The sequence below is a fragment of the Salvia splendens genome, unplaced genomic scaffold (genome assembly GCF_004379255.2).
Source record: "Salvia splendens isolate huo1 unplaced genomic scaffold, SspV2 ctg560, whole genome shotgun sequence".
Taxonomy (NCBI): domain Eukaryota; kingdom Viridiplantae; phylum Streptophyta; class Magnoliopsida; order Lamiales; family Lamiaceae; genus Salvia; species Salvia splendens.
This window is the reverse complement of record NW_024599219.1, coordinates 20,364-92,452: the sequence shown is the minus strand read 5'-3', so window position 1 is coordinate 92,452 and position 72,089 is coordinate 20,364. Positions and strand designations below refer to the sequence as shown.

The window sequence follows — 72,089 nt, the reverse complement described above, 5'->3', positions numbered from 1 at the left end:
AACGAAGTTTGCATCCTCTTCGACAAAAATCCAAATTTTTCCATTAGTATTTGAGCCTTTGAAGACCAGCCCCAGTGCTCTAGAGAATTTCTCGGGTTTAGCCTTGTGAGTGGCTCCATTATTGCAATAAAATGAACATTATGTGAGACTTAATTAATCTTTTTAAAATGTTTTGGGTTGGCGCATTCGCAATACCCCTAACGTTCCAAAACATGAAGTTAATGGATATAATTAATAGTGAGGTTTCGTACCCGGCGCATTTCAATCCTAAAATTAAGTTTAGAGAGAGAAGCTCCTCCTCTCTCTAGATTTCACCCTCCCTAAACATCTCACGTCCGACCACCACCCACCGAACCGTCTCACGTCCGTCCACCCACCGAACCACCCCACTTTTGCCCCATCATTCCATACACCCCGTGTGCAGCCGTTTCCCACCACCACTCCCGGCCATCTCCTTCGTTGGTTCCCGGCCCTTTGCCGTCTCCGACACTCGCGCCCCTCTTTCTTTCAGAACCGCCTCCGTGCCTCGACCCCTTACCAGCCTCCGGCCATGTCGGACCCCCTCCGGATCCCGACCTTGAGACCGAGAATGCGAAAGAGCTCTCGGACCAACAAATGGTGTTCCGGTACTCCGAAGACACTCCTCTCACCCAGTCGACTAAAGCCTTAAGAGTTAAGGCAGCTAGTCCCAGGTTCGAATCCTAGGGGCTTTCACTTCCTAGGAGTCGCAGGTTCGAATCCTAGGAAGTGCAGATTTGGGGATTAATTTCTCCTTGGGCCTGTGGCCCAGAAGACAACGAAGCGCACCTACGGGGTAAGACGCTTCACCTCCACTGTTAGGTCGGGGGTCCGAGTCACATCGGAGGGTAGATGGGGAACCATCGTCGATCCTCCTAATAATAAAAAAAAAAAAAAACAAAAAAAAAAAAAAAGGCAGCTAAGTCCCGATGCAAGCTAAGGAAACATACCCGGCCCCTCCTACCAAAGGAATGGCCGGAACGATTCGTACCATCCCCTCTCCCGAAAGATAAAGCTGCGGAAAAACTATCCTTCGGCATTGAAAATAGCCCCGGTCCGGAGACCCCATGTTGCAGGACAGCCATCTTTCCTCTGAGCCCACGTCGCGACAAGGAGTTGGCTCTCCCTGAGACTGAGACTGGTGACTCTTTCTTCAGCCACGACGAGGGGGAGGTAACGCACATTCTTGCTCATGGTCGAGCGATGCAGCTGCCGAGGCCCCATTTTCTGGCCAAGGCTCCGGTGGTGGCTTGTCGACCGTTGGTGCGAGTGGAGACATGCCCTTGCATGATCCCCAATTGCTTACCGTTGGGAGAGCTAAGTTACCAGAAATGGATAAAGGAACAAACAAAACTACCTTGGAAAGCTCCTTTGTCCCTTACCAACCGAGGATACAAGACCCATGTGCTACAAAGGACGCCTTGGAGGGTGCGCTAGTCAACATAACCAAAGTGGAAAAAGGAACAAACTCCCTTTTGGAAATTGGTAATGTCTCCTCGCCGAAAATGGAAATGAAGACAAATCTCCCTTTGGAAAGTGGGTTGGCACCTTCCCCTCTTGGTACATCACGTGATGTAGAGTCCGTTGACTACCCAACGCACCAGCAAAGAGACGAGTTATTCCAGCTGGCCGCTTTGAACTCGGCCGACATGCTTGACACCTTATCCGCCCAACCGCTCCTCGCCGGCGGCCAACCGGAGGTGGGCCACCTAACGGGACCCCTTGCATTGCGTTGCCAATGGAGGTCGAACGATAATGATAAAGCACCCGAGAGAGGCTATGTCCCGCCCGTGGAAGACTTCCCGCCGTTGGAAAAGGGTAGAACATCAAAGCTTCGGGAGAACTTCGAGAGGGGATCTAGACTGGCGAACATGGGACCGACTAATGGTAAGACCGGCTAAGCCTCGGGCGTATCGGGGATGGCGGGCGTCTCGGACGTATCGGGTATGACGGGCGTCTCGGGCGTATCGGACGTATCGGGTATGGCGGGTGCGTCGGGTGTCGCGGGCTTCTCGGATATTGCCGGGTGCGCCGGGCATCGCGGTAGCTACGAGCATGGCGGGGCTCGTCGGGTGTCGCGGGTGACTCGAATATGCCGAGCATTTCAGCAGCGACGAAAGGCACGCCGAGGGCTCGGCCGACCCCTCCCCTGTCCTTGCGCGGGGCGTCGGGTCCTCACACGATGGCTGGGCCGTTGCTGGAGACGCCATGAGTCAGCCTGGGCAAACGAGCCGAGACTCCTCGGCCAAATCAGGTTGGGCATCGAACAATAATTTGAATGACCCGAACCAGGCCGGCTATGGCGCGACTAACTCGGGACACAATCATACTCTGAAAACCATGGCGGATTTGCTCCGGGGAACTCCACACACTGATGGGCCACAAGTCTTCGTCCCCGAGAACATCCCGAACATTGGCTTTGCATTCTACCTCAAATATTTTTGTCGTGGTTTTCTCGTGGAAATATATTAATGCCAAGCATATTCTTGTTCAATTTGAGGATATTACGGATTATGCTCGACTCCTAAGCGGCCCCAAAGGTCTTCAATGGCCTCCGGATTTCGATGCGTATTGTGAGTCACCCATTGCGGCCATTTGGTGCAACTTATCGGCCTCCCGATACATCTCTATGATCAAGCGCCTTATTTGCCATCGGGGAACTCTCCTCGGCAATCCGATCCAAGTGGACCGTGCTACGGCCAACAAGGCCCGTCTATTTTGTGCCCGTATTTGTATCGAGATTGATATCACCAAGCCACCTCCCGAGGAAATAATTTAGATATTTGCGGACGAGAATTGGTGCAGGCAAGTGAAGTGGGATAAAATCCCTCCTTATTGCCATGAATGCAAACACGTGGGCATAGAAGCGAAGTATGCTACGCTGCCGGGGAAAGGGGGTGCGCACCACGAGAAAGAACTACAATGTTGGGGGCATCCAAACACCTTAAAACGGACAGCAAACCCACGAAAAGGAAAGCAAGGACAGGCGAGGCAAAATGGCAACTTCTAATAATGGGAATCCCCAAGAAGAAATCAGTGGAGAGCTTACCCTAATTAAGGCCACCCCAATGGCGGGAGAATGACGATGACCACGAGTGGCTAGGGCCGGATATTATGGGTGATCTCCGAGGAGGTCATGAAAGTGGCTCGGAGCGCCATCAACCCCATTCGATAGGAGAGGAAGCATGACCCTCTCCCATCCTAGGGGTGCCATTTTCTGGACCCTCCTCACGGGACGATTGCTTCCTCAAATGCTCGAAGGGAAAAGTTGCCGGGAGAAGGGGTGACTTCACGTCGAAAAACGATGGGGATGCGAGGCTCGGCGTGACATTCCGTGCCGAGGGGCCGGAATGCCCACTAGGAGAGAGATCTTCTTAGCACAAACCAATACTACTCGTTAATGGCTGATGATGATTTTGTGGGTGAGGAGTTCGAGAACCTTGAACATGCGGCGATGGTCATGACCGAGGGCGATGAGGGAGGTGGAGACCAATCCCTAAACCCCAAGGCTGGCGCGAAGCAAGCACACGGAAAACACCAAATGATTGTATTCCAAGGAGGCTCTTCATGCCTGCCGGGTACGGTTCTCCCTTGTTAATTATGTCTTGCAACATTTTGTTTTGGAACGCTAGGGGAATCGCTAACGTGACGACCCAAAATATGGATTTTTATGGATGAAGGGGGCTGACTTTGGATCAAGGATGATTAGGACCAAATCCTACATGGCTCCTTCTTCATCTCCCCCTTGGCTAACCACATTGCCCTATCGGCGGTCTATGCAAAGTGCTCTAGGGCCGACAGGTACCCCATAGGGAGAAAATGAAAGATATCGCCCTTCTTGAGGAGGGGCTCCCTTGGCTTATTGGGGGCGACTTCAACACCATCTTGTCGTCTAGAGAGAGGGACGGTAGCGAAACAAACCGGCAGGCCGAGATTAATTTACTTTGCGGAGGCCATTGAAGATTATCGACTCCTAGACCCGGGTTTTTTGATGGAGCAGATTTCACTTGGGCCAAGAATGCTTATTTGAGAGGTTGGATAGGGCTTTGCTGAGTGAGTCATGGGCTAGCGCCTTTGGAGACCACGAGGGTGACGAATCTACCCCCGGCGTTGCCTCGGATCATGCCCAATCCTTGTCAAGTGCACGCTCCCCGCGCACAAACCCATGGAGGTAGAGCTTTCGGTTTTCAAAATATGTGGACAAGACATGAAGGCTTTTTGGATCTGATCCACCAAGTGTGGACGCAACCAACAGAGGCCGGGGGCCTGCTCAACCTTCAAATCAAATTGGCTAGAGCGAAGAAAGCATTGAAGAGTTGGAAATAAAGATGTTTTTGGGAATATCCACGCGAATATTAAAATGATGGAGGACATTGCCTCGGCCCAAAAGGATTTTGAGGATAGGCCTGACATCGGGAATAGGACGGAGATCAACAAACTCATTGCTAATTACATCCTCCTTCTCAAAATGGAAGAGGACTTTTGGAGGCAGAAAGCAACGCTCCGATGGCTTACGGAGGGAGACAAAATACAAGGTTCTATCAAAGCTGGGTAAAACAGAAAAGGATCCGGATGCGCATTCATAAAATCATGGCTAATGGGTGCGAGCTTACACAAGAGGAGGAGATTAAGAACTCGGCGGTTGAATTCTACCGGAACCATCCTTGCAGCCCGAATCATTAGAGTTAGCGGAGCCCGACCTTGAGATCATCCGACACTCCCACCTCGCCTGCACGGAGAGACTCTCCAACCCACCCGATGCCGAGGAGGTTAGACGAGCCATCTTTGACATTTCAGGAAAACAGTGACCAACAGATGCCCAGGCCCCGATGGACTCACGGTTGACCTTTTACCAATCTTGTTGGGGATGTGTGGGCCGGATGTGGTCGGAGGGTGATCAGACACAATTCTTCCAGGGGCCTTCTACCCAGGAGTGTTACATCCACAAGGCATCGTCCTTATTCCCAAAAAGCCATCCCCGAAAACATGGGGTGACTACCGGCCAATTAGCCTCTGCAACGTGATTAACAAGGTCATTACTAAGATCCCTAACGAAGAGACTTACTTTGCTTCTCAAGGAGGTTATCTCACCAAATCAGAGCGGCTTTGTGAAGGGCCGACTCTGAAACGACAATGCGCTCCTTGCACAAGAGATGTTCCATGAGCTACCACGGTGCTCCCCTTCCCCCAATGTCGCGATCAAGATTGACATGGCCATGGCATATGATGTGTGGCTCTTCCTCCTTAGAATTCTTCGGCGCATTGGCGTCCCGGAGGGTTGGGTCTCGATGATAGAGAGGTGCATTGGATCATGTTGGTTCTCGGTCTTAATTAATGGCGCACCACGGGCTTCTTCAAATCCACCCGAGGCCTAAGGCAAGGTGATCCTATCTCTCCTGCCCTCTTTGTGACCGCCGCCGGCGGAGTACTTGTCCTGGGCCCTCGACAAGGCCATCCTGGGACAGAGAGACATGACTTCAAAGCCTCCGCCGATGCATGGAGATAAGTCACCTGGCTTATGCCGACGATATAATCATTTTCAATTCCCAAGCAGCTGGGGACTCCCTTCGAAAACTTAGAAGATGCCTGATGAATACGTGGGGGTCTCGGGACAGTTGATCAATCTCTCTAAAAGTAGCTTCTACATTGCCGAGGAACACAAAGGCTAGGCGGACCAAATCCAAGTCTCTGGAGGCTTCTCCCGAGGTACCTTTCCTTTCCTCTACTTGGGTGGTCCCTATTTAACGAGGGCACAACGTACGGATATGTTCATGTTTCTCCGGAGGAAAATTGCTAGACGGATTCTCGGGGTGGGCGCATCGGCATCTTTCATTAGGTGGGAGGCTCACCCTTATCAAAAGCACTCTTGAAGCGGTCCCACTTCATGTGTTTCTAGCAATCGAGCCCACGGGATGGAACTCTCAAACAGTTGGAACCAGCAGCTAGCGAGGTTTTTCTGGGGGAGCCTCTAATGATAGAAGGAAAACTCATTGGATCGGCTGGGATCAGATTTGCCTTCCCGTTGCAGAAGGAGGACTTGGTGTCCGGAAAATAAAGGAAGTACTGCGCGCATGTAATATCAAACTTTGGTGGCGTTTTCACGAGCAAAACTCATGTGGGCTAAGTACTTGTTGGCTAAGTATTGCCACTCTGTCTCGCCCCTTGCAGCTAGACCCTCCGGAGGCACAGCCCAATCTGGAAAAGGCTTCTAAAAGCCCGGGCTCAAGCACAACCGTTTATTCGATGGATGGTGGACGGGGGCAGATCTATTTTTGGATGATGTGTGGATCAAGGATATGCCCCTCCAAGACCATAGCTTAGTATGACAGGGGCGACCCCAAGGCTCTGGTTGTGGACTTCATTAGGGCTGGATCTTGGACAAGCCACGACTTCAACTGCTGCAAAACCAGGTCGGATTATCACAACAGTAGTTTACTCTCGAATCCCTCGGGAGTCCGATCATGTCGGGGGATGATGATGTGCCGAGATGGTCCATCTCCAGCCTTGGAGACTTCTCGCTATCCACTACATGGGAGACTATCCGGTCACACCGGCCAATTATCCAAGGCCTCGCTGATATCTGGAAGACGGGCATTACTAAGTCCATAGCCATTTTCAACTGGCGCCTCCTCTCGAACCGGGTTCCGGTTGACTCGAAGCTCCAGTGGCGAAGAATAGAGCTGGCGTCCAAGTGTCAATGTTGCCCTCGCTGCCCGAACACGGAGTCACTTCAGCACCTTTTCATCCAAGGATGTGGGGCGATCAATGTTTGGAAGGAGTTTGATGATTGGTTTTTGGGCCCCTCTCCACAATTGCGGATCAACGACACAATCCCGGAGAGGCTCGTAGTATGGGCCAGGAGGACGCAACAACAAAATAAGAGACACCTGAGCTATGTCATTCCTTACCTCATTCTCTGGTTTCTTTGGGCCGAAAGAAACAGAAGTCGAGACCATCAGGTCCAATTCAAGTTGTACAATGTAGTGTGGCAGGTTCAAATGTTTATTCGGAATAGCATGGCCAACGGACAGCTTAAGCCAAGCACTAGAAAGGAGTTCAGCCCACACAATCATCATCCCGAGCCGGGCCGACGCACGAATAGAAAGGCCACGGGCCATGGCGATTAAATGGAAACCCCCTGACCAACCATGGATTAAGTTAATACGGATGGGGCATATAACACGGAAACCGAAAGAGCCGGAGGGGAAGGGGTCGTCCGGGACTCCGACGGTAAGTTGCTTGCAGCCCTTGCCACACCCCTTGCCGTACAGTCAGCCTTGAAGCCGAGCTTATGGCCTTACACCATGGTTTGGAACTGGCTAAGGAATTCGATCGGCCTATCGGGAACATTCATAACAACCTCAGGGATATGGAGGCGAAAAATGCAATGGCCCAAAGCGATTTCGAATAAAAGCCAACCCCGGATAACAGAACAGAGATCAATAGATGCATCGCCGAGTACACTCGACTCCTCAAAATGGAGGAGGATTTCCGGCGCCAAAAGGCAACCTTAAGATGGCTAGCGGAGGGCGACAAGAACACTAAATTCTACCAAAGCTGGGTCAAGCAAAAAGGATTCGCATGCGCATTCACAAGATCAATGTGGGCGGCCGAGAGATCTCGGATGAAATGGAGATCAGAAACTCAGCGGTGGAGTTCTTCCAAGACCTCCTGGCCCCAGGCCACTCACACTTTCCGAGCCAGACGTGGTGGCGGCAATTGGACAATTCTTCGGGGGTGCCTACCTCCCACGTAGCGTTACGGCCACAAGCATAGTCCTCATCCCAAAAAAGCTAGTGTCGGAGTCGTGGAGTGACTACCGCCCCATTAGCCTGTGCAACGTCGTCAACAAGATTATCACGAAGATATTGTCGAAGAGATTGACTCAACTCATCCCTAGGGTTATCTCACCAAACCAGAGTGGATTTGTGAAGGGACGGCTCTTCAATGACAATGTCCTTTTGGCACAGGAGATGTTCCATGAGCTCTCGAGATGTGCGTCGGCCCCTAATGTCGCGGTCAAATCGATATGGCTAAGGCCTACGACCGAGTACAATGGCCCTTCCTTTTGAAAGTGCTACACCGGATGAGATTCCTGGCTTCGTGGATTTCTATGATTGAAAGATGTGTGGGCTTGTGTTGGTTCTCGGTACTGGTCAATGGCGCCCCCTCAGGGTTTTTAAGTCCACCCGCGGCCTTAGACAGGGAGATCCAATATCCCCGGCACTTTTCGTGATTGCAGCTGACTACCTCTCAAGGGAATTAGACAAGCTCATTTTGGGAAAGAAAGAGATGACTTTTAGAGCTACTCGCCATTGCATGGAAATAAGGCCACCTCGCATACGCTGATGACATTGTGATATTCACACAAGCAGCAGAGGGGCCTCTTCGGCAGCTTCGGATATGCTTGGAGGCATATGCTGGGGTTTCCAGGCAGCAGATCAACCTGGCAAAAAGCAACTTCTACATTGCCGAACAACATGAAAGGTGCGCCAACCTAATTCAAAATGAAGGAGGCTTCGCACGAGGTACCTTCCCTTTTTTGTACCTTGGAGTTCCCATTTATCACGGTGCCAAACGTACAGATATGTTTATGTTCCTTCGAGAAAAGATTGTCGCACGAATCTCGGGGTGGGCCCACCGGCACCTCTCTTTTGGAGGTAGGCTTACCCTAATTCAAAGCACCCTTGAAGCGGTGCCGCTTCACATTTTCCAGGCCATCGAACCAACGTCCGGGGGCCCTTAAGCAATTGGATCAGCAGATGGCTCGATTTTTCTAGGGATCGTCAAACGAGAGAAAAAAGACACATTGGATTGGGTGGGATCAGATTTGCCTCCCCACACCCGAAGGGGGTCTCGACATTCGTAAATCCAAAGAAGTCCTCTGAGCCTTGAGTATCAAACTATGGTGGAGGTTCCGAGAGCAAAAACTCCCTATGGGCTAGGTACATGAAGGCCAAGTATTGTCACAAAAAATTCCCCCCTTGCGGCCTCCCCTTCGGGGAGACACAGCCCGACATGGAAACGGTTAATGAAAGCGAGAAATCAAGCAAATCCGCACATTAGATGGGTGATCGGTCAGGGTGATGCCTACTTTTGGGATGACATATGGCTTGGTGACTCTCCCCTTCGCGAGCTCTGTCTTGACGATATGGCCGCCCCAGCGGCCAAGGTCTCGGACTACATTAGGGATGGAACTTGGGCCGAGGCTAAGTTACTCCAACTTCACAATCAGGCTGGAATGCCACAAGAGGTTATCAAACAAATCCTTGATACTCCAATCATCGCGGGGGTACCGGACGTCCCTCGATGGAAGCTCTCTCGGCTCGGGGAGTTTTCGCTTGCTACAACTTGGGAGACTATACGCATGCAGAGGCCGATAATTCAAGGTCTCGACGACATTTGAAGGGCTGGCCTCACAAAATCTATTGCAATCTTTAATTGGCGACTCTTGTCAAATAGGATCACGGTCGATTCCAAGCTCCAATGGAGGAAGATAGAGCTTGCATCGAAATGTCAATGCTGTCCACGGAGGCCTAACACTGAGAGAAGCTCTCCATTCTCTCTAGAATTCGCCCCACTCTCCCTCCCCTCCCCTTTGAGGGAGGTGAAATGTGATTGTTGCATCCAACACATGGTGAAGTCCGGTGGTGAGCTGCCGAAGGGGGAGGCCGCTGCCTTGATACACACGATGCAGCCCCCTTCCTCACCGGAGTGGAAGTTTCGTTCGATTGCACGGCCCAAAACCAAAGGGTTGGCACGTCCCACCCGGAGAAAGCTCGACAATCCCTCAAACGAGCCGGTCTTGAATCTGGTTCGGAGGTGAGTCGGGCTAAGAAGAAGATGGTGTTCGAAATGGCTGATGGACCCGTTGGCAAACTCCATGGTGAAGGGAGGGGGTCGCAGGATGTTAAGCAAGCTCTTATTGGGGAGATGTTGAGCTCCTTAGCTCAAATGATAAAGGATGAGAAACCTTCGACTAAATATTTGGAAGGTCTTGATGGTGAGGGGATGGCCGGAATTGCACCGGCGCCGGCTGGGCGGGACCTTGATGTCTCATGCTTGGAGTATGAGATGGTCAACAAGGAGACCAATGCAAGTACACCCCTCCATGTGACGCCTAGGCTAGAGGATGGGTTGGCATGTGACTCACAAAAGAAGGAAAAGACAAAGGTTACTTTGCTTGGGCAAGAGAATGATGGTCCATTTGAGGTAAATGCCATTTTGAATTCAAAATCAGCACCATGTGCTATCCACACCCAAATCGGCATCGATGGAGACAAGAGGGACCATGGCACCAACGGCCGGCCTCCGGAGTACCCACCGGAAAACCTGGTCCCCCCGGCGAATGCATGGAAGGAGGCTAAAAACTTGTTCGCACATGGGGGGATGGGGTGCATTGTGGGAGCCTCAACACCGCTCAAAACCCATAAGGACGAGCCAATCCCACTCGACGCCGGCAAGGTCACACTTTGGGGACAGCCGGAGACTTTGAAGGTACCCCTTATCTCTCCTTTACCGATGTTGAAACGGAATATCTCTCGGAGAAACTAGGACTAGCCATTGTTGGGAAGTTTTCCCACTCACTCCTTTCTTCTTTCCAAATTCAAACAAGCTTAGGGGGTATGGGGCTAGTTGGTTCTTTCACTTGGAAATACTTGAATGCCAAGCACATCCTACTTCAATTCCAAGATATGGCTGATTATGCTAAGGTCTTAAGTGGCCCTAATTGGAGTCCGGTTTGGTTTGTTGACATTCACCCAATGAGGGTGTTTAAATGGGCGCCGGACTTTGATACGTTCTTTGAGTCGCCCATCGTTGTCGTGTGGTGCAATATCATGGGACTACCGGCCCATCTTTTTGAGGAATCGGCCCTCATGGCGATCGGCAAGCTACTAGGCAAGCCGTTACAAACGGACCATGCCACAATCAATCAAACCCGGCTCTCTTTTGTTAGGATATGTGTTGAGATTGATATCTCCAACCCCCCGACGGAGGATATCATGCTAAACATCCTAGGCAAAAATTCAAGACACAAAGTAGCATGGGACCGTATTCCATTGTTTTGTGAGAATTGTAAGCATGTTGGGCATGTCATTGATGAGTGTCATGCGTTGGGAAGGAAGGGTCGTGTTGGAGGCAAGGATTACCGAACACCAATCAAGGCGTTCTACCCTAGCCACGATCACAAGATCATCCGTTGAGAATGGCGTCCAAAGGCGGCGATTAGGGTTGGCACCTCACTGAACATTGATCACACGAACAAGGAAAAAGATAGTGGCAACCAAGAGAAGAACAAGGAGGGTACAATGAACGTCGATCCGTTGGCTCCTCAAGCGCCCCTTGGGAGTCAACCAAGCATGGACGAGGATGGATTCCAATTGGTGTCGAGGAAGAGGTAAGGCTAGGCACATAAGGGAGACATACACTCCAAAGCTCAACACATCGACAATTTGCATTTGAAAGACAATTTCGCCATGGTGTCATTCGATCGGGATGACTCTAGTGCGAACGAGCCAAGCACTTGTTCAATGAATGTCTCACGTGGGCTCCCCAACCGGGAGAAGGAAGGCTTCATCGAGGAACTTGATCCGGGAGGGATCGTTCATCGCAGGGGTATCCCTATTGCGGGCCTCATTTAAGTGACGGACCTTGGATTTTGTTATGTGAAGGTTGCACCATGTTAATTGTAATAGAATAGTGAAGAGTACATTGATGACCACTCTAGTTGGTAGGGAGGCCCTCGTTGTACTCTAATTGGTTTTGGCGAGCCATCACTTTTGGGCGGCTCGGTGTTCCTGGTTGTTCGTTGCAATTATCCTTAGTAATGCACAGGTGTGGGTCCGCCTTAACCCTCCACCCTCGTGGTGCTTTTGATTAAAAAAAACACTGAGTCCCTTCAACATCTCTTCATCCGGGGGTGGGGAGCAGCATATGTATGGAGGGAGTTCGACGGTTGGTTCGAATTTCGTGCCAAAATAAGATCGTTTGATTGGTCTAACAGTCTTCGGAACCTACTGCCCGTACACAACAGTTTTCATGCTCAACACCCACAAACCCTAGTTTGTCTATCATACTTCCTCACATACATATTCATGCTTCCACATACACATTCATGCTTAAAAACAGATTCACAACCATGCCTTCCTCATCACACATAATATTCACAATTGATACATCCACACGCGCACACACACATACACGCGCACACACATATTCTTGTGCAAACTCCCTTCCCAACCATTTAGTTCTTAGATCTACAATTCTCCACTCAACTATATGTATGGGGGGTTCAAGATTACAGATTAAACAGTAAGAATGAGAAACATCGATCAAAGTATACCTTTCCCTTGGAGAACAATCGGTAGAAACGACAAGTGGTTTGATTCTTCAACGGATCTTGAGTTTCCAACTCCAATCAAGGCAAAGATGAAGAATTTTGTGAAGAATCAATTTGGAGCACTTGAGAGGGAGGGAAGAGATGGCGTGTGGGAGAGAGGGAGAGAGTGAGGAGGGGGGAGGGGGGGCGGTTAGGGTTTTTCTATATTTATATATTCAAGGATTTATTCCCACAGTTAAATAAAACAATTAAAATTTGTGGAAGAAAAATATAGAGGTCAATGAATAAATTCCACAATTAAAACAAAATAGGTGTGTATTGAGAGAGAGAGTTCGAAATATATGCTATTTAATTATCATAGGAATTGATTTGGTATTTACTTGGATAGAAAGAATCCCACAAAATAGGAACAAAATATTAATCCCTTTAAAAAAATAGAGGTGGGTCGAAAATGGTGATTATTTCCACAAGGAAATAATTTAAATCCTAATTTAAATAGAATAAGGAAAGATTTGGCAAGATATGGTAAAAAAAAACCATTTCAAGTGAGAGAAGCTCTCCCTTCTCTCTAGAATTCGCCATCTCTCCCTCCTTCCCCTTTGAGGGAGGTGAAATGTGATTGTTGCATCCGAAACATGGTGAAGTCCGGTGGTGAGTTGCCGGAGGGGGATGCCCCGGCCATGAAACACACGACGCAGCCCCTCTCCTCGCCGGAGTGGAAGTTTCATTCGATTGCATGGTCTAAAACAAAAAGGGTTGGCATGCCTCACCTGGAGAAAGCTCGACAAGCCCTCAAACTAGCCGGTCTTGAATCTGGTTCGGAGGTTAGTAGAGCTAAGAATAAGATGGTTTTTGAAATGGCTGATACACTCGTTGCCGAACTCCATGGTGAAATGAAGAAGTCGTCGGAAAATAAGCAAGTCCCAATTGGGGAGATGTTGAGCTCTCTTGCTCAAATGGCAAAAGAAGGGAGCGTTCCAACGAGCGAAATGGAAGGGCTCGAAGGTGAGGGGATGGCCGGAATGTCGCCGGCGCCGGCAGGCCTGAATCTTGGAGGTTCAAGCATGGAGAGGGAGATGGTCAACCCGCTGCCCATGGCAAGTACCATACACCACGTGAATGATGGGGTGGCATGTGAGTTGTTGGATGCATGTGACTCACAAAAGGAGGAAAAGACAAAGGTAACTTTACATGGACAAGTAAATGATGGTCCATTTGAGGAAGTTGTCATTTTGAATTTCAAATCAGCACCATGTGCTATCCACCTCCCTCTCGGCAAGGATGGAGACAAGAGGGACCGTGGCCCCGCCGCCGGAGCGCCGGAGTGCTCGCCGAAAAACCCGGTTCCGTCGGCGAACGCTTGGAAGGAGGCTAAAGACCTCTTCTCACAGGGAGGAACGGGACCCGTGGTGGGAGTCCCAAACCCCACCGCAATTTCTAAAAGGCCGAGCCAATCACACTTGACACCTGCAAGGTCACACCTTTGGGGACGGCTGAAAACGTTGAAGGTACCCCATGTCTCTCATTTATCGATTTAGAAACGGAATTCCTCTCGGAGAAACTAGGACTAGCCATAATTGGAATGTTCTCCCACTCACTCCCATCTACATTCCAAATTCAAAAAAGCTTAGGGTGTATGGGGCTAGTGGGCTCATTCACTTGGAAGTACTTAAATGCTAAGCACTTTTACTCCAATTCCAAGATATGAGTGATTATGCTAAGGTCCTAAGCGGTCCTTATGGGAGTCCGGTGTGGTTTATTGACATTCACGCGATGAGGGTGATCAAGTGGGCGCCGGACTTTGATACGCTCTTCGAGTCACCGATCGTTGCCGTGTGGTGCAATATCATGGGACTACCGGCTCACCTTTTTGAGGAATCGGCCCTCATGGCGATCGGCAAGCTATTAGCAAGCCATTACAAGTTGACCATGCCACAATCAATCAAACCCGGCTCTCTTTCGCTAGGATATGTGTAGAGATTGATGTCTCCAACCCCCCGACGGAGGAGATCATGCTAAACATCCTAGGCAAACAATCAAGACACAAAGTAGCATGGGTCGTATCCCATTGTTTTGCGAGAATTGTAAGCATGTTGGGCATGTCATTGATGAGTGTCATGCGTTGGGAAGGAAGGGCCGTGTTGGAGGCAAGGATTACCGAATCCCATGGGTCTGTAGTGAGTGTGCGTAGTAGGTGCCACGTATGTATAAATTGTGAATTTTATGTATATATTTGTTGTATGTTTGTGTATTTTATTTATATTGTGTTTAATGTTTGTAGTGTGTACCATGTGTGAAATTGTGTATTTTAATTGTGCATTTGTTGTATAGTGTATAAGTAGTGTATTTTGTATTAGTATTTGTAGTATGTGCTGCATATGTATTGTATGTTTTATAATATTGTGTCTATTGTTTGTTTTTTTATATTGTGTGTGTATTTTATTTATACCGTGTTTAATGTTTAATGTTTGTAGTATGTACCACGTGTGTATTTGTTGTGTATTTTATTTGTGCATTTGTTGTAGAGTGTATAAATAGATTATTTTATAATAGTATCTGAAATGTGCACAAGGTGTGTATGTATTTATGTTGTGCATATGTTTTGTGTATTTTATTTATAGTGTAGTATGTGCCGAGTATGTATAGTATGTTTTATAATATTTGTATTTAGTTTTTCGTGTACAGTGTGTATTGTTTGTTTTATATTTATGTGTTTAATGTGTGTGCATGTATCTTGTGTAGTGTGTGTAGTGTAGTGTGTGTATTGCATATTTTGTGTAGTGTAGTGTGTGTATTGCATATTTTGTATGGACATTGTGTATTTTGTCTATAGTGTAAAGTTTTTATTTTTGTATAGTGGTGTTTAGTATGTTTATTTTGTGAATTGTGTACTAGTGTATATTTTGTATATAATGTGTGTAGTATGTGCGATCCATTTAATGGTTGTTTTTTTATTTATATTGTGTTTGTGTATTTTATTTATGTTGTGTTTAATATTTGTAATATGTGCCACGTATGTATAAATTGTGTATTTTATATGTATATTGTTGTATAGTGTATAATTTGTGTATTTTGTGCTACTACCCGTAGTGTGTGCAATGTAGGCATGTATGTTTATAGTACATGTGTAGTGTATTTTATTTATAGTGTGTTTAATATTTGCCGTATGTATAGTGTGTATATAGCGCACAATGTGTATGGAGTTGTGTTTGTGTATTTTATTTATAAAGTATTTAATATTTGCAGTATGTGTCATGTATATATCGTGTATTTTATGTATGCATTTGTTGTACAGTATATTTAAATTGTGTATTTTGTGTACGTAGTGACTGTGGGTTGTATGTGCAGTCCATTTAGTGCGTAGTATAAATTGTGAATTTTATGCGTAGTATAAATTGTGTGTAGTGAGTGTGCGCAGTAAGTGCCACGTATGTGTATTTTAATTGTGCATTTGTTGTATAGTGTATAAGTATTGTATTTTGTGTTAGTATTTGTAGTATGTGCCGCATAGTATGTATGTAGTGTTATTCATTTTTTATAGTGTCGTTGAGTTGTGTGTGTTTGTGTTTTATTTATATTGTGTTTGTGTATTTTATTCATATCGTGTTTAATGTTTGTAGTGTCTACAATGTGTGAAATTGTGTATTTTAATTGTGCATTTGTTGTATAGTGTATAAGTAGTGTATTTTATATTAGGATTTGTACTATGTGCCGCATATGTATTGTACGTTTTATAATATTGTGTGTATTGTTTGTTGTATTTATATTGTGTTTGTGTATTTTATTTATAACATTTTTAATGTCTGTAGTAGAATCACGTGTGTATTAGTTGTGTATTTTATTTATGCATTTGTTGCAGAGTGTATAAATAGTTTATTTTGTAATAGTATCTGTAGTGTGTGCGCAATGCGTGTATGTATTTATGTTGTGCATGTGTTTTGTTTATTTTATTTATAGTGTGTGTAATATTATTCGTAGTATGTGTCTAGTATGCATAGTATGTTTTATAATATTTGTATTTAGTTTTTCGTGTATAGTGTGTATTGTTTGTTTTATATATGTGTTTAGTGTGTGTGCATGTATCTTGTGTAGTGTGTGTAGTGTATTGTGTGTATTGCGTATTTTGTATGGACAGTGTGTATTTTGTCTATAGTGTAAAGTTTTTATTTTTGTATAGTGGTGTTTAGTATGTTTATTTTGTGAATTGTGTACTAGTGTGCATTTTGTATATAATGTGTGTAGTATGTACGGTCCATTTAATGTTTGTTTATTTAATTTATATTGTGTTTGTATTTTATTTATATTGTGTTTAATATTTGTAATATGTGCCACGTATTATACTCCTTCCGTCCCATTAAATATGCAACATTTGCTTTTCGGCACGAGATTTTATGTAGTGTTGTTTTGTGAGTTAATGAAGAGGGAGTAAAGTAATAGAGAAGAAAAAGTAGAGAGAGTATTGTTTCAATTTTTAGAAACGTTTCATTTTTACCGAAAAGGAAAACGTTTCATTTCTAATGGACAGAGGGAGTATATTTTATGTGTATATTTGTTGTATAGTGTATAAATTGTGTACTTTGTGCTACTACCCGTAGTGTGTGCAATGTATGCATGTATGTTTACAGTACATGTGTAGTGTATTTTATTTATAGTGTGTTTAATATTTGTGATATGTATAGTGTGTATATAGTGCGCAATGTGTATGAAGTGTGTTTTATTTATATTGTGTTTGTGTATTTTTTTATAAAGTAGTTAATATTTGTAGTATGTGTAATGTATATATCATGTATATAGTGTGTGCATTTATTATATAGTATATTTAAATTATGTATTTTGTGTACGTAGTGAGTGTGGGTTGTATGTGCAGTCCATTTAGTGAGTAGTATAAATTGTGAATTTTATGCGTAGTATAAATTGGTCTGTAGTGAGTGTGCGTAGTAGGTGCCACGTATGTATAAATTGTGAATTTTATGTATATATTTGTTGTGTAGTATATAAACAGAGTATTTTGTTTTAGTATATGTAGCGTAGCGTGTGATGTGCAGAGGGTGCGCAATGTGTATTATGTGCTATGATGTATAGTTAATAGTATGTATGGAGTGTTATTCATTTTTTTAAAGTGTGTCGTTGAGTTGTGTGTGTGTGTGTGTGTTTTATTTATATTGTGTTTGTGTATTTTATTTATATCGTGTTTAATGTTTGTAGTGTGTACCATGTGTGAAATTGTGTATTTTAATTGTGCATTTGTTGTATAGTGTATAAGTAGTGTATTTTATATTAGTATTTGTAGTATGTGGCGCATATGTATTGTATGTTTTATAATATTGTGTGTATTGTTTGTTTTATTTATATTTTGTTTGTGTATTTTATTTATAACGTTTTTAATGTTTGTAGTATGTAACACGTGTGTATTAGTTGTGTATTTTATTTGTGCATTTGTTGCATAGTGTATAAATAGTTTATTTTGTAATAGTATCGGTAGTGTGTGCACAATGTGTGTATGAATTTATGTCGTGCATGTGTTTTGTGTATTTTATTTATAGTGTGTGTAATATTATCCGTAGTATGTGCAGAGTATGTATAGTATGTTTTATAATATTTGTATTTAGTTTTTCGTGTATAGTGTGTAATGTTTGTTTTATATTATGTGTTTAATGTGTGTGCATGTATCTTGTGTAGTGTGTGTGTAGTGTAGTGTGTGTATTGCATATTTTGTGTGGACCGTGTGTATTTTGTCTATAATGTAAAGTTTTTATTTTTGTATAGTGGTGTTTAGTATGTTTATTTTGTGAATTGTATACTAGTGTGTATTTTGTATATAATGTGTATAGTATGTGCGGTCCATTTAATGTTTGTTTATTTTATTTATATTGTGTTTGTATTTTATTTATGTTGTGTTTAATATTTGTAATATGTGCCACGTATGTATAAATTATGTATTTTATGTGTATATTTGTTGTATAGTGTATAAATTGCGTATTTTGTGCTACTACCCGTAGTGTGTGCAATGTAGGCATGTATGTTTATAGTACATGTGTAGTGTATTTTATTTATAGTGTGTTTAATATTTGTGGTATGTATAGTGTGTATATAGTGCGCAATGTGTATGAAGTGTGTTTTATTTATATTGTGTTTGTGTAATGTATATATCATGTATATAGTGTGTGCATTTATTTTATAGTATATTTAAATTGTGTATTTTGTGTGCGTAGTGACTGTGGGTTGTATGTGCCGTCCATTTAGTGCGTAGTATAAATTGTGAATTTTATGCGTAGTATAAATGTTCTGTAGTGAGTGTGCGTAGTAGGTGCCACGTATGTATAAATTGTGAATTTTATGTATATATTTATTGTGTAGTATATATATAGAGTATTTTGTTTTAGTATATGTAGCGTAGCGTTTGCAATGTATGTAAGTATTATTGTTGTACATGTGTTTTGTGTATGTTTGTATATTTTATTTATAGTATGTTTACTGTTTGTAGTATGTGCCGCGTACTGAGTGTATTGTTTTTGTAATGTTTCTGTACAATGTGTAATTTTTGTTTAATATGTATGTGTGTAAAGTGTGCGTATATCTGTGATGTGGTGCGCAATGTGTATTATGTGCTATGATGTATAGTTAATAGTATGTATGGAGTGTTATTCATTTTTTACAGTGTGTCGTTGAGTTATGTGTGTGTGTTTTATTTATATTGTGTTAGTGTATTTTATTTATATCGTGTTTAATGTTTGCAGTGTGTACCATGTGTAACACGCACACACACAACTAAATAGCGTTATTCATCTCCAATTGTAGTATGTATGGAGTGTTATTCATCTCCAATTAACAATCCTCGTTTGGCCTCACTTGCCCTTGAATAATTTCTCCTTTGAAAATAAATAGCGTAATACGCTAATAATTACTCCCTCCGTTTCGCCATAGTTGAGTCATTTTACCATTTCGGGAAATTTCTTTATAGTTGAGTCGTTTCCAAAAAAGGAAATAATTAGCAAATTTAATGGTGATTTATGCATATTTATTAACCACCCTAATTACACTTAATTAGTGTAATTAAATGAAGAAAACCAAGCGCCCTTTTGTTTGCCTCATTATCCACGTCTGCCTTCTCTCTCTACACAACAACTCTCCCTTCTCTCTTCCCCAATTCTGAAACCCTAGATCCAGATCTGCCGCCCTCATCCCCTCTCATTTCGCCGACCCCACAATGGATCGCCGACGCCGGCAACAAGCGGAAGACGCAGGTCGTCGAGTTAGGCGATTCCGGCGCGGCGCCGCGGCGGAGGTCATGGCGCATCAAGCTGACGCCGCGGCTGAAGCTGAAGCTCTGATTCTCGCCGAAGAAGCTGCTGATAGGGCTGCGGGACGCGTACATCGGCATGATGATGAAGATCGCGAACACGAGGATGATCGGGAGCTGATTCGGCGGCGGATTTCCCGACGACGGCGTGACCAGATTCGGTGCGCGGCCGATCAAGGAGTACGACGAGAGGATGATTGTTGAGATCTACAAATCGATTGTGATGGTGATGGCGCAGGGGCAATTGGTGCCTCGCGATGATAATCTCAAGTTCAGAAATGATAATCTCAAGTTCAAGTTCATCTTCACTCTCTTTAACACTTTCGTTTCATTTGATTATTTATTTTCCGACAACGGAATCCGATTCCAGCAGTGTATATTTCGATTTCCGATTTAACTTCAGATCAATAAAAATCTCAATTTCAGTTCGTCTTCTCGATCTTCCAACAATTTTGTTTTAATCTGTTTATTTAATTTCTATTCCGATTTAACTTAAAAACCCCAAGCGCATTTCATATGCTCTCTCTCTCTCAATGGAGTCTGCTTTTGATAATTGTGGTATTATCTCTTTGTTCTGTTTCAGCAAAAAACAAATACTCCGAATAAAGGGTATGACTAACCAAATAAAATTGCCGAAAAATGAAAAAGTAGGGACAAAATATTCATTTCCTTTTTGAAGAAGGAAAATGAGTTTTTATTTAAATAATTAACGTTGTAGGTCTATCTCTCTTTTTTTTGTTATCTACAGAATTTAAATGTTGGATTTGGATAATTAACAAATGAATAAATAATTTATAAAAAGAATTTTTTTTTCAAGTTCGAATAATAATTCAAATCAAAATTTGTCATTCAAATTTTAAAAGTCCACCTACTTCATCTACTTTATTACCTATCCGCTTAATCCACTAAACATCCCTTTCTTAGACTCCGTGCCCAAAAGTTCCGCCTCAACTATAGCGAAACGGAGGGAGTATTAGAACTATTTTTCTGAGAAAAGAATGCATGCATCCTATAGGATAGCATCTATTAATTCCCAACCAGACAAAATAAATTCTCAAGCCCAACGATTATTCTCGGCCCGAATGCCAAATTAATTTGGAGTTCCTATTCAATTAGCCCAATTATTAATTCCATCAAGTGGCCCAACAACTAATTTATACTTCCCCCACACTCCATGAATCGGCCCATTCTTGGTGAATTTCCTTGGCCCAAGAGTTAAAATGAAGTCCATATTTTAGTGGCCCAATTCCAATTATTTAAAAAGGCACAAAGCCTAGACTCCTTATCACCACCCGTCGATTTCTCCCTCTGCCAAATCCCCAAATCAATCTCTCTTCCAAATCCCTAATTTCATACTGCAGCCTATCCCCTTTCTGCTTCCTCATCTCGACGTAACTCCCGGCGAGGATCAGTCATCGTTGCTCACGCCCTCCTCCGGCGTTTCTCTCTCTATCTCACGCATTCCCTTGTTTCCCCTTTCTCGTACTTCAGGAACCTCCCACAGTCTGGAGATTTTCGATATAAGTGGGGTGTAGCGCCGCCACTGCCTCCGACTTCTCACCGCCGGTTCTCCTTCCAATCGGCGGATTTACCGATTTGGGGGCGGGGGGGGGGGGGGAGGCGTCGCCTCTTCCCTCCCCTGTCCAGTCGGAACGCCATCTCGACGGATGCCGGGGCTCCGTCGGTTTATCTCCGCGCGACGACCGAACCTCCTCCGTCGAGCTCTCCGCCCTAGTCGGAGGCCGTCGATGCTTCGCGAGGTTCCCGCTGCTGCCGCTGTTCGGGCGGGACTCAAGGCGCCTCACCGTCGTTCGTGCGATTTCTCCAGCGGTGTCGCCGCCTCCGCGTGATAAAGCTAAGTCACATCCCCCTTCCCCCGTTGTTTCGTTGTCGTCGTTACTCAGTTACTATGCTTGTTCTTGTTTTGTTGTAAGTTGGGCAGTAGCTATGTGAGATTGTGATCTTGACGATTGAGTGTATTGTGTGATCTACTGTGGTGGCCTGCACCTCTCGCTAAGGCTAAGTTCTTCCGTTTTCTTGGCTTAAGCAGCCCTTATTGTTTTGTGGCATACTTGGTTATTGAGGCTAAGCCTATGTGATACTTGTTCATGTTGTTGTGGATATCCTATCGAGTTCTATACTCGGCTAACTATCGTTCTAACATGATGCAAGAGAGGGTATGGGGGTGTTTGTCGTTACCTCTGCCTGGGGTGTTCCCTTCGGCAGATGGCATTGCTCTATTTTTTTGTTAATGCAAGAGAGGGTATGGGGGTGTTTGTCGTTACCTCTGCCTGGGGTGTTCCCTTCGGCAGATGGCATTGCTCTATTTTTTGTTAATTTTCAAAGGTCCTATATTACACTTATAATTGGATTTGTGTGCTGATTGATGCAAGACAACAAACATAAACGGATGGAAAGAAAATCTTTATTTTGACTTGGTTGCTTTACTAGCGACTTTATTCTCTGTGGTTTTTTTCCACTGCATCATGTAACAGTATGTTTGTTTTCGCTTTCCTTTTTTTGCTTTAAGTTGCTTTTGGTTGCTTCTCATTTTTCATTCTCAATATTATGAGATTTGCAGTCAGGTTTAAAAGTATTTTAACAAGTTTTTTTGTAGTTATCCTGACAACCTTTCTGCATAATTTCCTATAGTTTTCTGTAACAGCAGTTGCTAATGCTTTTGCATAAACCACAACTTTCTAAGATCATAAACTCACCCATCATTTGTATGATATGAGCTACTTAATGCTTTATAGGTTTTTTAGTTCCACCTCTCCAGAGCCCTTTAACCTTTAACCTTTAATAACTTTGATTCACAGCTCCTTATCTTCACATTGATCCTAGCTCTTTATTAATTTATCTTCCCTGTTTTTTGTACTTGAAATATAGTCATTCTCAACATCTGGCAACATATTTTTTACGTGTGTTATGATGTGGTTATATGCGTATACATCCTCAGTATGCCCCTTAATTCATATATCATCATATGTTTTCTTCAGATATTGCTTGAAGATATGAAGATATCAGAACAACTGATTGACCTGGTCTTTGATCTGTTGTTTGTAGATATGTACTTACTACTTCGTATCCAGGAATCTCACACCATTCCCAATGACATGGTTCTTCTTCATGCGGCTCTCGTAGCTTGCAGTCTACAATTGTTGACAGTCATTGTTTCTCCACATTACCAAGAGGTTGCTCAAGCATTGACTGATAATTACAAGGTAGCAATCCAGGATTTGGTGAAAACTAAGAACATTAAATTACTATTTTAATGTTATAAATCTTCCCACTTCATCTTCTTGATTGTTGTTATTTCAAAGTGTTATCAAATTATGTTGTGGCTGAGTAAGTGGAGTTTGTGGCAGGTGTACATATTCAAAGAGGCAGCATTTGCTGCTGTTTGTGTAGATGTCAAGTATCTGCAGACCAACGATTCATCTAGAAGTGCATCCCCTACTACTGAAGAGACCTTGAATCATCTCTGGCAGCAGTGTGATTCTTCTCTTCAATTTCTACAGCCCCTGTGTCAGCAAAAGTTGTTCCGGGAATGCATTGTTAACAACCAGGTTTTTCTAGATTTTACCCTGTCATCTGATTAGAATTTTTACTACCTGAACGCATTGACATTTTTAAGGATATCTAAGATTGACAATCTTCTTTGTATGTTATTTATAAGTCAATTTGAGTCCCGAATCGTTCGTTCTGCATCGGAGATCATTTAGTCCATGTAAAACCTCTCTGGCTTAACCTAGCTTAACCTATGGATATCAGTCATCCTTTTCCATAAAATGTTAAGTGCATCTGTTTTTATCATAATCATATCTGTTGTCTTCTTGATAAGATTTTAATGAAGTTTGTTTCTTATTGCAGGAGCTTGGGAAGTGGTGGACTGCAGAGCAACTAGCTTCCTGTGTTGGACTCGGCCTTGATGAAAAAAGGAGTAGCTCTACTTCTCATCTTTGTAGTTGTCAAAATCCTGGTCTTTGAGGATTCTGGTAATTCTACTTCTCATCTTTTTCGGGTGTTATTCAAACCCGTATATACTCAACTTGAGATGTTTCCTACTTATACATGAGTGCCTAGCTGCTATTTTTTCTCATTCATGACTGATATGTTGAATTTTATAGAGAATTTAAATGTTAATTGACATGTTATGATTAAGAGTAAATTTTCGAGAGGTTGTCTGTCACGGCTCTAATATGTGCATCTCCCTAGTTTTTAATGATTTCATACACATCACCAGTCGATAAACAAAGGATATTAGCTTCATAAATATCCAAAAATTGCCCTAGTACTATGCTACTTTGTAGTGAGAACGAAAAGCTTCCACGAACAGTGTTTCACCACTTGCTATTTGTGTGTGCATGCAAGATTTTCTCTCCATTGATTGTCACTACTTTCACCACTTTTTTTGGGTTATTAGTGTATAGTTCGTTTCTCTCGAGGGTTGGTCCGTAAACTTGTTGTTGCTTACTAACTTCTGGAGAACTAGGTTTCTAGTGCTTCAAATACAGTGACAATAGTGTTCTTTGGTGCCCGATTTCTTGAGCTAAGGAGAGAGAACTATTCTGGTTTTGAAAAATTAATTGAAAAAGCCATAGGGCCGATCAACTGAATGAGAGCTTTATGAGTTGCAATCTTGTTGATATTGGTGCATAAAAATGATTTTGGCAATAGGATTAAAAGCCTCATATCCAAATTATCACATGCCTAACCCTACATAAACCACTAGTGAGCCGGTTTGAGCCCCAAAAGCCTAATTTCTTTGTTGAAAATTTTGAAGTCACTATATTAGCCTACTTATTATATCCGTTTGTTGGCCTATATTTTCTACCCTAGTCACTAAAATTAAAGTGCTAGCACATTCTTGGGAGGGTATTTATGGTGGTAAGGAAAAGATGGAAGTCCTGGAACATTCATTAGGTTGTATTCATTTATATTGAGATACAAATGAAAAAAGCCGTCTCTTCAAACAAAAGTAAAATAAAAAGGCAGCCTTTAATGTGTAAAAAAAAGCCAAGGCTTGAAAAAATAAAAAATAAAAAGGCAGCCTTTCATGTGCAAAAAAAAGCCAAGGCTAGAAAAAAATAAATAAAAAGGCAGCCTTTCATGTGTAAAAAAAAAGCCAAGGCAAGTAAAAAAAATAAAATAAAAAGGCAGCCTTTCATGAGTTAAAAAAGCCAAGGCTAGAAAAAAGAATATCGAGCAAAAAACAGAATTATGCTCAAAAGAATAAGATGACTTGGTTTAGATGGTAGAAAAATCTCATGTTTGGGGTGTTGAGCTGTCAGAATTTTGTACGCATTCAGTGAGATGGGAAGGATGTTGCGAATTCAGTGAGATGGGAAGGATGTTGTGAAGGATGTTGTGAGGGATGTGCTAGCATTTTAAGAATGGTGATAAGCTACTTATCCAAATATGATCACACCTTTACCAAAAGCCCCGTTACATCCAAATGAAAAAGACCTTTTGATTTATGCATCATATTGACTTGTGAGCGATGAATTTTGCTTGATTTTGGGAGAAAGATCTTATGTGCTTAAAATAAAGAATAGCTGGAAGAACTTCTCTTTATGAATTAGCGACGATGGTTTGAGACTCCCAAGACATAAATCGAACTTACATTGAAGCATTGGATGCCTAGCTCTTAGGGAATTAGTTCGTGTACAATTCTTGTTCTAAAGTCTTACTCGCGCGTGAATTCAGGCTCAACCTAATTTCTCTAAATGATTCATGTAATTTGACGTGACTTGAAGTAGAGGATTATCAAATGTCTTGTGAATGTGCTTATTTATCTAACTTGCTTGAGGGCGAGCAAGACTTATGTTTGGGAAGTAATTGATGTGTGTGGGTAATTGTTTAACTTGTTATTACAAAATGGATGGAATGGAGGGTAGTGTACTACTGCTCCAGTTCAATTTTGACCACCTCACTATTTATTCCAGCGAGTTGAAGGGTATAAAGCTGCAACCAATATTTGCTTCAATATTCAAACATTTATTTAATAAACCTAACTTTAGTTCGATATTTAGTGTGTCATTTCATACTAAAGCCATCAATGAAGAACTATTGCCAAATCTTTATGATGCTCTATATTTGTTGGTACCTGATAAAATTGGGGTTGGACTTGCTTTGTCTAATTCTGAAGAACACGATATCATCATGATACCGGGATGTGTGGTTAGTTATTCTCTTCTTTGTACATACATTTAGACATAATTTTTTATTTAGTTGTAGGAAGTGGAATACATACAACACTTTATTATTTTTATCTCCTTGGAATTCTTCTACTTGTTGCACTAAACCTGTAACCCTTTTCTTGGCTGTGTATTCAGGAAAGACTTTCTGTTTGAGTCAGATTGCAGAGCTGCTGTGTACCAATCCCGTTGCGTTTGAGGCTATTGAGATAATTCAGCATATTCTCGTGTTACTCTTAGTCAATTTGAAGGCCTCTCTAAGCATTTAGATTCGTTCTTGCAAATGTTATCTCTCGTGGAACTAAGGTGTTTTCTGAGATAGTTCCTAGTACATAAATAGACTAGAAAGTACTTAGTCGATCTGAAGGTCGAGGGTGGTAGTGGGCGACTGAGTTCTTAACTTAAAAGATGAGGGGGACACGGTGGAAAACTGAAGGCAAAAGTCTATTTATTGATTTTTGAGCTTGCTTTGTGATCTGTTTCTTGGTTGTTGCGCCTCTATTTTTCCTACTTATTTAATTCATTCTTTGCTGCATTTTGCAGCTTATAATTGATCTGTTACATATATTATATTTTTGTTTGTTATACTGTGCCTGACGTTTTTCTACTTTTTCTAATCCACTTTTTGCTACCTTGCAGCATAATTAATTCATACATACATAGATACATCCTATTTTTCTTTTTCTCATATGCCCTATACAAATATGTGCTATATAAGTGTTTCTTTGATATGTAAACCCCATTGATTGTCAAGTCTTGGCTTCTTAATATATCTGTTAAATGTTTTTATAGGCTCTTTCCCAGTTACTTACTACACACATTTCCTTTTTACCTTGGCATTCAGTTTGCAGGACTTGCATCTAAAAAAGAAATCGTGGGCCTTGGAAACTGGTTCATGACTCAATTAGTGTCAAGTAAAGATACTTTATATGAGGTTAGTGTTGCCACTACTGTAGCAGGGTGACTGATCTTACTCATGATTTTAATATTTTTGCAATGCAGGAATGGAAATTGCAGCTTGTTGCCACTATGTGGCAAATACTTGACTACTTCGATTTCTGTATATTTGAGTTTGTTTTCTTTACCTGTCCGTTTGATGATTATGATTGATACAACAAATTCTGGTTTACTGAGTGAACATAAGAACAGATTAATAGTGTTGTAATATACTATTCAACTTAACTATGAGTTGTAATGTTACCCCGTTCTAAAATTTTCAGCTTGCCTGTAATGTTTATCCTTTGTGAATGCTTCTGCTTGTGTATTGCTGCATCAACTTGTGACTCACCATATGCTGTGTATTGCTGCATCAACTTGTGACTCACCATATGCTGTGTATTGCTGCATCAACTTGTGACTCACCATATGCTGTGTATTGCTGCATCAACTTGTGACTGGTGATGTTGTGTATTGCTTGAGCTGCTTTAGATGCTTTGGGGAAGCTTGCAAATTCAAGAGTTTGTTCCTTCCTAGGTTATTGGTTAATGTTATTGTTTTGAATTTTAGTCTAACCTTGGATTTATGACATTCCCATGTTTTCCTTCGAGAGTAAGGTATTAGAGCAGTTTCTGGACCGTCTCATTGAGTAGTACTGCTCCAGTTTAGTTTTGACCACCTCACTATTTATTCCAGCGAGTTGAAGGGTATAAAGCTGCAACCAATATTTGATTCAATATTCAAACTTTTATTTATTAAATCTAACTTTAGTTCGATATTAAGTGTGTCATTTCATACTAAAGCCATCAATGAAGAACTTCTGCATAATCAGATGCTCTACACTTGTCTGTACCTGATAAAATTGAAGTTGGTCTAGCTTTGTCTAATTCTGAAGAACACGATACCAGGATGTGTGGTTAGTTATTCGCTTCTTTGTACATACATTTAGATATAATTTTTTGTTTAGTTGTAGGAAGTGGAATACATACAACAATTTATTATTTTTATGTCCTTGGAATTCTTCTACGTGTTGCACTAAACGTGTAACCCTTTTCTTGTCTGTATGCAGGAAAGAAATTCTTTTTGGGTCAGATTTCAAAGCTGTGTGCTAATCCTGTTGCACTTGAGGCTACTGTGATAATTCAGCATATTCTTTTTGAAGTGATCTGTTTGGTCAAGTTCCTCAACAATTTATTTTGACCTAACATCTCTTATATGCTAGTTAGGTAGTTTTTTATACTTAGTCTACTGTGTTTGAGTTTTTTATCTTTACCTGTCCGTTTGATGTTTATGATTGATAAATCAAATTATTGGTTTACTGAGTGAACATGATCCCAGATAAATAATGTCATAAAATACTCTTCAACCTAACTATGTTAATTGTAATGTTACCATGTTGTAAAATTTTCAGCTTGCCTATAATGTTTATCCTTTGTGAATGCTTCTACTTCAGATCAGTCATTAAGCATCAACGCGTGACTCACCTTACGTTGGGTCTTTACGAGTTGTTTTAGATGCTTTGTGGAAGCCTGCAGATTCGGAAGTTTGTTCCTTCCTAGGTTATCAGTGAATGTTATTATTGTGAATTACAGTCTGACCTTGGATTTATGACATTATGATGTTTTCATTTGGGAGTAAAGCATTGGAGCAGTTTGTGGACCGTCTTATTGAGTTGCCACAATACTGCCATCATATCCTACACTTTGCAGCATTTATAGAGAGGGATCTTAACAGTAATTCAACGGCTTATACTTAACCTGATGTTGGCCGCCATAGTGCCAATGCTGATCATCGACGCGGTCATTTTGGTTTCAGATTGCAGGCCCATCATTTTCTCTGATCGGACCTGGCAGCATCTCGTGTGGATTAGCAATTCCCCTCTTCGATCTCACTACAACAGAGACCACCAAGTTCTCTAGATGAGAGTTGACTCCTAATTACATGAAGCCATCACAACACACCTACCCTTCCTAAGGCAAGTAATAGGGTCTTTGTCTTCTTTGATGTAGTTCACTTGATACTTTTTCTATTTTTACCTTGTTTTTGACTTTATTTTTGTGAGCTAATCTACTCAAACCCACAATGCAGTCACTCAGTGGTGCTTTGCTGTCAATACAATTTGCCTCATCGGGTTTACCGTGGTCTTCTAGATCAACCTCAGCAAGTAAATTATCACGTTTAACTGTGCTACTTTCTCTCATTGTGCGCTTTATGGAGACTAGTGTTACAACTTTGAGAACAGAAACTCTCGTAGAGGTGATTGGATGTAACTGTCTTATAATTTTTTGGTCTCTGTTTACACTTTATCTTGATCCTTTTGGTTTTCCTATGCTTTTATGACTTCGCATATTACAAGTTCTATTAATAGCACATATAACTTTATCCTACCGGTTAAATAAAATCTCACACTTCTGAATTCTTTCTCGTTTTCCTTCCCCCCTTTGTGTCTTTATTATTTGTTTTAATTCAGGAGTAGTGCACTTTTGGTTTCCTTTCACACCGGGTAATGGAGGCGTTCTGATTCTGGTTCAGGCCGTGATACAGATTAGAGGAGTGAAAATAGGGAAGTGGTTGGCCAACTAATTAAGTAGAGGAGATATCGCAGCAGCCAACTGAACCAGAGATTTTGGGGGAAGAGCTGGCTGAGTAAATCAACAATTCAATTTCGAATTTCTGTTACCTTTATTTCAGCACCTTAGTATCTATAAATAGGGAGTCTCTTATCAGTTTAGACATCTTTTGGAGAGATCAGAAATAGGACGGCATAGCCGTAGGCCTCTGCGGAGGATTATCGTGGCCTCCTTCGTGAGGATTGTTATTTTATTTGCTTCTTTCTTTGTCCTTTTTATCAATAAATTGAGATCTTATTTCCTTAATCAGTGTTCTATTGATTGAGTTGGAATTCAGCCTTTACTCCTAACAGGCCGTCTTGAACTTAAAGTTATCGGGCTCCGACAATATTTCCTCATACATGGTTGCTATCTCCTGCCTAAAATCTAAAGCTTTATCTATTGTGAGTGCACTTTCCAATTAAGATAAGTTGATATGTGTTTAAATCTTAAAACTGTTGGTAAAGTTAGCACACCTTAAAATTTTATGTGCTTGTACTTGTGCTTGGTGTGGTTGTGTGAACAGGCCCTTAATTCTTTAAAGTAAGTGTGATTTTTTCCGCTGCAGCTTTTGCAACTCTGTGAAACTGAAAGTGTATCATACCTGGATGAGGTGGCCAGCAACACAACAACTCAAAATATGGCAAAGTCTGTTGGACTTGAGGTATTGGTTTCTAAAATCAAAGTATCATGCAGTTTCTGTCATCTCTCAGAGAGAGATATATGTTCATTGCATTTATAATAAAAAAGATTTCCCAGACCCTTTAGATCTATTGTTACAATTACATTGAAAATCAAAGTTTTGTACTCTGAAATGAACTGAAATAATCTTAGATGTACTGCAGAAATTTAACACATCGAGAAAATCCAAATACGACACATTTCCAACTTTTTCTTGTGATTTTTAACTACTTATTAGTAATGCCTAGTCGCAATTGGGTCTATAACAAATGTTTATAGTATTTACTGTACAATAAGCATTGCAATATCTGCACTTTGAGAAGATTTTGCCTTCTATACATATTAGTTATCAAAATTTTCATTTTTCCTTGGTGCTATCATTATCATGGGCATTTGTTTTGTATAGGTTCTTGCATTGCTGGTAAAAGCTTGGAATAGATTCAAGACAGGTATATGCTCCCTCCGAGGTAAGTTACTAGACTGGAACTTAATATAAAGCGCTTGGCAGATGTCGTCTCAGATGCTTTAAATTTTTCGGTCATTCAAATTTTAGCTCTCTCATCATTTTATAAATTTGATCATTCTATAATTTTTTGTGGGGATTGGATCTCCTTGAGGACACCCTTCGGTTCCTTGCTTGCATTTTTCTACACTCGCCTTAGTATTCTGTGTCAGCACCTTCTACCTCCTCTTATGAATACAGTCGGCAACATATAGTTTTTGGTATCATGATGATGAGAAAGCTGAAATTCACTGTGCTGAAGAATGACATGATTGCATCTGCTCAGCAAGTTCAGTCTGCAAAATAAGTTGCCTTAAGAAACATTCTGGCATCTGAGAAGATTAAGAAAATTAGCTTGGTTCCAGAGCATGTGTTAATGACATAGCTCTGAAGTATTTGTTAAGATTTACATTTTCCTTCTATGGTTTGAGGGTGTTCAATACATTTGGGTCTATCGCCTAGGTTAATCAATAAGATTTGTTTTGTATGCATTTGCATCCTTATGCATTGTTATGTATGTGTCTCAGCTGAGAAAAACTCGATTGTTAAAAATTTAAATTCTATCATCTTTAATGGGTTATAGCTTCCTGATAACTGCTTGGTTTCCTATGTGCAGGTACTGGCTGCAGTCATTACGGCAGGTGCTTCTAGAGAGCCTGAAATCCTAGCTGAAATAAGGGATGCTGTTTTTTCTTTCATTCGTAAAATGGAGCCCAGAAGAGTGATGGATACGATGCTTGTCTCTCGTGTTAGGATTTTCTATATAATGTCCCGGCTTGCTCGATCACCGGAGCTACAATCAATTAAGGTGCCTCCCTGTCATGTGTCGATCTACTAGTTGAATAGACAAATTTTTCTACTTGAGTGAAACATGAAATCTTATAATATGATAAGCATCGAGTGTAAAAGTGAAAATGTCTTTCGTGATGTAAAGTTTCTCCAGTTGAGCGCTGGAAGATCTCTAGTTCGTTACGATTCTAGTTCAAGGAATATGCTTGTTGGGGACCGAATTCAAGGGTTCAAAGTAAATATAAAACCAGAGAAGAAGTCAAAGTTGTCATTAGTAGTTCTGAAGATACGTGGGGAATTGATCAGGTAAATTAGTCGTGTTTTCCTTCTTGATTCCATTTGTACTCATCACTAGATTTAATGTCTTTTCCATTCTAGCATGTTTATGTTATTCTTTATTTCTGTATAGATGAGTTACACCTCTCTAACAGCTTAAGCCTGAATAAGATACTAAATTGAAACGATTTCCTTGTAATTTGTATTAGCAAAGCAACAAATCCACACACAGCGGATGGGCCATTCTAACCTTGTCATTTCAGAAGCAAAGCAACAATCAATGATTTCCTTTCCATTGCTGATGACACGGCTGCAGGAGCAACTGGTCAGCTGGAACTTCTCTCTACAGCAATAATGGATGGTTGGATGGCTGGACTTGGTGCTGGCCAGCCTCCGACTACCGATGCTCTTGGACAGTTGTTATCTGAATATGCCAGATGTCTTTATACTTCACAGCTGCAACATTTGAAGGTATGCTCTTACCATTTTCTTTAGATTCCCATCTTTGTGCAGCTACGGACAGAGTGCCATTATCTAGATCTTTTACTGTATGCTTTTTTTATATTGTTTACAGTAATGTGGTTTGTTATGGTTCACATACTGATATCTACGGTTATATTGGTCCATAAGGATATTGCTGGTACTTTGGCGACTGAAGCAGCGGAAGACTATGCTCAAGTAGCTAAGCTACGTTCAGCTCTTGAATCTGTTGATCACAAGAGAAGAAAGGTCTGTATTATAGCGCGCTGGATCTCTTTTTCTTGGTTACCTCACTTCTCAAATACTGAAATTCTGCAAACACTGTTTACTCGAATCAGATTTTACAACAAATGAAAAACGACGCAGAGATGTTAAATTTAGAAAGTGGCGCTGCGCCTATTCGGAGTCCTTCCACTTCTGCTGAAGATGCAAGGCTAGTGTCGTTAATCTCCCTTGACAGCATACTGAAGCAAGTCAAGGTTTTTCATCTTTCTCCAATTTCTCATCTTTTAACTTTCTGGCAGATGTCGCAGATGCTTCAACTTTTCTGTCATTCATCATGAAGTGTGTTTATAGTGTCTCTATTTTCTGTATGTGTAAAGTGTGTGTATTTGTGTAGTGCCGGCAGTGTATACATTTTGTGTATTTTGTGTATTGTGTGTGAAGTGCAGTGTGTTTATTGTGTGAGCACTATGAGTATTTTGTATATAAGTGTGTGAATTTTACGTGTAGTGTATAATATGTATTAGTATACTTTGTGTAGTAGTGTAAGTATACTTTGTGTGTAGTGCATGTATATTGTGTATATGGTGTACAGTGGGGGTATATTTTGTTTGTACTTGGGCGCATAAAGGGTGTTATTTTTTGTGTACTTTCTTTAGGTATGTTTTTTTGTATATAATGTACGAGTATGTATTTTGTGTATAGTGTACAATATATGTACTGTGTATGTATGTTTGTAGTGCATGTATTTTGTTTATATGTGCACACCATAATGTCTTGTGTGGGTATGGTGAGTATAGAATGTGTGTTGCATAGTGCGTGTTTTTTTTGTATGGTATGGTGAGTATAGAATGTGTGTTGCATAGTGCGTGTTTTTTTGTATAGTGAGCAACATGTGCATTATATGTAGTGTGTGTGTGTTTTATTTATATTGTGTTTGTGTATTTTATTTATATCGTGTTTAATGTTTGTAGTGTGTACTATGTGTGAAATTGTGTATTTTAATTGTGCATTTGTTGTATAGTGTATAAGTAGTGTATTTTGTATTAGTATTTGTAGTATGTGCCGCATATGTATTGTATGTTTTATAATATTGTGTTTGTGTATTTTATTTATAATGTGTTTAATGTTTGTAGTATGTACCACGTGTGCATTAGTTGTGTATTTTATTTGTGTATTTGTTGTAAAGTGTATAAATAATTTATGTTGTAATAGTATCTGTAGTGTGTGCACAATGTGTGTATGTATTTATGTTGTGAATGTGTTTTGCGTATTTTATTTATAGTGTGTAATATTCGTAGTATGTGCCGAGTATGTACAGTATGTTTTATAATATTTGTATTTAGTTTTTCATGTACAATGTGTATTGTTTATTTTATATTTATGTGTTTAATGTGTGTGCATGTACCTTGTGTAGAGTGTGTGTAGTGTAGTGTGTGTATTTTGTATTTTGAGTGGACAGTGTGTATTTTGTCTATAGTGTAAAGTTTTTATTTTTGTATAGTGGTGTTTAGTATGTTTATTTTGTGAATTGTGTACTAGTGTGTATTTTGTATATAATGTGTGTAGTATGTGCGGTTCATATAATGTTTGTTTATTTTATTTATATTGTGTTTAATATTTGTAATATGTGCCACATATGTATAAATTGTGTATTTTATGTGTATATTTGTTGTATAGTGTATAAATTGTGTATTTTGTGCTACTACTCGTAGTGTGTGCAGTGTAGGCATGTATGTTTACATTACATGTGTATTATATTTTATTTATAGTGTTTAATATTTGTGGATGTATAATGTGTATATAGTGCGCAATGTGTATGAAGGGTGTTTTATTTATATTGTGTTTTTGTATTTTATTTATAAAGTATTTAATATTTGTAGTATCTGTCATGCATATATCGTGTATTTTATGTGTGCATTTGTTGGGTAGTATATTTAAATTATGTATTTTGTGTACGTAGTGAGTGTGGGTTGTATGTGCAGTCCATTTAGTATAAATTGGTCTGTAGTGAGTGTGCGTAGTAGGTGCCACGTATGTATAAATTGTGAATTTTATGTATATATTTATTGTATAGTATATAAATAGAGTATTTTGTTTTAGTATATGTAGCGCAGCGTTTGCAATGTATGTAAGTATTTTTGTTGTACATGTGTTTTGTGTATGTTTGTATATTTTATTTATAGTATGTTTAGTTGTAGTATGGGCTGCGTATTGAGTGTAGTGCTTTTGTAATGTTTGTATTTTGTATATGTATTTTGTGTACAATGTGTAGTTTTTGTTTAATAGGTATGTGTAAAGTGTGCGTATATGTGTGATGTGTAGAGGGAGTGCAAAATGTGTTATGTGCTGAGTTGTGGGTGTGTGTATTTTATTTATATCGTGTTTAATGTTTGTAGTGTGTACCATGTGTGAAATTGTGTATTTTAATTGTGCATTTGTTGTATAGTGTATAAGTAGTGTATTTTGTATTAGTATTTGTAGTATGTGTTGCATATGTATTGTATGTTTTATAATATTGTGTCTATTGTTTGTTTTTTTATATTGTGTTTTATTTATATGTGTTTTATTTATAAAGTATTTAAAATTTGTAGTATGTGTCATGTATATATCGTGTATTTTATGTGTGCGTTTGTTGTATAGTATATTTAAATTGTGTATTTTGTGTACGTAGTGACTGTGGGATGTATGTGCAGTCCATTTAGTGCGTAGTATAAATTGTAAATTTTATGTGTAGTATAAATTTTCTGTAGTGAGTGTGCGTAGTAGGTGCCTTGTCTTTATATATTGTGAATTTTATGTATATATTTGTTCTATAGTATGTTAATAGAGTATTTTGTTTTAGTATATGTAGCGTAGCGTTTGGAATGTATGTAAGTATTATTGTTGTACATATGTTTTGTGTACGTTTGTATATTTTATTTATAATATGTTCAATGTTTCTAGTATGTGCCGTGTATTGAGTGTTGTGTTTTTTTAATGATTGTATTTTGTATATGTATTTCGTGTACAATGTGTAATTTTTGTTTAATATGTATGTGTGTAAAGTGTGCGTATATGTGTGATGTGCAGTCAATGTGTATTATGTGCTATGATGTATAATACATAGTATGTATGCAATGTTATTCATTTTTTATAGTGTGTCGTTGAGTTGTGTGTGTGTGTGTTTTATTTATATTGTATTTGTGTATTTTATTTATATCGTGTTTAATGTTTGTTGTGTGTACCTTGTGTGAAATTGTATATTTTAATTGTGCATTTGTTGTATAGTGTATAAGTAGTGTATTTTGTATTACTATTTGTAGTATGTGCCTCATATGTATTGTATGTTTTATAATATTGTGTGTATTGTTTGTTTTATTTATATTGTGTTTGTGTATTTCATTCATAACTTTTTTAGTGTGTGTAGTATGTACCACGTGTGCATATGTTGTGTATTTTATTTGTACATTTGTTGTGGAGTGTATAAATAGATTATTTTATAATAGTATCTGAAATGTGCACAAGGTGTGTATGTATTTATGTTGTGCATATTTTTTGTGTTTTTATTTATAGTGTAGTATGTGCCGAGTATGTATAGTATGTTTTATAATATTTGTATTTAGATTTTCGTGTATAGTGTGTATTGTTTGTTTTATATTTATGTGTTTAATGTGTGTGCATCTATCTTGTGTAGTGTGTGTAGTGTAGTGTGTGTATTGCGTAATTTGTGTAGTGTAGTGTAGTGTGTGTATTGCATATTTTGTATGGACATTGTGTATTTTGTCTATAGTGTAAAGTTTTTATTTTTGTATAGTGGTGTTTAATATGTTTATTTTGTGAATTGTGTACGAGTGTATATTTTGTATATAATGTGTGTATTTTATTTATGTTGTGTTTAATATTTTTAATATGTGCCACGTATGTGTGTAATATGATGTATAGTACATAGTATGTATGCAATGTTATTCATTTTTTATGGTGTGTCGTTGAGTTGTGTGTGTGTGTGTGTGTTTTATTTATATTGTATTTGTGTATTTTATTTATATCGTGTTCAATGTTTGTTGTGTGTACCTTGTGTGAAATTGTATATTTTAATTGTGCATTTGTTGTATAGTGTATAAGTAGTGTATTTTGTATTACTATTTGTAGTATGTGCCTCATATGTATTGTATGTTTTATAATATTGTGTGTATTGTTTGTTTTATTTATATTGTGTTTGTGTATTTCATTCATAACTTTTTTAGTGTGTGTAGTATGTACCACTTGTGCATAGGTTGTGTATTTTATTTGTACATTTGTTGTGGAGTGTATAAATAGATTATTTTATAATAGTATCTGAAATGTGCACAAGGTGTGTATGTATTTATGTTATGCATATTTTTTGTGTTTTTATTTATAGTGTAGTATGTGCCGAGTATGTATAGTATGTTTTATAATATTTGTATTTAGATTTTCGTGTACAGTGTGTATTGTTTGTTTTATATTTATGTGTTTAATGTGTGTGCATGTATCTTGTATAGTGTGTGTAGTGTAGTGTGTGTATTGCGTATTTTGTGTAGTGTAGTGTGTGTATTGCATATTTTGTATGGACATTGTGTATTTTGTCTATAGTGTAAAGTTTTTATTTTTGTATAGTGGTGTTTAGTATGTTTATTTTGTGAATTGTGTACGAGTGTATATTTTGTATATAATGTGTGTAGTATGTGAGGTCCATTTAATGTTTGTTTATTTGATTTATATTGTGTTTGTGTATTTTATTTATGTTGTGTTTAATATTTTTAATATGTGCCACGTATGTATAAATTGTGTATTTTATATGTATATTGTTGTATAGTGTATAAATTGTGTATTTAGTGCTACTACCCGTAGTGTGTGCAATGTAGGCATGTATGTTTATAATACACGTGTAGTGTATTTTATTTTTAGTGTGTTTAATATTTGTGGTATGTATAGTGTGTATATAGTGCGCAATGTGTATGAAGTGTGTTTTATTTATATGTGTGTTTTATTTATAAAGTATTTAATATTTGTAGTATGTGTCATGTATATATCGTGTATTTTATGTGTGCGTTTGTTGTATAGTATATTTAAATTGTGTATTTTGCGTACGTAGTGACTGTGGGTTGTATGTGCATTCCATTTAGTGCATAGTATAAATTGTAAATTTTATGCGTAGTATAAATTTTCTGTAGTGAGTGTGCGTAGTAGGTGCCAAGTCTGTATATATTGTGAATTTTATGTATATATTTGTTGTATAGTATGTTAATAGAGTATTTTGTTTTAGTATATGTAGCGTAGCGTTTGTAATGTATGTAAGTATTATTGTTGTACATATGTTTTGTGTACGTTTGTATATTTTATTTATAATATGTTCAATGTTTCTAGTATGTGCCGTTTATTGAGTGTTGTGTTTTTTTAATGATTGTATTTTGTATATGTATTTCGTGTACAATGTGTAATTTTTGTTTAATATGTATGTGTGTAAAGTGTGCGTATATGTGTGATGTGCAGTCAATGTGTATTATGTGCTATGATGTATAGTACATAGTATGTATGCAATGTTATTCATTTTTTATAGTGTGTCGTTGAGTTGTGTGTGTGTGTGTGTGTTTTATTTATATTGTATTTTTGTATTTTATTTATATCGTGTTTAATGTTTGTTGTGTGTACCTTGTGTGAAATTGTATATTTTAATTGTGCATTTGTTGTATAGTGTATAAGTAGTGTATTTTGTATTACTATTTGTAGTATGTGCCTCATATGTATTGTATGTTTTATAATATTGTGTGTATTGTTTGTTTTATTTATATTGTGTTTGCGTATTTCATTCATAACTTTTTTAGTGTTTGTAGTATGTACCACTTGTGCATAGGTTGTGTATTTTATTTGTACATTTGTTGTGGAGTGTATAAATAGATTATTTTATAATAGTATCTGAAATGTGCACAAGGTGTGTATGTATTTATGTTGTGCATATTTTTTGTGTTTTTATTTATAGTGTAGTATGTGCCGAGTATGTATTGTATGTTTTATAATATTTGTATTTAGATTTTCGTGTATAGTGTGTATTGTTTGTTTTATATTTATGTGTTTAATGTGTGTGCATGTATCTTGTATAGTGTGTGTAGTGTAGTGTGTATTGCGTATTTTGTGTAGTGTAGTGTATGTATTGCATATTTTGTATGGACATTGTGTATTTTGTCTATAGTGTAAAGTTTTTATTTTTGTATAGTGGTGTTTAGTATGTTTATTTTGTGAATTGTGTACGAGTGTATATTTTGTATATAATGTGTGTAGTATGTGAGGTCCATTTAATGTTTGTTTATTTGATTTATTTTGTGTTTGTGTATTTTATTTATGTTGTGTTTAATATTTTTAATATGTGCCACGTATGTATAAATTGTGTATTTTATATGTATATTGTTGTATAGTGTATAAATTGTGTATTTAGTGCTACTACCCGTAGTGTGTGCAATGTAGGCATGTATGTTTATAATACACGTGTAGTGTATTTTATTTTTAGTGTGTTTAATATTTGTGGTATGTATAGTGTGTATATAGTGCGCAATGTGTATGAAGTGTGTTTTATTTATATGTGTGTTTTATTTATAAAGTATTTAATATTTGTAGTATGTGTCATGTATATATCGTGTATTTTATGTGTGCGTTTGTTGTATAGTATATTTAAATTGTGTATTTTGTGTACGTAGTGACTGTGGGTTGTATGTGCAGTCCATTTAGTGCGTAGTATAAATTGTAAATTTTATGCGTAGTATAAATTTTCTGTAGTGAGTGTGCGTAGTAGGTGCCATGTCTGTATATATTGTGAATTTTATGTATATATTTGTTGTATAGTATGTTATTAGAGTATTTTGTTTTAGTATATGTAGCGTAGCGTTTGGAATGTATGTAAGTATTATTGTTATACATATGTTTTGTGTACGTTTGTATATTTTATTTATAATATGTTCAATGTTTCTAGTATGTGCCGTGTATTGAGTGTTGTGTTTTTTTAATGATTGTATTTTGTATATGTATTTCGTGTACAATGTGTAATTTTTGTTTAATATGTATGTGTGTAAAGTGTGCGTATATGTGTGATGTGCAGTCAATGTGTATTATGTGCTATGATGTATAGTACATAGTATGTATGCAATGTTATTCATTTTTTATAGTGTGTCGTTGAGTTGTGTGTGTGTGTGTGTTTTATTTATATTGTATTTGTGTATTTTATTTATATCGTGTTTAATGTTTGTTGTGTGTACCTTGTGTGAAATTGTATATTTTAATTATGCATTTGTTGTATAGTGTATAAGTAGTGTATTTTGTATTACTATTTGTAGTATGTGCCTCATATGTATTGTATGTTTTATAATATTGTGTGTATTGTTTGTTTTATTTATATTGTGTTTGTGTATTTCATTCATAACTTTTTTAGTGTTTGTAGTATGTACCACGTGTGCATATGTTGTGTATTTTATTTGTGCATTTGTTGTGGAGTGTATAAATAGATTATTTTATAATAGTATCTGAAATGTGCACACAAGGTGTGTATGTATTTATGTTGTGCATATGTTTTGTGTATTTTATTTATAGTGTAGTATGTGCCGAGTATGTATACTATGTTTTATAATATTTGTATTTAGTTTTTCGTGTACAGTGTGTATTGTTTGTTTTATATTTATGTGTTTAATGTGTGTGCATGTATCTTGTGTAGTGTGTGTGTAGTGTGTGTATTGTGTATTTTGTGTAGTGTAGTGTGTGTATTGCATATTTTGTATGGACATTGTGTATTTTGTCTATAGTGTAAAGTTTTTATTTTTGTATAGTGGTGTTTAGTATGTTTATTTTGTGAATTGTGTATGAGTGTATATTTTGTATATAATGTGTGTAGTATGTGAGGTCCATTTAATGTTTGTTTATTTGATTTATATTGTGTTTGTGTATTTTATTTATGTTGTGTTTAATATTTTTAATATGTGCCACGTACGTATAAATTGTGTATTTTATATGTATATTGTTGTATAGTGTATAAATTGTGTATTTAGTGCTACTACCCGTAGTGTGTGCAATGTAGGCATGTATGTTTATAATACACGTGTAGTGTATTTTATTTTTAGTGTGTTTAATATTTGTGGTATGTATAGTGTGTATATAGTGCGCAATGTGTATGAAGTGTGTTTTATTTTTATGTGTGTTTTATTTATAAAGTATTTAATATTTGTAGTATGTGTCATGTATATATCGTGTATTTTATGTGTGCGTTTGTTGTATAGTATATTTAAATTGTGTATTTTGCGTACGTAGTGACTGTGGGTTGTATGTGCAGTCCATTTAGTGCGTAGTATAAATTGTAAATTTTATGCGTAGTATAAATTTTCTGTAGTGAGTGTGCGTAGTAGGTGCCATGTCTGTATATATTGTGAATTTTATGTATATATTTGTTGTATAGTATGTTAATAGAGTATTTTGTTTTAGTATATGTAGCGTAGCGTTTGTAATGTATGTAAGTATTATTGTTGAACATATGTTTTGTGTACGTTTGTATATTTTATTTATAATATGTTCAATGTTTCTAGTATGTGCCGTGTATTGAGTGTTGTGTTTTTTTAATGATTGTATTTTGTATATGTATTTCGTGTACAATGTGTAATTTTTGTTTAATATGTATGTGTGTAAAGTGTGTGTATATGTGTGATGTGCAGTCAATGTGTATTATGTGTTATGATGTATAGTACATAGTATGTATGCAATGTTATTCATTTTTATAGTGTGTCGTTGAGTTGTGTGTGTGTGTGTGTGTTTTATTTATATTGTATTTGTGTATTTTATTTATATCGTGTATAATGTTTGTTGTGTGTACCTTGTGTGAAATTTTATATTTTAATTGTGCATTTGTTGTATAGTGTATAAGTAGTGTATTTTGTATTACTATTTGTAGTATGTGCCTCATATGTATTGTATGTTTTATAATATTGTGTGTATTGTTTGTTTTATTTATATTGTGTTTGTGTATTTCATTCATAACTTTTTTAGTGTTTGTAGTATGTACCACGTGTGCATATGTTGTGTATTTTATTTGTGCATTTGTTGTGGAGTGTATAAATAGATTATTTTATAATAGTATCTGAAATGTGCACAAGGTGTGTATGTATTTATGTTGTGCATATGTTTTGTGTTTTTATTTATAGTGTAGTATGTGCCGAGTATGTATAGTATGTTTTATAATATTTGTATTTAGATTTTCGTGTACAGTGTGTATTGTTTGTTTTATATTTATGTGTTTAATGTGTGTGCATGTATCTTGTATAGTGTGTGTATTGTAGTGTGTGTATTGCATATTTTGTATGGACATTGTGTATTTTGTCTATAGTGTAAAGTTTTTATGTGTGCGTTTGTTGTATAGTATATTTAAATTGTGTATTTTGTGTACGTAGTGACTGTGGGTTGTATGTGCAGTCCATTTAGTGCGTAGTATAAATTGTAAATTTTATGCGTAGTATAAATTTTCTGTAGTGAGTGTGCGTAGTAGGTGCCATGTCTGTATATATTGTGAATTTTATGTATATATTTGTTGTATAGTATGTTAATAGAGTATTTTGTTTTAGTATATGTAGCGTAGCGTTTGTAATGTATGTAAGTATTATTGTTGAACATATGTTTTGTGTACGTTTGTATATTTTATTTATAATATGTTCAATGTTTCTAGTATGTGCCGTGTATTGAGTGTTGTGTTTTTTTAATGATTGTATTTTGTATATGTATTTCGTGTACAATGTGTAATTTTTGTTTAATATGTATGTGTGTAAAGTGTGTGTATATGTGTGATGTGCAGTCAATGTGTATTATGTGTTATGATGTATAGTACATAGTATGTATGCAATGTTATTCATTTTTTATAGTGTGTCGTTGAGTTGTGTGTGTGTGTGTGTTTTATTTATATTGTATTTGTGTATTTTATTTATATCGTGTTTAATGTTTGTTGTGTGTACCTTGTGTGAAATTGTATATTTTAATTATGCATTTGTTGTATAGTGTATAAGTAGTGTATTTTGTATTACTATTTGTAGTATGTGCCTCATATGTATTGTATGTTTTATAATATTGTGTGTATTGTTTGTTTTATTTATATTGTGTTTGTGTATTTCATTCATAACTTTTTTAGTGTTTGTAGTATGTACCACGTGTGCATATGTTGTGTATTTTATTTGTGCATTTGTTGTGGAGTGTATAAATAGATTATTTTATAATAGTATCTGAAATGTGCACAAGGTGTGTATGTACTTATGTTGTGCATATGTTTTGTGTTTTTATTTATAGTGTAGTATGTGCCGAGTATGTATACTATGTTTTATAATATTTGTATTTAGTTTTTCGTGTACAGTGTGTATTGTTTGTTTTATATTTATGTGTTTAATGTGTGTGCATGTATCTTGTGTAGTGTGTGTGTAGTGTGTGTATTGTGTATTTTGTGTAGTGTAGTGTGTGTATTGCATATTTTGTATGGACATTGTGTATTTTGTCTATAGTGTAAAGTTTTTATTTTTGTATAGTGGTGTTTAGTATGTTTATTTTGTGAATTGTGTATGAGTGTATATTTTGTATATAATGTGTGTAGTATGTGAGGTCCATTTAATGTTTGTTTATTTGATTTATATTGTGTTTGTGTATTTTATTTATGTTGTGTTTAATATTTTTAATATGTGCCACGTACGTATAAATTGTGTATTTTATATGTATATTGTTGTATAGTGTATAAATTGTGTATTTAGTGCTACTACCCGTAGTGTGTGCAATGTAGGCATGTATGTTTATAATACACGTGTAGTGTATTTTATTTTTAGTGTGTTTAATATTTGTGGTATGTATAGTGTGTATATAGTGCGCAATGTGTATGAAGTGTGTTTTATTTTTATGTGTGTTTTATTTATAAAGTATTTAATATTTGTAGTATGTGTCATGTATATATCGTGTATTTTATGTGTGCGTTTGTTGTATAGTATATTTAAATTGTGTATTTTGCGTACGTAGTGACTGTGGGTTGTATGTGCAGTCCATTTAGTGCGTAGTATAAATTGTAAATTTTATGCGTAGTATAAATTTTCTGTAGTGAGTGTGCGTAGTAGGTGCCATGTCTGTATATATTGTGAATTTTATGTATATATTTGTTGTATAGTATGTTAATAGAGTATTTTGTTTTAGTATATGTAGCGTAGCGTTTGTAATGTATGTAAGTATTATTGTTGAACATATGTTTTGTGTACGTTTGTATATTTTATTTATAATATGTTCAATGTTTCTAGTATGTGCCGTGTATTGAGTGTTGTGTTTTTTTAATGATTGTATTTTGTATATGTATTTCGTGTACAATGTGTAATTTTTGTTTAATATGTATGTGTGTAAAGTGTGTGTATATGTGTGATGTGCAGTCAATGTGTATTATGTGTTATGATGTATAGTACATAGTATGTATGCAATGTTATTCATTTTTATAGTGTGTCGTTGAGTTGTGTGTGTGTGTGTGTGTTTTATTTATATTGTATTTGTGTATTTTATTTATATCGTGTATAATGTTTGTTGTGTGTACCTTGTGTGAAATTTTATATTTTAATTGTGCATTTGTTGTATAGTGTATAAGTAGTGTATTTTGTATTACTATTTGTAGTATGTGCCTCATATGTATTGTATGTTTTATAATATTGTGTGTATTGTTTGTTTTATTTATATTGTGTTTGTGTATTTCATTCATAACTTTTTTAGTGTTTGTAGTATGTACCACGTGTGCATATGTTGTGTATTTTATTTGTGCATTTGTTGTGGAGTGTATAAATAGATTATTTTATAATAGTATCTGAAATGTGCACAAGGTGTGTATGTATTTATGTTGTGCATATGTTTTGTGTTTTTATTTATAGTGTAGTATGTGCCGAGTATGTATAGTATGTTTTATAATATTTGTATTTAGATTTTCGTGTACAGTGTGTATTGTTTGTTTTATATTTATGTGTTTAATGTGTGTGCATGTATCTTGTATAGTGTGTGTATTGTAGTGTGTGTATTGCATATTTTGTATGGACATTGTGTATTTTGTCTATAGTGTAAAGTTTTTATGTGTGCGTTTGTTGTATAGTATATTTAAATTGTGTATTTTGTGTACGTAGTGACTGTGGGTTGTATGTGCAGTCCATTTAGTGCGTAGTATAAATTGTAAATTTTATGCGTAGTATAAATTTTCTGTAGTGAGTGTGCGTAGTAGGTGCCATGTCTGTATATATTGTGAATTTTATGTATATATTTGTTGTATAGTATGTTAATAGAGTATTTTGTTTTCGTATATGTAGCGTAGCGTTTGGAATGTATGTAAGTATTATTGTTGTACATATGTTTTGTGTACGTTTGTATATTTTATTTATAATATGTTCAATGTTTCTAGTATGTGCCGTGTATTGAGTGTTGTGTTTTTTTAATGATTGTATTTTGTATATGTATTTCGTGTACAATGTGTAATTTTTGTTTAATATGTATGTGTGTAAAGTGTGCATATATGTGTGATGTGCAGTCAATGTGTATTATGTGCTATGATGTATAGTACATATGTATGCAATGTTATTCATTTTTTATTGTGTCGTTGAGTTGTGTGTGTGTGTGTGTGTTTTATTTATATTGTATTTGTGTATTTTATTTATATCGTGTTTAATGTTTGTTGTGTGTACCTTGTGTGAAATTGTATATTTTAATTGTGCATTTGTTGTATAGTGTATAAGTAGTGTATTTTGTATTACTATTTGTAGTATGTGCCTCATATGTATTGTATGTTTTATAATATTGTGTGTATTGTTTATTTTATTTATATTGTGTTTGTGTATTTCATTCATAACTTTTTTAGTGTTTGTAGTATGTACCACGTGTGCATATGTTGTGTATTTTATTTGTGCATTTGTTGTGGAGTGTATAAATAGATTATTTTATAATAGTATCTGAAATGTGCACAAGGTGTGTATGTATTTATGTTGTGCATATGTTTTGTGTTTTTATTTATAGTGTAGTATGTGCCGAGTATGTATAGTATGTTTTATAATATTTGTATTTAGTTTTTCGTGTACAGTGTGTATTGTTTGTTTTATATTTATGTGTTTAATGTGTGTGCATGTATCTTGTGTAGTGTGTGTGTAGTGTGTGTATTGTGTATTTTGTGTAGTGTAGTGTGTGTATTGCATATTTTGTATGGACATTGTGTATTTTGTCTATAGTGTAAAGTTTTTATTTTTGTATAGTGGTGTTTAGTATGTTTATTTTGTGAATTGTGTATGAGTGTATATTTTGTATATAATGTGTGTAGTATGTGAGGTCCATTTAATGTTTGTTTATTTGATTTATATTGTGTTTGTGTATTTTATTTATGTTGTGTTTTATATTTTTAATATGTGCCACGTATGTATAAATTGTGTATTTTATATGTATATTGTAGTATAGTGTATAAATTGTGTATTTAGTGCTACTACCCGTAGTGTGTGCAATGTAGGCATGTATGTTTATAATACACGTGTAGTGTATTTTATTTTTAGTGTGTTTAATATTTGTGGTATGTATAGTGTGTATATAGTGCGCAATGTGTATGAAGTGTGTTTTATTTTTATGTGTGTTTTATTTATAAAGTATTTAATATTTGTAGTATGTGTCATGTATATAACGTGTATTTTATGTGTGCGTTTGTTGTATAGTATATTTAAATTGTGTATTTTGCGTACGTAGTGACTGTGGGTTGTATGTGGAGTCCATTTAGTGCGTAGTATAAATTGTAAATTTTATGCGTAGTATAAATTTTCTGTAGTGAGTGTGCGTAGTAGGTGCCATGTCTGTATATATTGTGAATTTTATGTATATATTTGTTGTATAGTATGTTAATAGAGTATTTTGTTTTAGTATATGTAGCGTAGCGTTTGTAATGTATGTAAGTATTATTGTTGAACATATGTTTTGTGTACGTTTGTATATTTTATTTATAATATGTTCAATGTTTCTAGTATGTGCCGTGTATTGAGTGTTGTGTTTTTTAATGATTGTATTTTGTATATGTATTTCGTGTACAATGTGTAATTTTTGTTTAATATGTATGTGTGTAAAGTGTGCGTATATGTGTGATGTGCAGTCAATGTGTATTATGTGCTATGATGTATAGTACATAGTATGTATGCAATGTTATTCTTTTTTTATAGTGTGTCGTTGAGCGTGTGTGTGTGTGTTTTATTTATATTGTATTTGTGTATTTTATTTATATCGTGTTTAATGTTTGTTGTGTGTACCTTGTGTGAAATTGTATATTTTAATTGTGCATTTGTTGTATAGTGTATAAGTAGTGTATTTTGTATTACTATTTGTAGTATGTGCCTCATATGTATTGTATGTTTTATAATATTGTGTGTATTGTTTGTTTTATTTATATTGTGTTTGTGTATTTCATTCATAACTTTTTTAGTGTTTGTAGTATGTACCACGTGTGCATATGTTGTGTATTTTATTTGTGCATTTGTTGTGGAGTGTATAAATAGATTATTTTATAATAGTATCTGAAATGTGCACAAGGTGTGTATGTATTTATGTTGTGCATATGTTTTGTGTTTTTATTTATAGTGTAGTATGTGCCGAGTATGTATAGTATGTTTTATAATATTTGTATTTAGTTTTTCGTGTACAGTGTGTATTGTTTGTTTTATATTTATGTGTTTAATGTGTGTGCATGTATCTTGTATAGTGTGTGTAGTGTAGTGTGTGTATTGCATATTTTGTGAAGTGTATTGTGTGTATTGCATATTTTGTATGGACATTGTGTATTTTGTCTATAGTGTAAAGTTTTTATTTTTGTATAGTGGTGTTTAGTATGTTTATTTTGTGAATTGTGTACGAGTGTATATTTTGTATATAATGTGTGTAGTATGTGAGGTCCATTTAATGTTTGTTTATTTGATTTATATTGTGTTTGTGTATTTTATTTATGTTGTGTTTAATATTTTTAATATGTGCCACGTATGTATAAATTGTGTATTTTATATGTATATTGTTGTATAGTGTATAAATTGTGTATTTAGTTCTACTACCCGTAGTGTGTGCAATGTAGGCATGTATGTTTATAATACACGTGTAGTGTATTTTATTTTTAGTGTGTTTAATATTTGTGGTATGTATAGTGTGTATATAGTGCGCAATGTGTATGAAGTTTGTTTTATTTATATGTGTGTTTTATTTATAAAGTATTTAATATTTGTAGTATGTGTCATGTATATATCGTGTATTTTATGTGTGCGTTTGTTGTATAGTATATTTAAATTGTGTATTTTGTGTACGTAGTGACTGTGGGTTGTATGTGCAGTCCATTTAGTGCGTAGTATAAATTGTAAATTTTATGCGTAGTATAAATTTTCTGTAGTGAGTGTGCGTAGTAGGTGCCATGTCTGTATATATTGTGAATTTTATGTATATATTTGTTGTATAGTATGTTAATAGAGTATTTTGTTTTAGTATATGTAGCGTAGCGTTTGGAATGTATGTAAGTATTATTGTTGTACATATGTTTTGTGTACGTTTGTATATTTTATTTATAATATGTTCAATGTTTATAGTATGTGCCGTGTATTGAGTGTTGTGTTTTTTTAATGATTGTATTTTGTATATGTATTTCGTGTACAATGTGTAATTTTTGTTTAATATGTATGTGTGTAAAGTGTGCGTATATGTGTGATGTGCAGTCAATGTGTATTATGTGCTATGATGTATAGTACATAGTATGTATGCAATGTTATTCATTTTTTATAGTGTGTCGTTGAGTTGTGTGTGTGTGTGTGTGTTTTATTTATATTGTATTTGTGTATTTTATTTATATCGTGTTTAATGTTTGTTGTGTGTACCTTGTGTGAAATTGTATATTTTAATTGTGCATTTGTTGTATAGTGTATAAGTAGTGTATTTTGTATTACTATTTGTAGTATGTGCCTCATATGTATTGTATGTTTTATAATATTGTGTGTATTGTTTGTTTTATTTATATTGTGTTTGTGTATTTCATTCATAACTTTTTAGTGTTTGTAGTATGTACCACGTGTGCATATGTTGTGTATTTTATTTGTGCATTTGTTGTGGAGTGTATAAATAGATTATTTTATAATAGTATCTGAAATGTGCACAAGGTGTGTATGTATTTATGTTGTGCATATGTTTTGTGTTTTTATTTATAGTGTAGTATGTGCCGAGTATGTATAGTATGTTTTATAATATTTGTATTTAGTTTTTCGTGTACAGTGTGTATTGTTTGTTTTATATTATGTGTTTAATGTGTGTGCATGTATCTTGTGTAGTGTGTGTGTAGTGTGTGTATTGTGTATTTTGTGTAGTGTAGTGTGTGTATTGCATATTTTGTATGGACATTGTGTATTTTGTCTATAGTGTAAAGTTTTTATTTTTGTATAGTGGTGTTTAGTATGTTTATTTTGTGAATTGTGTATGAGTGTATATTTTGTATATAATGTGTGTAGTATGTGAGGTCCATTTAATGTTTGTTTATTTGATTTATATTGAGTTTGTGTATTTTATTTATGTTGTGTTTTATATTTTTAATATGTGCCACGTATGTATAGATTGTGTATTTTATATGTATATTGTTGTATAGTGTATAAATTGTGTATTTAGTGCTACTACCCGTAGTGTGTGCAATGTAGGCATGTATGTTTATAATACACGTGTAGTGTATTTTATTTTTAGTGTGTTTAATATTTGTGGTATGTATAGTGTGTATATAGTGCGCAATGTGTATGAAGTGTGTTTTATTTTTATGTGTGTTTTATTTATAAAGTATTTAATATTTGTAGTATGTGTCATGTATATATCGTGTATTTTATGTGTGCGTTTGTTGTATAGTATATTTAAATTGTGTATTTTGCGTACGTAGTGACTGTGGGTTGTATGTGCAGTCCATTTAGTGCGTAGTATAAATTGTAAATTTTATGCGTAGTATAAATTTTCTGTAGTGAGTGTGCGTAGTAGGTGCCATGTCTGTATATATTGTGAATTTTATGTATATATTTGTTGTATAGTATGTTAATAGAGTATTTTGTTTTAGTATATGTAGCGTAGCGTTTGTAATGTATGTAAGTATTATTGTTGAACATATGTTTTGTGTACGTTTGTATATTTTATTTATAATATGTTCAATGTTTCTAGTATGTGCCGTGTATTGAGTGTTGTGTTTTTTAATGATTGTATTTTGTATATATATTTCGTGTACAATGTGTAATTTTTGTTTAATATGTATGTGTGTAAAGTGTGCGTATATGTGTGATGTGCAGTCAATGTGTATTATGTGCTATGATGTATAGTACATAGTATGTATGCAATGTTATTCTTTTTTTATAGTGTGTCGTTGAGTTGTGCGTGTGTGTGTGTGTTTTATTTATATTGTATTTGTGTATTTTATTTATATCGTGTTTAATGTTTGTTGTGTGTACCTTGTGTGAAATTGTATATTTTAATTGTGCATTTGTTGTATAGTGTATAAGTAGTGTATTTTGTATTACTATTTGTAGTATGTGCCTCATATGTATTGTATGTTTTATAATATTGTGTGTATTGTTTGTTTTATTTATATTGTGGTTGTGTATTTCATTCATAACTTTTTTAGTGTTTGTAGTATGTACCACGTGTGCATATGTTGTGTATTTTATTTGTGCATTTGTTGTGGAGTGTATAAATAGATTATTTTATAATAGTATCTGAAATGTGCACAAGGTGTGTATGTATTTATGTTGTGCATATGTTTTGTGTTTTTATTTATAGTGTAGTATGTGCCGAGTATGTATAGTATGTTTTATAATATTTGTATTTAGTTTTTCGTGTACAGTGTGTATTGTTTGTTTTATATTTATGTGTTTAATGTGTGTGCATGTATCTTGTATAGTGTGTGTAGTGTAGTGTGTGTATTGCATATTTTGTGTAGTGTATTGTGTGTATTGCATATTTTGTATGGACATTGTGTATTTTGTCTATAGTGTAAAGTTTTTATTTTTGTATAGTGGTGTTTAGTATGTTTATTTTGTGAATTGTGTACGAGTGTATATTTTGTATATAATGTGTGTAGTATGTGAGGTCCATTTAATGTTTGTTTATTTGATTTATATTGTGTTTGTGTATTTTATTTATGTTGTGTTTAATATTTTTAATATGTGCCACGTATGTATAAATTGTGTATTTTATATGTATATTGTTGTATAGTGTATAAATTGTGTATTTAGTTCTACTACCCGTAGTGTGTGCAATGTAGGCATGTATGTTTATAATACACGTGTAGTGTATTTTATTTTTAGTGTGTTTAATATTTGTGGTATGTATAGTGTGTATATAGTGCGCAATGTGTATGAAGTTTGTTTTATTTATATGTGTGTTTTATTTATAAAGTATTTAATATTTGTAGTATGTGTCATGTATATATCGTGTATTTTATGTGTGCGTTTGTTGTATAGTATATTTAAATTGTGTATTTTGTGTACGTAGTGACTGTGGGTTGTATGTGCAGTCCATTTAGTGCGTAGTATAAATTGTAAATTTTATGCGTAGTATAAATTTTCTGTAGTGAGTGTGCGTAGTAGGTGCCATGTCTGTATATATTGTGAATTTTATGTATATATTTGTTGTATAGTATGTTAATAGAGTATTTTGTTTTAGTATATGTAGCGTAGCGTTTGGAATGTATGTAAGTATTATTGTTGTACATATGTTTTGTGTACGTTTGTATATTTTATTTATAATATGTTCAATGTTTATAGTATGTGCCGTGTATTGAGTGTTGTGTTTTTTTAATGATTGTATTTTGTATATGTATTTCGTGTACAATGTGTAATTTTTGTTTAATATGTATGTGTGTAAAGTGTGCGTATATGTGTGATGTGCAGTCAATGTGTATTATGTGCTATGATGTATAGTACATAGTATGTATGCAATGTTATTCATTTTTTATAGTGTGTCGTTGAGTTGTGTGTGTGTGTGTGTGTTTTATTTATATTGTATTTGTGTATTTTATTTATATCGTGTTTAATGTTTGTTGTGTGTACCTTGTGTGAAATTGTATATTTTAATTGTGCATTTGTTGTATAGTGTATAAGTAGTGTATTTTGTATTACTATTTGTAGTATGTGCCTCATATGTATTGTATGTTTTATAATATTGTGTGTATTGTTTGTTTTATTTATATTGTGGTTGTGTATTTCATTCATAACTTTTTTAGTGTTTGTAGTATGTACCACGTGTGCATATGTTGTGTATTTTATTTGTGCATTTGTTGTGGAGTGTATAAATAGATTATTTTATAATAGTATCTGAAATGTGCACAAGGTGTGTATGTATTTATGTTGTGCATATGTTTTGTGTTTTTATTTATAGTGTAGTATGTGCCGAGTATGTATAGTATGTTTTATAATATTTGTATTTAGTTTTTCGTGTACAGTGTGTATTGTTTGTTTTATATTTATGTGTTTAATGTGTGTGCATGTATCTTGTGTAGTGTGTGTGTAGTGTGTGTATTGTGTATTTTGTGTAGTGTAGTGTGTGTATTGCATATTTTGTATGGACATTGTGTATTTTGTCTATAGTGTAAAGTTTTTATTTTTGTATAGTGGTGTTTAGTATGTTTATTTTGTGAATTGTGTATGAGTGTATATTTTGTATATAATGTGTGTAGTATGTGAGGTCCATTTAATGTTTGTTTATTTGATTTATATTGAGTTTGTGTATTTTATTTATGTTGTGTTTTATATTTTTAATATGTGCCACGTATGTATAGATTGTGTATTTTATATGTATATTGTTGTATAGTGTATAAATTGTGTATTTAGTGCTACTACCCGTAGTGTGTGCAATGTAGGCATGTATGTTTATAATACACGTGTAGTGTATTTTATTTTTAGTGTGTTTAATATTTGTGGTATGTATAGTGTGTATATAGTGCGCAATGTGTATGAAGTGTGTTTTATTTTTATGTGTGTTTTATTTATAAAGTATTTAATATTTGTAGTATGTGTCATGTATATATCGTGTATTTTATGTGTGCGTTTGTTGTATAGTATATTTAAATTGTGTATTTTGCGTACGTAGTGACTGTGGGTTGTATGTGCAGTCCATTTAGTGCGTAGTATAAATTGTAAATTTTATGCGTAGTATAAATTTTCTGTAGTGAGTGTGCGTAGTAGGTGCCATGTCTGTATATATTGTGAATTTTATGTATATATTTGTTGTATAGTATGTTAATAGAGTATTTTGTTTTAGTATATGTAGCGTAGCGTTTGTAATGTATGTAAGTATTATTGTTGAACATATGTTTTGTGTACGTTTGTATATTTTATTTATAATATGTTCAATGTTTCTAGTATGTGCCGTGTATTGAGTGTTGTGTTTTTTAATGATTGTATTTTGTATATATATTTCGTGTACAATGTGTAATTTTTGTTTAATATGTATGTGTGTAAAGTGTGCGTATATGTGTGATGTGCAGTCAATGTGTATTATGTGCTATGATGTATAGTACATAGTATGTATGCAATGTTATTCTTTTTTTATAGTGTGTCGTTGAGTTGTGCGTGTGTGTGTGTGTTTTATTTATATTGTATTTGTGTATTTTATTTATATCGTGTTTAATGTTTGTTGTGTGTACCTTGTGTGAAATTGTATATTTTAATTGTGCATTTGTTGTATAGTGTATAAGTAGTGTATTTTGTATTACTATTTGTAGTATGTGCCTCATATGTATTGTATGTTTTATAATATTGTGTGTATTGTTTGTTTTATTTATATTGTGGTTGTGTATTTCATTCATAACTTTTTTAGTGTTTGTAGTATGTACCACGTGTGCATATGTTGTGTATTTTATTTGTGCATTTGTTGTGGAGTGTATAAATAGATTATTTTATAATAGTATCTGAAATGTGCACAAGGTGTGTATGTATTTATGTTGTGCATATGTTTTGTGTTTTTATTTATAGTGTAGTATGTGCCGAGTATGTATAGTATGTTTTATAATATTTGTATTTAGTTTTTCGTGTACAGTGTGTATTGTTTGTTTTATATTTATGTGTTTAATGTGTGTGCATGTATCTTGTATAGTGTGTGTAGTGTAGTGTGTGTATTGCATATTTTGTGTAGTGTATTGTGTGTATTGCATATTTTGTATGGACATTGTGTATTTTGTCTATAGTGTAAAGTTTTTATTTTTGTATAGTGGTGTTTAGTATGTTTATTTTGTGAATTGTGTACGAGTGTATATTTTGTATATAATGTGTGTAGTATGTGAGGTCCATTTAATGTTTGTTTATTTGATTTATATTGTGTTTGTGTATTTTATTTATGTTGTGTTTAATATTTTTAATATGTGCCACGTATGTATAAATTGTGTATTTTATATGTATATTGTTGTATAGTGTATAAATTGTGTATTTAGTTCTACTACCCGTAGTGTGTGCAATGTAGGCATGTATGTTTATAATACACGTGTAGTGTATTTTATTTTTAGTGTGTTTAATATTTGTGGTATGTATAGTGTGTATATAGTGCGCAATGTGTATGAAGTTTGTTTTATTTATATGTGTGTTTTATTTATAAAGTATTTAATATTTGTAGTATGTGTCATGTATATATCGTGTATTTTATGTGTGCGTTTGTTGTATAGTATATTTAAATTGTGTATTTTGTGTACGTAGTGACTGTGGGTTGTATGTGCAGTCCATTTAGTGCGTAGTATAAATTGTAAATTTTATGCGTAGTATAAATTTTCTGTAGTGAGTGTGCGTAGTAGGTGCCATGTCTGTATATATTGTGAATTTTATGTATATATTTGTTGTATAGTATGTTAATAGAGTATTTTGTTTTAGTATATGTAGCGTAGCGTTTGGAATGTATGTAAGTATTATTGTTGTACATATGTTTTGTGTACGTTTGTATATTTTATTTATAATATGTTCAATGTTTATAGTATGTGCCGTGTATTGAGTGTTGTGTTTTTTTAATGATTGTATTTTGTATATGTATTTCGTGTACAATGTGTAATTTTTGTTTAATATGTATGTGTGTAAAGTGTGCGTATATGTGTGATGTGCAGTCAATGTGTATTATGTGCTATGATGTATAGTACATAGTATGTATGCAATGTTATTCATTTTTTATAGTGTGTCGTTGAGTTGTGTGTGTGTGTGTGTGTTTTATTTATATTGTATTTGTGTATTTTATTTATATCGTGTTTAATGTTTGTTGTGTGTACCTTGTGTGAAATTGTATATTTTAATTGTGCATTTGTTGTATAGTGTATAAGTAGTGTATTTTGTATTACTATTTGTAGTATGTGCCTCATATGTATTGTATGTTTTATAATATTGTGTGTATTGTTTGTTTTATTTATATTGTGTTTGTGTATTTCATTCATAACTTTTTTAGTGTTTGTAGTATGTACCACGTGTGCATATGTTGTGTATTTTATTTGTGCATTTGTTGTGGAGTGTATAAATAGATTATTTTATAATAGTATCTGAAATGTGCACAAGGTGTGTATGTATTTATGTTGTGCATATGTTTTGTGTTTTTATTTATAGTGTAGTATGTGCCGAGTATGTATAGTATGTTTTATAATATTTGTATTTAGTTTTTCGTGTACAGTGTGTATTGTTTGTTTTATATTTATGTGTTTAATGTGTGTGCATGTATCTTGTGTAGTGTGTGTGTAGTGTGTGTATTGTGTATTTTGTGTAGTGTAGTGTGTGTATTGCATATTTTGTATGGACATTGTGTATTTTGTCTATAGTGTAAAGTTTTTATTTTTGTATAGTGGTGTTTAGTATGTTTATTTTGTGAATTGTGTATGAGTGTATATTTTGTATATAATGTGTGTAGTATGTGAGGTCCATTTAATGTTTGTTTATTTGATTTATATTGTGTTTGTGTATTTTATTTATGTTGTGTTTTATATTTTTAATATGTGCCACGTATGTATAAATTGTGTATTTTATATGTATATTGTTGTATAGTGTATAAATTGTGTATTTAGTGCTACTACCCGTAGTGTGTGCAATGTAGGCATGTATGTTTATAATACACGTGTAGTGTATTTTATTTTTAGTGTGTTTAATATTTGTGGTATGTATAGTGTGTATATAGTGCGCAATGTGTATGAAGTGTGTTTTATTTTTATGTGTGTTTTATTTATAAAGTATTTAATATTTGTAGTATGTGTCATGTATATATCGTGTATTTTATGTGTGCGTTTGTTGTATAGTATATTTAAATTGTGTATTTTACGTACGTAGTGACTGTGGGTTGTATGTGCAGTCCATTTAGTGCGTAGTATAAATTGTAAATTTTATGCGTAGTATAAATTTTCTGTAGTGAGTGTGCGTAGTAGGTGCCATGTCTGTATATATTGTGAATTTTATGTATATATTTGTTGTATAGTATGTTAATAGAGTATTTTGTTTTAGTATATGTAGCGTAGCGTTTGTAATGTATGTAAGTATTATTGTTGAACATATGTTTTGTGTACGTTTGTATATTTTATTTATAATATGTTCAATGTTTCTAGTATGTGCCGTGTATTGAGTGTTGTGTTTTTTAATGATTGTATTTTGTATATATATTTCGTGTACAATGTGTAATTTTTGTTTAATATGTATGTGTGTAAAGTGTGCGTATATGTGTGATGTGCAGTCAATGTGTATTATGTGCTATGATGTATAGTACATAGTATGTATGCAATGTTATTCTTTTTTTATAGTGTGTCGTTGAGTTGTGCGTGTGTGTGTGTGTTTTATTTATATTGTATTTGTGTATTTTATTTATATCGTGTTTAATGTTTGTTGTGTGTACCTTGTGTGAAATTGTATATTTTAATTGTGCATTTGTTGTATAGTGTATAAGTAGTGTATTTTGTATTACTATTTGTAGTATGTGCCTCATATGTATTGTATGTTTTATAATATTGTGTGTATTGTTTGTTTTATTTATATTGTGGTTGTGTATTTCATTCATAACTTTTTTAGTGTTTGTAGTATGTACCACGTGTGCATATGTTGTGTATTTTATTTGTGCATTTGTTGTGGAGTGTATAAATAGATTATTTTATAATAGTATCTGAAATGTGCACAAGGTGTGTATGTATTTATGTTGTGCATATGTTTTGTGTTTTTATTTATAGTGTAGTATGTGCCGAGTATGTATAGTATGTTTTATAATATTTGTATTTAGTTTTTCGTGTACAGTGTGTATTGTTTGTTTTATATTTATGTGTTTAATGTGTGTGCATGTATCTTGTATAGTGTGTGTAGTGTAGTGTGTGTATTGCATATTTTGTGTAGTGTATTGTGTGTATTGCATATTTTGTATGGACATTGTGTATTTTGTCTATAGTGTAAAGTTTTTATTTTTGTATAGTGGTGTTTAGTATGTTTATTTTGTGAATTGTGTACGAGTGTATATTTTGTATATAATGTGTGTAGTATGTGAGGTCCATTTAATGTTTGTTTATTTGATTTATATTGTGTTTGTGTATTTTATTTATGTTGTGTTTAATATTTTTAATATGTGCCACGTATGTATAAATTGTGTATTTTATATGTATATTGTTGTATAGTGTATAAATTGTGTATTTAGTTCTACTACCCGTAGTGTGTGCAATGTAGGCATGTATGTTTATAATACACGTGTAGTGTATTTTATTTTTAGTGTGTTTAATATTTGTGGTATGTATAGTGTGTATATAGTGCGCAATGTGTATGAAGTTTGTTTTATTTATATGTGTGTTTTATTTATAAAGTATTTAATATTTGTAGTATGTGTCATGTATATATCGTGTATTTTATGTGTGCGTTTGTTGTATAGTATATTTAAATTGTGTATTTTGTGTACGTAGTGACTGTGGGTTGTATGTGCAGTCCATTTAGTGCGTAGTATAAATTGTAAATTTTATGCGTAGTATAAATTTTCTGTAGTGAGTGTGCGTAGTAGGTGCCATGTCTGTATATATTGTGAATTTTATGTATATATTTGTTGTATAGTATGTTAATAGAGTATTTTGTTTTAGTATATGTAGCGTAGCGTTTGGAATGTATGTAAGTATTATTGTTGTACATATGTTTTGTGTAGGTTTGTATATTTTATTTATAATATGTTCAATGTTTATAGTATGTGCCGTGTATTGAGTGTTGTGTTTTTTTAATGATTGTATTTTGTATATGTATTTCGTGTACAATGTGTAATTTTTGTTTAATATGTATGTGTGTAAAGTGTGCGTATATGTGTGATGTGCAGTCAATGTGTATTATGTGCTATGATGTATAGTACATAGTATGTATGCAATGTTATTCATTTTTTATAGTGTGTCGTTGAGTTGTGTGTGTGTGTGTGTGTTTTATTTATATTGTATTTGTGTATTTTATTTATATCGTGTTTAATGTTTGTTGTGTGTACCTTGTGTGAAATTGTATATTTTAATTGTGCATTTGTTGTATAGTGTATAAGTAGTGTATTTTGTATTACTATTTGTAGTATGTGCCTCATATGTATTGTATGTTTTATAATATTGTGTGTATTGTTTGTTTTATTTATATTGTGTTTGTGTATTTCATTCATAACTTTTTTAGTGTTTGTAGTATGTACCACGTGTGCATATGTTGTGTATTTTATTTGTGCATTTGTTGTGGAGTGTATAAATAGATTATTTTATAATAGTATCTGAAATGTGCACAAGGTGTGTATGTATTTATGTTGTGCATATGTTTTGTGTTTTTATTTATAGTGTAGTATGTGCCGAGTATGTATAGTATGTTTTATAATATTTGTATTTAGTTTTTCGTGTACAGTGTGTATTGTTTGTTTTATATTTATGTGTTTAATGTGTGTGTAGTGTAGTGTGTGTATTGCGTATTTGGTGTAGTGTAGTGTGTGTATTGCATATTTTGTATGGACATTGTGTATTTTGTCTATAGTGTAAAGTTTTTATTTTTGTATAGTGGTGTTTAGTATGTTTATTTTGTGAATTGTGTACTAGTGTATATTTTGTATATAATGTGTATAATATGTGAGGTCCATTTAATGTTTGTTTATTTTATTTATATTGTGTTTGTGTATTTTATTTATGTTGTGTTTAATTTTTTTAATATGCGCCACGTATGTATAAATTGTGTATTTTATATATGTATATTGTTGTATTGTGTATAAATTGTGTATTTAGTGCTACTACCCGTAGTGTGTGCAATGTAGGCATGTATGTTTATAGTACACGTGTAGTGTATTTTATTTTTAGTGTGTTTAATATTTGTGGTATGTATAGTGTGTATATAGTGCGCAATGTGTATGAAGTGTGTTTTATTTATATGTGTGTTTTATTTATAAAGTATTTAATATTTGTAGTATGTGTCATGTATATATCGTGTATTTTATGTGTGCGTTTGTTGTATAGTATATTTAAATTGTGTATTTTGTGTACGTAGTGACTGTGGGTTGTATGTGCAGTCCATTTAGTGCGTAGTATAAATTGTCTGTAGTGAGTGTGCGTAGTAGGTGCCTTGTCTGTATATAATGTGAATTTTATGTATATATTTGTTGTATCGTATGTTAATAGAGTATTTTGTTTTAGTATATGTAGCGTAGCGTTTGGAATGTATGTAAGTGTTATTGTTGTACATATGTTTTGTGTACGTTTGTTTATTTTATTTATAATATGTTCAAAGTTTCTAGTATGTGCCGTGTATTAAGTGTTGTGTTTTTTTAATGATTGTATTTTGTATATGTATTTCGTGTACAATGTGTAATTTTTGTTTAATATGTATGTGTGTAAAGTGTGCGTATATGTGTGATGTGCAGTCAATGTGTATTATGTGCTATGATGTATAGTACATAGTATGTATGCAATGTTATTCATTTTTTATAGTGTGTCGTTGAGTTGTGTGTGTGTGTGTGTTTTATTTATATTGTATTTGTGTATTTTATTTATATCGTGTTTAATGTTTGTTGTGTGTACCTTGTGTGAAATTGTATATTTTAATTGTGCATTTGTTGTATAGTGTATAAGTAGTGTATTTTGTATTACTATTTGTAGTATGTGCCTCATATGTATTGTATGTTTTATAATATTCTGTGTATTTTTTGTTTTATTTATATTGTGTTTGTGTATTTCATTCATAATTTTTTTAGTGTTTGTAGTATGTACCACGTGTGCATATGTTGTGTATTTTATTTGTGCATTTGTTGTGGAGTGTATAAATAGATTATTTTATAATAGTATCTGAAATGTGCACAAGGTGTGTATGTATTTATGTGGTGCATATGTTTTGTGTTTTATTTATAGTGTAGTATGTGCCGAGTATGTATAGTATGTTTTATAATATTTGTATTTAGTTTTTCGTGTACAGTGTGTATTGTTTGTTTTATATTTATGTGTTTAATGTGTGTGTATGTATCTTGTGTAGTGTGTGTAGTGTAGTGTGTGTATTGCGTATTTTGTGTAGTGTAGTGTGTGTATTGCATATTTTGTATGGACATTGTGTATTTTGTCTATAGTGTAAAGTTTTTATTTTTGTATAGTGGTGTTTAGTATGTTTATTTTGTGAATTGTGTACGAGTGTATATTTTGTATACAATGTGTGTATTTTATTTATGTTGTGTTTAATATTTTTAATATGTGCCACGTATGTGTGTAATATGATGTATAGTACATAGTATGTATGCAATGTTATTCATTTTTTATGGTGTGTCGTTGAGTTGTGTGTGTGTGTGTGTGTGTTTTATTTATATTGTATTTGTGTATTTTATTTATATCGTGTTTAATGTTTGTTGTGTGTACCTTGTGTGAAATTGTATATTTTAATTGTGCATTTGTTGTATAGTGTATAAGTAGTGTATTTTGTATTACTATTTGTAGTATGTGCCTCATATGTATTGTATGTTTTATAATATTTTGTGTATTGTTTGTTTTATTTATATTGTGTTTGTGTATTTCATTCATAACTTTTTTAGTGTGTGTAGTATGTACCACTTGTGCATAGGTTGTGTATTTTATTTGTACATTTGTTGTGGAGTGTATAAATAGATTATTTTATAATAGTATCTGAAATGTTCACAAGGTGTGTATGTATTTATGTTGTGCATATTTTTTGTGTTTTTATTTATAGTGTAGTATGTGCCGAGTATGTATAGTATGTTTTATAATATTTGTATTTAGATTTTCGTGTACAGTGTGTATTGTTTGTTTTATATTTATGTGTTTAATGTGTGTGCATGTATCTTGTATAGTGTGTGTATTGTAGTGTGTGTATTGCATATTTTGTATGGACATTGTGTATTTTGTCTATAGTGTAAAGTTTTTATTTTTGTATAGTGGTGTTTAGTATGTTTATTTTGTGAATTGTGTACGAGTGTATATTTTGTATATAATGTGTATAGTATGTGAGGTCCATTTAATGTTTGTTTATTTGATTTATATTGTGTTTGTGTATTTTATTTATGTTGTGTTTAATATTTTTAATATGTGCCACGTATGTATAAATTGTGTATTTTATATGTATATTGTTGTATAGTGTATAAATTTGTATTTAGTGCTACTACCCGTAGTGTGTGCAATGTAGGCATGTATGTTTATAATACACGTGTAGTGTATTTTATTTTTAGTGTGTTTAATATTTGTGGTATGTATAGTGTGTATATAGTGCGCAATGTGTATGAAGTGTGTTTTATTTATATGTGTGTTTTATTTATAAAGTATTTAATATTTGTAGTATGTGTCATGTATATATCGTGTATTTTATGTGTGCGTTTGTTGTATAGTATATTTAAATTGTGTATTTTGTGTACGTAGTGACTGTGGGTTGTATGTGCAGTCCATTTAGTGCGTAGTATAAATTGTAAATTTTATGCGTAGTATAAATTTTCTGTAGTGAGTGTGCGTAGTAGGTGCCTTGTCTGTATATATTGTGAATTTTATGTATATATTTGTTCTATAGTATGTTAATAGAGTATTTTGTTTTAGTATATGTAGCGTAGCGTTTGGAATGTATGTAAGTATTATTGTTGTACATATGTTTTGTGTACGTTTGTATATTTTATTTATAATATGTTCAATGTTTCTAGTATGTGCCGTGTATTGAGTGTTGTGTTTTTTTAATGATTGTATTTTGTATATGTATTTCGTGTACAATGTGTAATTTTTGTTTAATATGTATGTGTGTAAAGTGTGCGTATATGTGTGATGTGCAGTCAATGTGTATTATGTGCTATGATGTATAGTACATAGTATGTATGCAATGTTATTCATTTTTATAGTGTGTCGTTGAGTTGTGTGTGTGTGTGTGTTTTATTTATATTGTATTTGTGTATTTTATTTATATCGTGTTTAATGTTTGTTGTGTGTACCTTGTGTGAAATTGTATATTTTAATTGTGCATTTGTTGTATAGTGTATAAGTAGTGTATTTTGTATTACTATTTGTAGTATGAGCCTCATATGTATTGTATGTTTTATAATATTCTGTGTATTTTTTGTTTTATTTATATTGTGTTTGTGTATTTCATTCATAACTTTTTTAGTGTTTGTAGTATGTACCACGTGTGCATATGTTGTGTATTTTATTTGTGCATTTGTTGTGGAGTGTATAAATAGATTATTTTATAATAGTATCTGAAATGTGCACAAGGTGTGTATGTATTTATGTGGTGCATATGTTTTGTGTTTTTATTTATAGTGTAGTATGTGCCGAGTATGTATAGTATGTTTTATAATATTTGTATTTAGTTTTTCGTGTACAGTGTGTATTGTTTGTTTTATATTTATGTGTTTAATGTGTGTGTATGTATCTTGTGTAGTGTGTGTAGTGTAGTGTGTGTATTGCGTATTTTGTGTAGTGTAGTGTGTGTATTGCATATTTTGTATGGACATTGTGTATTTTGTCTATAGTGTAAAGTTTTTATTTTTGTATAGTGGTGTTTAGTATGTTTATTTTGTGAATTGTGTACGAGTGTATATTTTGTATATAATGTGTGTATTGTATTTATGTTGTGTTTAATATTTTTAATATGTGCCACGTATGTGTGTAATATGATGTATAGTACATAGTATGTATGCAATGTTATTCATTTTTTATGGTGTGTCGTTGAGTTGTGTGTGTGTGTGTGTGTGTTTTATTTATATTGTATTTGTGTATTTTATTTATATCGTGTTTAATGTTTGTTGTGTGTACCTTGTGTGAAATTGTATATTTTAATTGTGCATTTGTTGTATAGTGTATAAGTAGTGTATTTTGTATTACTATTTGTAGTATGTGCCTCATATGTATTGTATGTTTTATAATATTGTGTGTATTGTTTGTTTTATTTATATTGTGTTTGTGTATTTCATTCATAACTTTTTTAGTGTGTGTAGTATGTACCACTTGTGCATAGGTTGTGTATTTTATTTGTACATTTGTTGTGGAGTGTATAAATAGATTATTTTATAATAGTATCTGAAATGTTCACAAGGTGTGTATGTATTTATGTTGTGCATATTTTTTGTGTTTTTATTTATAGTGTAGTATGTGCCGAGTATGTATAGTATGTTTTATAATATATGTATTTAGATTTTCGTGTACAGTGTGTATTGTTTGTTTTATATTTATGTGTTTAATGTGTGTGCATGTATCTTGTATAGTGTGTGTATTGTAGTGTGTGTATTGCATATTTTGTATGGACATTGTGTATTTTGTCTATAGTGTAAAGTTTTTATTTTTGTATAGTGGTGTTTAGTATGTTTATTTTGTGAATTGTGTACGAGTGTATATTTTGTATATAATGTGTATAGTATGTGAGGTCCATTTAATGTTTGTTTATTTGATTTATATTGTGTTTGTGTATTTTATTTATGTTGTGTTTAATATTTTTAATATGTGCCACGTATGTACAAATTGTGTATTTTATATGTATATTGTTGTATAGTGTATAAATTTTGTATTTAGTGCTACTACCCGTAGTGTGTGCAATGTAGGCATGTATGTTTATAATACACGTGTAGTGTATTTTATTTTTAGTGTGTTTAATATTTGTGGTATGTATAGTGTGTATATAGTGCGCAATGTGTATGAAGTGTGTTTTATTTATATGTGTGTTTTATTTATAAAGTATTTAATATTTGTAGTATGTGTCATGTATATATCGTGTATTTTATGTGTGCGTTTGTTGTATAGTATATTTAAATTGTGTATTTTGTGTACGTAGTGACTGTGGGTTGTATGTGCAGTCCATTTAGTGCGTAGTATAAATTGTAAATTTTATGCGTAGTATAAATTTTCTGTAGTGAGTGTGCGTAGTAGGTGCCTTGTCTGTATATATTGTGAATTTTATGTATATATTTGTTCTATAGTATGTTAATAGAGTATTTTGTTTTAGTATATGTAGCGTAGCGTTTGGAATGTATGTAGGTATTATTGTTGTACACATGTTTTGTGTACGTTTGTATATTTTATTTATAATATGTTCAATGTTTCTAGTATGTGCCGTGTATTGAGTGTTGTGTTTTTTTAATGATTGTATTTTGTATATGTATTTCGTGTACAATGTGTAATTTTTGTTTAATATGTATGTGTGTAAAGTGTGCGTATATGTGTGATGTGCAGTCAATGTGTATTATGTGCTATGATGTATAGTACATAGTATGTATGCAATGTTATTCATTTTTTATAGTGTGTCGTTGAGTTGTGTGTGTGTGCGTGTTTTATTTATATTGTAGTTGTGTATTTTATTTATATCGTGTTTAATGTTTGTTGTGTACCTTGTGTGAAATTGTATATTTTAATTGTGCATTTGTTGTATAGTGTATAAGTAGTGTATTTTGTATTACTATTTGTAGTATGTGCCTCATATGTATTGTATGTTTTATAATATTGTGTGTATTGTTTGTTTTATTTATATTGTGTTTGTGTATTTCATTCATAACTTTTTTAGTGTTTGTAGTTTGTACCACGTGTGCATATGTTGGGTATTTTATTTGTGCATTTGTTGTGGAGTGTATAAATAGATTATTTTATAATAGTATCTGAAATGTGCACAAGGTGTGTATGTATTTATGTTGTGCATATGTTTTGTGTTTTTATTTATAGTGTAGTATGTGACGAGTATGTATAGTATGTTTTATAATATTTGTATTTAGTTTTTTGTGTACAGTGTGTATTGTTTGTTTTATATTTATGTGTTTAATGTGTGTGCATGTATCTTGTGTAGTGTGTGTAGTGTAGTGTGTGTATTGCGTATTTTGTGTAGTGTAGTGTGTGTATTGCATATTTTGTATGGACATTGTGTATTTTGTCTATAGTGTAAAGTTTTTATTTTTGTATAGTGGTGTTTAGTATGTTTATTTTGTGAATTGTGTACGAGTGTGTAACATCCCAAACTTTTGTGACTTCTTTTTATGTAATTGGAATTTTGGAATTTTAGAAACGTTTGCTTCTATGTGATTTAAGTGACCTTACGTGGAATGAATTATCGTGTTTAATGTGATTGATGAGCTTGAGTTTTATACTTTTACAATGTGGGGAAATAATTAATAGGATCATGCATTTATCCTTTCTCGAGTCGATTCATTGAAATATTCGGCCCTTCCTAATTATTGAAATAATACTTCTTCTTGTGGATTTAATTAATTATTTTGGGATACTTATCCAAATTAAATCCAAACCAAATGACCCCTAAGTTGTACTACATGAAATTTGAACTCCATTTTATTTTTCCTTGGGAGTTTTGAAAATCTCCAATGGGAGATTGGATTATTTTCCTTTGATTTAATTGGTGCTTTATTGACTTCCATCCTCCGAATTTAATCCAATTAAATCATGTGATAATGTTTTTCTTCACCCAAAATAAATAGAGAGTTGGGATATTTTTCCTTGGCTTTTAAGCCTAGCATTTTCGGCCCCCTCCAATAAAATTGGAGAATATTTTAATTGTTTCCTAATTTGTGGGATCCCTTTTTATTCAAATAAATTCCTATGCCTAATTAATTGGGGATGTGAATATTTTTCTCCTACTTTACTTCCATGTCACACGCCCCATACTATTATTTTCCTTGTGGGAATTTAATTGATTGTTACCTATTTTATGGGAGCCTTTTTCCATAAAAGAAATTACCAAATTTAAATCATATTCTATTTAATTGGGGATTTAAATAATTCCTTGTGCAAAGACCTCAAATTTTCGGCCCCTCACCATGTTTACTACTTGGAGATTTAATTTATTTGTTGTTCCCTTATTTATGGAATATTCACCTTTATTTCCTAATTTATGAATATTCTCTCCAAGTAAATATTGCTATATTTCCTTGTAATTAAATCAACAAATTTTGACTTCCCCACTTTCAAAAACCACACGCCTACTTTTATTCCAATTGGGGGAATTTTATTTTTTTGTATATCTCCCACAATTTATTTAATTCATTCATGGATTCTAACCTAGACTATAAATATTAAAAAAACATTAACCCTAGCCCCCATTACTCAAAAAAAATCACCCACTCCATCCTCTCCCCCCTCCCACACGGTTTTGTCATCTCTTCCCACTCTCCCATCTCCAAAAACCTCCATTCAATCTTTGATCTTGCATCCATTGAAGTTATCTTCGAGAACCTCCGACGAATCGCTTCATTCTACGTTTCTACCGATTCGTTTTGTCAAAGGAAGGTATATTCGCACACTTTTCCTCCTCCTTCTCTTTTGCACCATGTTTTGAGTCCTACATGCATGTAGAGAGTGTAGGTTTGATAGATCGAAAGTTTTAACGGGAGGGAATTGTATGTTCGTATGAACTTGTTTGGTTTTGCGTTGTTGGTTGAATTCACTTGTGATTGGATCGAAATAATTGTGAAAAATATGAGTTGGTATGCAAATATGTGTTTGAGGAATGTGTAACCATGATGATGTGTTTTCGAGCATGAAGAATCGGTGTTTTCGTTGTGGAAATTTAAAAACCCTATTTTCGAATTTGAACCAGGATTCTGTGATGCTCGACCAGTGACTTATGATCTGTATTCGACCCATCAAACGAATGAATTTTGCTACGAAATTTTTACTGAGTAAACTTCAAGATGTTTTCTGTGTCTCGTGTGAATTTCAGCCTGTTTTATCGAAAAATGAATTTTTAATAAATATTTGAAGTCGACTGCGCAAATCTGCCAGAAACGTGAGTTCTCGCCATGAATGTTTCGTTTTCTGTTTGACTGACCAAATGAACTCCGATTGATGTAATTCTTGAACTATATGAAAATTTGAAGTGTCTTCTGTGTTTTGTTAAATTTTCAGCCTTTTTGGGCATCGTATGAATTTATGGTGAATTTTTCAAATGAACTGCGCAATACTGTCAGAAATTGTATGTTCCGACCAGAGAGTTCAATATGTGATATGACTGACTAAATGACGTGATTTCGATATGAAAATTTTCATGGATGAACTTGAATGTGTCCTCTGTATCGTGACCAAAATTTAGCATGTTTTGAGGTCGGGTGAATTTAAAGTGATTTTTACAAAATGATCGCGCAATTCTGCCAGTTTTTTGCCTTGATTAAATGACACTTAGTTTCAAGTTTAAAAGTGTTATTTGATGCATGTATGTGCAAGGAACGTGTTTAATTGTTGAAATCACTTGCGATAAGTTGAAAGGTGTTACGTGTGTTTTATACCCTTGTGATGCATGTTGGGTTTTGGGATTGAGGAGAACGATGAGAGAGAAACGATAGGACATGCATAGTGATATGTTGTTGTGTGAGACTGACTTGTGTTGTCGTTGACAAGGGTGTTGTGTTTTCGTGAACTCGAGGATCGAGAGTTGCTAGGTTGGGTTGTGATTTTGCTAAGAGAACGAGGTGGGCTTTCTTTTCAAACCTCTTTACTTTTCCGAAAAATATTATGTGGAGATATAAGGGTGGTTTAACTGTTATGTCATGCCATGATGTTTTTGTTATGAGATTGTGTGCATGATGCCTAGTTCGTATGAGTTTACTCCGTTAGGCTACATGGCTGTATTGTGAAATGAATTCGGGTCCGAGTAGGGTCGTAAACCCTATCGGGCTGTGTACACTGGTGGGATCGTGAGCCGTCCTTACAAGTCGGCCGGTCTCGTGGGCGAATAGTGTGGCCACACTATCGTCGCACTGTGGTTGTGACTGTTGGATTGATGTGAAAAGTGGGGAGATTATTTGACTGGCCAGTCTATGAAACTTTTTTTGTGTTCTCGTGATATTTTCTTTACTACGTATAAAACTCGAGATCACTGGTATGGATGACATAACTTGATAAATGTTTTCGGCATGAGCCCATTGAGTACAACAAGTACTCAGCCCTGCAATTTCTTTTAAAAAAATTTTGGAGGTTGAGCGGGATGTTGCGGTGGATGTTGAGCTGGCTAGAGACCTTAGGATACGTTGTGTCGTCATACATGGGCGTGATCCTTGACTCTCCTTGAACCTTATTATCCGCTGTTATGTTTTAATTTATGTCTTAAGACCGTAAGCTTTTCGTTTTGGTGTTGGGACATGTATGGTGGTGTTAGGATTTAAACGTGCATCTACGTTGTCTTTTGAAAATGGTATTCTCCGAATTTAAGTTAAGTGCTTGTTCTACTTTAGTTTTTAGTTATTATATTTCTTAAGTCTAATTTTTCCCTTTGTCTTTTTAAAGGTATTTTATCTTATGTCTTTTCAAAAAAAATATATAACCTTAAAATCTTTAAACTAAGTTGTTTTCCTTTCTTCAAATCAATTAAGTTGTTCTTTTTAAATTGTAATCCATGCATGTCGGTCACGATCGCCGCGTTTGTGGTACCCCTTGTATGGGCGGTCGTGACAGAGTGTATATTTTGTATATAATGTGTGTAGTACGTGAGGTCCATTTAATGTTTGTTTATTTGATTTATATTGTGTTTGTGTATTTTATTTATGTTGTGTTTAATATTTTTAATATGTGCCACGTATGTATAAATTGTGTATTTTATATGTATATTGTTGTATAGTGTATAAATTGTGTATTTAGTGCTACTACCCGTAGTGTGTGCAATGTAGGCATGTATGTTTATAATACACGTGTAGTGTATTTTATTTTTAGTGTGTTTAATATTTGTGGTATGTATAGTGTGTATATAGTGCGCAATGTGTATGAAGTGTGTTTTATTTATATGTGTGTTTTATTTATAAAGTATTTAATATTTGTAGTATGTGTCATGTATATATCGTGTATTTTATGTGTGCGTTTGTTGTATAGTATATTTAAATTGTGTATTTTGCGTACGTAGTGACTGTGGGTTGTATGTGCAGTCCATTTAGTGCGTAGTATAAATTGTAAATTTTATGCGTAGTATAAATTTTCTGTAGTGAGTGTGCGTAGTAGGTACCATGTCTGTATATATTGTGAATTTTATGTATATATTTGTTGTATAGTATGTTAATAGAGTATTTTGTTTTAGTATATGTAGCGTAGCGTTTGTAATGTATGTAAGTAATATTGTTGTACATATGTTTTGTGTATGTTTGTATATTTTATTTATAATATGTTCAATGTTTCTAGTATGTGCCGTGTATTGAGTGTTGTGTTTTTTTAATGATTGTATTTTGTATATGTATTTCGTGTACAATGTGTAATTTTTGTTTAATATGTATGTGTGTAAAGTGTGCGTATATGTGTGATGTGCAGTCAATGTGTATTATGTGCTATGATGTATAGTACATAGTATGTATGCAATGTTATTCATTTTTTATAGTGTGTCGTTGAGTTGTGTGTGTGTGTGTGTGTTTTATTTATATTGTATTTGTGTATTTTATTTATATCGTGTTTAATGTTTGTTGTGTGTACCTTGTGTGAAATTGTATATTTTAATTGTGCATTTGTTGTATAGTGTATAAGTAGTGTATTTTGTATTACTATTTGTAGTATGTGCCTCATATGTATTGTATGTTTTATAATATTGTGTGTATTGTTTGTTTTATTTATATTGTGTTTGTGTATTTCATTCATAACTTTTTTATTGTTTGTAGTATGTACCACGTGTGCATATGTTGTGTATTTTATTTGTGCATTTGTTGTGGAGTGTATAAATAGATTATTTTATAATAGTATCTGAAATGTGCACAAGGTGTGTATGTATTTATGTTGTGCATATGTTTTGTGTTTTTATTTATCGTGCAGTATGTGCCGAGTATGTATAGTATGTTTTATAATATTCGTATTTAGTTTTTCGTGTACAATGTGTATGGTTTGTTTTATATTTATGTGTTTAATATGTGTGCATGTATCTTGTGTAGTGTGTGTGTAGTGTGTGTATTGCGTATTTTGTGTAGTATAGTGTGTGTATTGCATATTTTGTATGGACATTGTGTATTTTGTCTATAGTGTAAAGTTTTTATTTTTGTATAGTGGTGTTTAGTATGTTTATTTTGTGAATTGTGTACGAGTGTATATTTTGTATATAATGTGTGTAGTATGTGAGGTCCATTTAATGTTTGTTTATTTGATTTATATTGTGTTTGTGTATTTTATTTATGTTGTGTTTAATTTTTTTAATATGTGCCACGTATGTATAAATTGTGTATTTTATATATGTATATTGTTGTATAGTTTATAAATTGTGTATTTAGTGCTACTACCCGTAGTGTGTGCAATGTAGGCATGTATGTTTATAGTACACGTGTAGTGTATTTTATTTTTAGTGTGTTTAATATTTGTGGTATGTATAGTGTGTATATAGTGCGCAATGTGTATGAAGTGTGTTTTATTTATATTGTGTTTGTGTTTTTTATTTATAAAGTATTTAATATTTGTAGTATGTGTCATGTATATATCGTGTATTTTATGTGTGCATTTGTTGTATAGTATATTTAAATTGTGTATTTTGTGTACGTAGTGACTGTGGGTTGTATGTGCAGTCCATTTAGTGCGTAGTATAAATTGTCTGTAGTGAGTGTGCGTAGTAGGTGCCTTGTCTGTATATAATGTGAATTTTATGTATATATTTGTTGTATAGTATGTTAATAGAGTATTTTGTTTTAGTATATGTAGCGTAGCGTTTGGAATGTATGTAAGTGTTATTGTTGTACATATGTTTTGTGTACGTTTGTATATTTTATTTATAATATGTTCAAAGTTTCTAGTATGTGCCGTGTATTGAGTGTTGTGTTTTTTTAATGATTGTATTTTGTATATGTATTTCGTGTACAATGTGTAATTTTTGTTTAATATGTATGTGTGTAAAGTGTGCGTATATGTGTGATGTGCAGTCAATGTGTATTATGTGCTATGATGTATAGTACATAGTATGTATGCAATGCTATTCATTTTTTATAGTTTGTCGTTGAGTTGTGTGTGTGTGTGTGTGTTTTAATTATATTGTATTTGTGTATTTTATTTATATCGTGTTTAATGTTTGTTGTGTGTACCTTGTGTGAAATTGTATATTTTAATTGTGCATTTGTTGTATAGTGTATAAGTAGTGTATTTTGTATTACTATTTGTAGTATGTGCCTCATATGTATTGTATGTTTTATAATATTGTGTGTATTGTTTGTTTTATTTATATTGTGTTTGTGTATTTCATTCATAACTTTTTTAGTGTTTGTAGTATGTACCACGTGTGCATATGTTGTGTATTTTATTTGTGCATTTGTTGTGGAGTGTATAAATAGATTATTTTATAATAGTATCTGAAATGTGCACAAGGTGTGTATGTATTTATGTTGTGCATATGTTTTGTGTTTTTATTTATAGTGTAGTATGTGCCGAGTATGTATAGTATGTTTTATAATATTTGTATTTAGTTTTTCGTGTACAGTGTGTATTGTTTATTTTATATTTATGTGTTTAATGTGTGTGCATGTATCTTGTGTAGTGTGTGTAGTGTAGTGTGTGTATTGCGTATTTTGTGTAGTGTAGTGTGTGTATTGCATATTTTGTATGGACATTGTGTATTTTGTCTATAGTGTAAAGTTTTTATTTTTGTATAGTGGTGTTTAGTATGTTTATTTTGTGAATTGTGTACGAGTGTATATTTTGTATATAATGTGTGTATTTTATTTATGTTGTGTTTAATATTTTTAATATGTGCCACGTATGTGTGTAATATGATGTATAGTACATAGTATGTATGCAATGTTATTCATTTTTTATGGTGTGTCGTTGAGTTGTGTGTGTGTTTTATTTATATTGTATTTGTGTATTTTATTTATATCGTGTTTAATGTTTGTTGTGTGTACCTTGTGTGAAATTGTATATTTTAATTGTGCATTTGTTGTATAGTGTATAAGTAGTGTATTTTGTATTACTATTTGTAGTATGTGCCTCATATGTATTGTATGTTTTATAATATTGTGTGTATTGTTTGTTTTATTTATATTGTGTTTGTGTATTTCATTCATAACTTTTTTAGTGTGTGTAGTATGTACCACTTGTGCATAGGTTGTGTATTTTATTTGTACATTTGTTGTGGAGTGTATAAATAGATTATTTTATAATAGTATCTGAAATGTGCACAAGGTGTGTATGTATTTATGTTGTGCATATTTTTTGTGTTTTTATTTATAGTGTAGTATGTGCCGAGTATGTATAGTATGTTTTATAATATTTGTATTTAGATTTTCGTGTACAGTGTGTATTGTTTGTTTTATATTTATGTGTTTAATGTGTGTGCATGTATCTTGTGTAGTGTGTGTAGTGTAGTGTGTGTATTGCATATTTTGTATGGACATT

General features: G+C 34.4%; 1 protein-coding gene and 1 long non-coding RNA gene across 16 annotated transcripts; both read left to right on the top strand.

The window, feature by feature from the left end:
- Positions 1–20,962: 20,962 nt before the first annotated feature.
- LOC121790596 (nodulin homeobox-like) lies at positions 20,963–27,711 on the top strand. Of its 5 annotated transcripts, none has more exons than XR_006048299.1 (5): positions 20,963–22,882; positions 23,027–23,227; positions 23,532–23,656; positions 26,703–26,792; positions 26,861–27,711. XR_006048299.1 is itself a non-coding variant. In XM_042188781.1 (5 exons), exons 1-3 carry the CDS (start codon positions 22,619–22,621, stop codon positions 23,646–23,648), a joined length of 582 nt encoding a protein of 193 aa, XP_042044715.1. In that variant the 5' UTR covers positions 20,963–22,618; the 3' UTR covers positions 23,649–23,656; positions 25,810–25,841; positions 25,997–26,333. The 5 variants fall into 5 exon arrangements, 3 of the variants coding, with proteins under 3 accessions (XP_042044715.1, XP_042044714.1, XP_042044716.1); XR_006048300.1 differs by having other exon boundaries at positions 26,703–26,772; positions 26,861–27,071; XM_042188781.1 differs by lacking the exons at positions 26,703–26,792; positions 26,861–27,711 and adding exons at positions 25,810–25,841; positions 25,997–26,333.
- Positions 27,712–28,886: 1,175 nt separating this feature from the next.
- Positions 28,887–32,774, top strand: LOC121790598. 11 transcript variants are annotated; one of them, XR_006048304.1, is made up of 10 exons: positions 28,935–28,958; positions 29,037–29,050; positions 29,265–29,807; positions 29,972–30,067; positions 30,491–30,551; positions 31,203–31,394; positions 31,521–31,681; positions 31,861–32,122; positions 32,282–32,380; positions 32,470–32,774. It is a non-coding gene; the product is annotated as an uncharacterized LOC121790598 (long non-coding RNA). The 11 variants fall into 11 exon arrangements; XR_006048302.1 differs by having other exon boundaries at positions 28,887–29,050; positions 29,327–29,807; positions 32,470–32,773; XR_006048307.1 differs by having other exon boundaries at positions 28,891–29,050; positions 29,718–29,807.
- The last annotated feature ends 39,315 nt before the right edge of the window (positions 32,775–72,089 follow it).

Bases quoted from the DNA above. Each gene is read 5' to 3' on its own strand.
- LOC121790596 (XM_042188780.1), top strand. From the start codon at position 22,619: ATGCCCCTTAATTCATATATCATCATATGTTTTCTTCAGATATTGCTT. The intron at 22,883-23,026 runs GTAGCAATCCAG...AGTTTGTGGCAG, and splicing joins CATTGACTGATAATTACAAG to GTGTACATATTCAAAGAGGC. The intron at 23,228-23,531 runs GTTTTTCTAGAT...TTCTTATTGCAG, and splicing joins AATGCATTGTTAACAACCAG to GAGCTTGGGAAGTGGTGGAC.